This window comes from Clytia hemisphaerica, unplaced genomic scaffold (genome assembly GCF_902728285.1).
Source record: "Clytia hemisphaerica strain Z4C2 unplaced genomic scaffold, Clytia hemisphaerica genome assembly, whole genome shotgun sequence".
Taxonomy (NCBI): Eukaryota; Metazoa; Cnidaria; class Hydrozoa; order Leptothecata; family Clytiidae; genus Clytia; species Clytia hemisphaerica.
In genome coordinates, this window is record NW_027103852.1 from 1,037,403 (window position 1) to 1,109,491 (window position 72,089).

The 72,089-nt window shown below is 34.6% G+C and overlaps 5 protein-coding genes across 7 annotated transcripts in view; 3 read left to right on the forward strand and 2 right to left on the reverse strand.

Annotated features, from left to right (window-relative positions):
• The first annotated feature begins 540 nt into the window (after window positions 1-540).
• LOC136807955 (uncharacterized) lies at window positions 541-22,492 on the forward strand. 2 transcript variants are annotated; one of them, XM_067064582.1, is made up of 9 exons: window positions 541-592; window positions 1,031-1,110; window positions 8,820-8,997; window positions 10,105-10,163; window positions 10,426-10,614; window positions 11,061-11,291; window positions 19,863-20,057; window positions 21,269-21,357; window positions 21,563-22,378. In XM_067064582.1, the coding sequence occupies exons 1-9, from the start codon at window positions 582-584 to the stop codon at window positions 22,301-22,303; spliced, it is 1,773 nt and encodes a 590-aa protein (XP_066920683.1). In that variant the 5' UTR covers window positions 541-581; the 3' UTR covers window positions 22,304-22,378. The 2 variants fall into 2 exon arrangements, with proteins under 2 accessions (XP_066920683.1, XP_066920682.1); XM_067064581.1 differs by lacking the exons at window positions 541-592; window positions 1,031-1,110 and adding exons at window positions 5,917-5,972; window positions 8,142-8,221 and having other exon boundaries at window positions 21,563-22,492.
• A 1,117-nt stretch (window positions 22,493-23,609) lies between these two features.
• On the reverse strand, window positions 23,610-29,592 carry LOC136807956 (growth hormone-inducible transmembrane protein-like). The gene is made up of 7 exons (XM_067064583.1): window positions 29,355-29,592; window positions 28,948-29,059; window positions 28,401-28,542; window positions 27,750-27,849; window positions 27,006-27,203; window positions 25,788-25,956; window positions 23,610-23,829 (listed from the first exon to the last, which is right to left on the reverse strand). The coding sequence occupies exons 1-7, from the start codon at window positions 29,512-29,514 to the stop codon at window positions 23,748-23,750; spliced, it is 963 nt and encodes a 320-aa protein (XP_066920684.1). The 5' UTR covers window positions 29,515-29,592; the 3' UTR covers window positions 23,610-23,747.
• A 23,652-nt stretch (window positions 29,593-53,244) lies between these two features.
• On the forward strand, window positions 53,245-60,796 carry LOC136807957 (delta-like protein B). The gene is made up of 7 exons (XM_067064584.1): window positions 53,245-53,387; window positions 54,854-55,348; window positions 55,879-56,099; window positions 56,710-56,783; window positions 57,344-58,294; window positions 58,867-59,011; window positions 60,554-60,796. Exons 1-7 carry the CDS (start codon window positions 53,325-53,327, stop codon window positions 60,717-60,719), a joined length of 2,115 nt encoding a protein of 704 aa, XP_066920685.1. The 5' UTR covers window positions 53,245-53,324; the 3' UTR covers window positions 60,720-60,796.
• A 5,523-nt stretch (window positions 60,797-66,319) lies between these two features.
• On the forward strand, window positions 66,320-69,191 carry LOC136808014 (somatostatin receptor type 3-like). Its single transcript, XM_067064652.1, has 3 exons — window positions 66,320-66,810; window positions 67,378-67,572; window positions 68,453-69,191. The coding sequence occupies exons 1-3, from the start codon at window positions 66,543-66,545 to the stop codon at window positions 68,983-68,985; spliced, it is 996 nt and encodes a 331-aa protein (XP_066920753.1). The 5' UTR covers window positions 66,320-66,542; the 3' UTR covers window positions 68,986-69,191.
• A 2,515-nt stretch (window positions 69,192-71,706) lies between these two features.
• The window catches only part of LOC136807958 (neurogenic locus protein delta-like), a 9,033-nt gene continuing 8,650 nt past the window's right edge, over window positions 71,707-72,089 (reverse strand). For both annotated transcript variants that reach the window (XM_067064586.1, XM_067064585.1), the window contains exon 7: window positions 71,707-72,089. This exon is cut by the window's right edge and continues 359 nt beyond it. The gene's annotated coding sequence lies outside the window, so the exon portion shown is untranslated.

Genomic DNA, 72,089 nt, shown 5'->3' on the forward strand with positions numbered 1-72,089 from the left:
TAAAGATATTTCGAGAAATCGCTAAAATTTCAAACCTCCGTTTTGGGGGCCATTAGAAAAAAGCTACCTATCTTTAAGCGATTGAAAAATATTGTTGAAATTGAAAATTTTGAAAAAGAACTTCCAGGAAATAAAGTAGAGATGTTAAAGGTTTTCATGCAGCAAAAATTTTTGTAAAATCTCTTTTCCTCTAGATTTGAGAGAAATTTCAAATTTGATCGCCGTTTTGGGGGCCACATACTGTATACACTCTATTAAATTGTATTAGGATTTTTATTTTCAAAAATTTTCCTACCAATCTTTGGGGGAAAAGTCAGTTTGGACATAAATACTATAAAGGTATTATATCATTTTGAAATAACTTTTCTTGTATTTTTCGTGATGTTATATTTTATCTGGAAAGTGCGACTTTTAAAAACATTGTGTTTTGTACATTGGTGTTTCAAACAGTTTTCTCAAATAATACACAAACATGTTTTTGTGCATGGGTTGATCCCGAACAATAAAAAAATAGCTCAAAACATTTTGAATTTGAGCGGTCGAATTTATGAAAATAATTATTTGAGCAGTGGGAGGTCAAAATGAAAACTTTGTAAGGTTTTCTTTCGTGTTTCTTTTTCAATTTCTTAGAATTTCTATTTGTGTTTTTATATACACTGTAGTCAGAATAGAACACCCCCTTCTCACAGACCTGGTAGGATTTTGTTTTTGCCAGGCGGAGCAAAAATAACGGACTGAAACTCGATTGAAATTGTTTTTTTATGAGTTGGGATTTCATTTTCGTTGTTCTCAAGTCAGACAATTCAGTAGGGATGGAAAAAAAATGCAATATTTTACAATGAGAATTTGTTTATTTGATTATTTTCAATGGGGACAAAAATCGGAGTATAATTTTCTACCGGGACGATATTTTGACCAACTGCTCCATTTCGTAGTAAGGGGTTCCAGTGGGTCTGAAAAGGCGTGTGTAATAGAGGTTAAATTAAGGCCACGAGATAGCGCAAGTTTAAATGCTTCTCTGATATTTTAGATTTACATTTACCACCCTCACATTGGCGTTTGTATGTAGGTGGACATGGGTGGCAGATGATATCGAATACCCTGACTTGAGTAAGTTTTGTGAGTTTTTGAAAGAAGAAGAATGTTAAGCAAAAAGTAAAAACCGACGAGTTGATTTGATGCAATGGTATACGTTTATTTTATTAGAACATCCAAGCCTTCGGATGTTCTTAACTTTTTTAGGTTTAAGCCTAAAGATATTCTTACGGTGTTCTTTTACCATTTTGTGAGCTGCTTTTTTTGGAATTTCTTAAGAAATCGGGTGTTCTAGAATTTGCCGAGCCTTAAAATGTTTTTAATTTAGATATGTTATCCTCCTTTTCTGAGGAGCCTCCTCAGGAAAATTCTCAAGGTGACTTTATGAATGATAACTGCATGAACATATAAACCACTGGACCTTTGTCTTCTATTGTGTCTTTCGATTTTGTGGTCCATTTTAGGGGTCCATTTTGTTGTCAACTTTTATTATCTCCCCTGTAAGTCGAGTTAGTCAATGTTCAAAGTGTTTAAGCGCTTACAAAACAACATTCTTTGTTGTTATTGTCATCAGGAAAAGAGACTATGGCATTAATATGGTGTGAGGGGCTTATCTAATCAATGGTTTCGATCTTATCTTACAGACCGACAACAAAACGTCTCTGTTTCTGGCGTGGACACTTTTAAACGCCCTGTTAATCACGGAGTTCCTCAAGGATCTGTCCTTGGACCTATTCTCTTTCTGATCTTCATTATGTTCTTCAAAATAGTCAAACGAATCTTTTTGCTGATGATACCTGTCTCCTCTCCTCTGACTCTGACCTTCAGTCTCTAGAAACCAAAGTCAATTCTGATCTTACACGACTCTCCTCTTGGCTCCGAGCAAATAAAATCTCACTCAATGTATTGAAAACAGAAGTGTTGCTTACCCGTTCCCTATTCAATGAAGTTAAAGCTCGATGACTTCGAACTTAAACTCTTGACTTGCGTAAAATACCTTGGGCTATTTCTCGATGAATTTCTAACCTGGAACTCTCATTTTGACCATCTAGCAAAAAGACTTGGCAGGGCAAATGGCATACTTGCTAAGCTTCGTTATTTTGTTCCTGTTTCTGTCATAAAAACTCTTTACTATGCTCTTTTCCATTCACATATGTAATATGCAAACATCGTCTGGGGTCAACGATTGACTCAACCAACCTAATTATATTGTAATATTCACATAGTCTGGCAGAAATAAAAGTTGACCTTGAAAAAGATTCCGCGTAAACTTTCTTTGTACCGTTGGAAGTGGAATTTTATGAGGTAAACATACTCAGAGCCTCACGTCGAGGCCCTTTGGGGGGGGATATTGGTGAAATAAAACATTAAGGACTCATCTTCGCTATAAAATGCCTACAAAAGTGCTATCCTTGCAATGGTAGGTGTCTTTTAAAACACTCAATGTATACCCCTGTCTCAAAAATCTAGGGGGGGGGTACCCAATAAACATTTCTGAAAACCACAATCAATTAAACAGTGTCATCCATCATATGAAATGGGTCAAGTGCAAGGCAAAAGCACATGGTGAGAGCGCTGCCTTTCAGAGATTTTGAATAGCTTTGATAGGTTTTTATTGTAGCTGATAACCAGTACAGTGCTCAAAAACGTATCTTTTTTGGGGCAAAGAAGTACATTCAGGCTTGATTTTACCAAAAGCTTTCCCCAAGGGCCTCATCATGAGGCTCTGAGTATGATAGTCTACATAAAATTCCGCATCCAACGGTACAAAGAAAGTTTACGCAGATTTTTTCTCTACGTTCACCCCTGTTTTATTGTATTTCAGCCAGACTAATTCTTTTATCTTTCAAATCCAAACTTTTAGTAACACTATCTCTCTAACAAAATTTTACCTGGAGATTAATTTTGTGTTTTGATTTACGGTAAACAAACAAAAAATTATATATCCGCGTTGTCTGAAGAACCTTGAGAGGGAACAAAGATGTGAAAAATATTATAGTAGAAACTTTATCATATTTTCTCCCAAAACAAATAAGAAATTACAAAGAGTGGTGTCCATAAATGGCATAAATCCTCTCCAGACGAAAAAGGGCGTGTACAACTTACAAATTATGAATTACAAGTGAATAAGAAAGCAACAAAAATTACGTTCAATATAATTAACTCTCTATAAATGATCCTTTTTATAATATATTTTTTAGAAAATAGACAATTCCAAACTTCAAACAGTTATATTTCTGGCTCTTGAAGTCCTAGAAGGCTTGTTTGATTTCAAAGAACCTTTTTTGTTAAAACTCCTTCGGCACTGCAGATCTTCATTTTGTCAATAGACATTTTCGGCTATGCGTGCATACATGCCCTTATCACGATCCTTACGCGCCCTTCTCAGAAATTGAAAATTTGACCCAATGGAAGTTCAATGAAAGTTTACCTTTCAGAGGCTCCTGTGACCTGCATTTGGTTTCAAAAACTAATAAATTGGGTACAAGTGAACGTAGAATTTCATAGAGATTTCCAAAAAAACACTAACAAAATCTAGTCGGTAACGAACGTGTCAAAGGATCAGTTACCATAAACATATGGAACAAAATCAGTAAAAGTTTCTATATACGTCGCACTTTCATTTCGACGAAGGTCGGTTGAATTTTTTAACTGTCAACCCACATGATATCTCCCCCTTTTTTAGTGAACTTGTCCCGACCTGTTAACAGCGTTGTGTCTAGCAACTGTAAAACCACCAGCCTACTTTGTTATAAGAATGTGAGCATTGTTCACCACTCTTATCGTTGTCAGAATCATAAGTTTAAAATTTCATACCATTGTGATATGTTTTAAAGGCGTATCATGGCTTGTCACATTTCCTGTCGCACCAGTCAGGGTCAATTGATATTTGCACAAACATTTCTGAAAACCACAATCAATTAAACAGTGTCATTCATGATATGAAATGGGTGAAGTGCAAGGCGAAAGCCCACGGCGATAGTGCTGCCTTTCAAAGACTTTGAATAGCTTTGATAGGTTTTTATTGTAGCTGATAACCAGGACAGTGCTCAAAAACGTATCTTTTTTGGGGCAAAGAAGTACACTTCAGGCTTGATTTTACCAAAAGTTTTCTCCAAGGGCCTCATCATGAGGCACTGAGTATGATAATCTACATAAAATTCCGCTTCCAACGGTACCAAGAAAGTTTACGCGGAATTTTTTTCTACGTTCACCCCTGTTTTATTGTATTTCAGCCAGAATAACATATTGTAAATTTTAGTTTAAATTTTGCAGGCAAATAAATCATTTTTGAATATTGAATTGAATTGAATTGAATTCTTTGGTTGCATGAGGTACGGTGGGCCCAGACTACCTAATTATATCTGTTTTGTACATGACCCTAAGAAACCACCGTACCTCATGCAACCAAAGTATAAGAAAGCCGCGGCTGGAATATGTACCGCATTGTCTTTTCAGTTAATCTCCGAGCTTTATAAGAACATCAAGATGCTCAGTTTATTATTATTTTCCTTCACAAAAAGTTTTTTTGTTGCTAGATATCTTTGAGTCTGTACCCAATAGAACACTTGAACTAATTTTGGACATATTTTAGGGGTATTTTGTAGAAACAATAGTTTTTCGCCAAAATTGAAATTATAAGAACTATATTCAAGATGACAACTTTCCTGTCAGTTTAAATGATAAATTTTGAAGGTGCTGGCTTGAAATTTTCACAGTATTATCTTGATGTACTTTTTCATTGATTCCTAAAAAGATTTCACTGAATTATTGTGAAGGCATTTCGAGGCACCTCATTAGCTTTTGAGTTCTTTCAGCCCAGCTATTTTGTGCTTGTTTGAATTTCTTAGTGTTGATTTTTCCTTTACAATGATTTTATAATGCAAGTGTATTATCAAGGGCATACTATTAATGTCTAAAACGCACTGACAAGTAAGTATTAACGACAAAGCAATAAAGTTTACAATTAAAGATGCTACATTACTGATTTCTTGATCAACAAAGTCATCAAATACGACAGAGATAGAACAACAGAAAATCAAATGGTATCATTCCAGCCGCGGCTTTCTTATACTATGATGCAACCAAAGAATGTTGTTTTGTAAGCGCTTAAACACTTTGAACATTGGCAACAATGAAACTCAAGCTCTGTATTACTCGGATTTTTCGAGAAACGATTATACTGTACAGGGTGTCCCTAATTAAAGTACCGAGTTTGAACATGCGATTGAGTAGAAAAGTTTGTGTGTGTTATCGCTAAAATATAAGAACGTTCTCCATCACACAGGCTTATTACAAAAGGTAGTTACAACGTATAAATTAATCGTAATGACAAAGAAAAAAGAGGGAGAATTTAAAATACAATTTTGTGAACACGCACATAAAACTTTCTACTCAATCGCATGTTCAAACTCGATACTTTAATTAGGGACACCCTGTAAACACTCTATTAAATTGTATTAGGATTTTTATTTTCAAAAAGTTTCCTACCAATCTTTGGGGGGAAAGTCAGTTTGGACAAAATGCTATAAAGGTATTATATAATTTTGAAATAACTTTTCCTGAAGACCCTGCAATGTTATTTTTTGTAAGAGCAACGGAACTCCAGTTTAAAAAAAAATTATTTTCAACTGAGGATTGTTTGTAAAAACATGAAACTGCCAGTATTGAAAAAATAATTTTCATTACTTTAACTACGAAATAACTTTTCCTGTATTTTTCGTGATGTTATATTTTATCTGGAAAGTGCGACTTTTAAAACCATTGTGTTTTGTACATTGGTGTTTCAAACAGTTTTCTCAAATAATACACAAACATGCTTTTTGTGCATGGGTTGATCCCAAACAATAAAAAATAGTTCAAAACATTTTGAGATTTGAGCGGTCGAATTTATGAAAATAATTATTTGAGCAGTGGGAGGTCAAAATGAAAACTTTGTAAGTTTTTCTTTCGTGTTTCTTTTTCAATTTCTTAGAATTTCTATTTGTGTTTTTATGTACAATGTAGACGATGCTATCGTCCGTATAATATGTTATTATGATATAACATAGTTTGTATATTATATAAAACGTAATATGTTTCGCGGCGGATAGAGTCTGTGTTTACAGCTACTCCCGTAAAAAATTCCCGTCTCACGTTTGTTCCTCTTAGATAAAACTCGTCTTAGACTATAGCATAGTCTATGTACAATGTAGTCAGAATAGAACACCCCTTCTCACAGACCTGGTAGGATTTTGTTTTTGCCAGGCGGAGCAAAAATGAAAGCATCCAACGAGGACCTTTTTTTAAATATCTGTTTCCCAGACATAGCGTTCCTGGAAAATTTGATCTGTTGGCCGAATATTTCAAAAATCTTATTCCTAGAAATGAAGATTTGTTTCTCCGCAAAACCTAAATTTTTAATCTCAAAGTATCTTTCCTAGAAAATTTGATCTGTTTCCACAATTTTCAGAATTAAAAATCTAATCTGTTTTCCCAAATAGGATATCTGTTCCCCTCTCCTGGAAATTTTCATCTGTTTCCCTTTCTTTTTGTTATTGATATCTGTTTCCCCCATAAAGTTCAATCTGTTTCTCCAGGGGAATAAGGCGGGTTCGTGGAGGTCAAAACTCTTGCAACGTTACAAATCATTTTCAGAAGCTCGTTTTGGGCTCAAACGAAGCGTATAACTAATTAGAATAAGATTCAGTCGAGGCAGATGTTTTTTCATTTTGAAATTTTGCGTAATTCGCAAAAATCCTCAACTTTGCGCTATCTTGATGACGTCATAAAAATTGAAATTCAAATAACTTTTGATAGAATCATCAAAATAATTTCAAACTTTTACCAAAGATGCATTTCAATGCAAATTTTCAAAACATTTCAAAAAATTTTCAAAATCTTGATGACGTCAGCATTTTTTAAGGTTTTTAGTTTTTTGCCTGAAAATTGATGACGTCATCAAATTTCGTTAAATTTTTTCTTTAATTCTGAAAAGATTAATAATATGCATCTTTGGTCAAAATTTGAAATTATTGGGATTTCAATTTTTATGACGTCATCAAAATAGCGCAAAATTGAGGATTTTTGCGAATTACGCAAAATTTCAAAATGAGAAAACATCTGCCTAGACTGAATCCTATTCTTCTTAGTCATACGCTTCGTTTGAGCCCAAAATGAGCTTCTGAAAATGATTTGTAACGTTGCAAGCATTTTGACCCCGCCTTAATCCCCTGGAGTTCCAATGCAATATCATCTTTTTTGGAAACAGATATCTATTTCCCAATTTATTATCTCATCTCCTAGAAATATTGATCCGTTTCTCGCTGATGACGTCATCAGCTGGAGCGGGGAAACAGATAGTTTTAAGGAAAAGGTCTCTCCTAGAAAATCGGATCTGTTTCCTCAATTTTCAAAAAAAGCTCTCTCCTGGAAAAGGGAAACAGATATTTCGGGAAAATGGGCTCGTTGGCTGCTTCTGCAAAAATAACGGACTGAAACTCGATTGAAATTGTTTTTTTATGAGTTGGGATTTCATTTCCGTTGTTCTCAAGTCAGAAAATTCAATAGGGATGGAAAAAAATGCAATACACTCATTTCTTTTTATAAGCATGTACTGAAGCTCAAATTTCCAAAAAAATTAAGCGCTAAGCATACCTTGAGGCTCAGCCAAAGTAATATTTAGAATCATAATTTCCAAAACTTCAGACAACAACAACATTCTAAAACAATAGAATGTCTTCATTTCTCTCAAGATTAAAGAGAGGGGAAAATGCGCGAAAATTATTTACCCCCCCCCCCCTCCTTCATAATTTTTTTACCAAGCATAGGGTTAAGCATAAGTCGAGACTCAAAATTGAGCTTTACTTAAGCATAATGAGCTTCAGCCGAAATTTACCGTATGCTTATAAAACAAAATGAGTGTATTTTACAATGAGAATTTGTTTATTTGATTATTTTCAATGGGGACAAAAATTGGAGTATAATTTTCTACCGCGGGACGATATTTTGACCAACTGCTCCATTTCGTAGTAAGGGGTTCCAGTGGGTCTGAAAAGGCGGGTCTAATAGAGGTTAACTGAAGGCCACGACACAGCGCAAATTTAAATGTTTCTCTGATCTTTTAGATTTACATTTACCACCCTCACATTGGCGTTTGTATGTAGGTGGACATGGGCGGCAGATGATATCGAATACCCTGATTTGAGTAAGTTTTGTAACTTTTTGAAAGAAAAAGAATGTTAAGCAAAAAGTTAAAACCGACGAGTTGATTTGATGCCATGGTATACGTTTTTTTTATTAGAACATCCAAGCCTTCGGATGTTCTTAACTTTTTGAGGTTTAAGCCTAAAGATATTCTTATGGTGTTCTTTTACCATTTTGTGAGCTGCTTTTTTTGGAATTTCTTAAGAATTCGGGTGTTCTAGAATTCGCCGAGCCTTAAAATGTTTTTAATTTGCTCTTAACATTTTGGCCATCGAAGCCTTATATTCCTATAAAAGAAAGCGTAATTGGGAAGATTTTACGCATAGTGTGCAGTTAAAACGACCAAGAAAATTTTTACGGCATACAGTTCCAGATGAAGCTTTCCATTTTGCTAGGAGCACCCATTTATTCAATCTTTATTCAACGTTCTACCATTCGATACGCTCCATTATTCGATATTAATGAAAGCCACCGTCAACAAGAAACACTCATTATTGACGCTCTAACATCCAATACGCTCCCTTATTCGATGATATAACCTAACCCAGTTAAACATCGAAATAGAGAACGTCAATTGTATATTTTTACGGTATTTTCAGCGAAATGTCCGATTCAAGTGCAACCTATGGGATGTTACAGAGATAAGGATACTCCAAACCGTGCTCTTCCTGATCAAATCGCCAACAGTCGGGATCCTGGATCGACAGTTTTCATGGAACCGAATTTGAATAACCATTGGGGAAATTTTGCTGCCTTCTTGGCAAATTTCATTTGTCAGTAAGTGTTCTTATGATTGAAGTTTTACACTCTCGTAGGGATACCCTTCACATTTTTTATACTATTCTGGCTCGTCGACTTTGTGTAGGCCCCTTTCTAATTCAAAAGTTTGTTGAAAATATTTGCCCTCGGGTAAGTTATGGCATGTCTCAAAAAATGAAAATCACCATAATTTTTAGATCGCATTAGTCGACAGAAAATGACCAAACAAATGACTGAACATGAAGGGTACTATGATGTAGTTTCTAGCCTGATGTGTAACCTAATTGTTTTCTCGCTAATTTACGCGAAAAACCACAAAAACTGATTATTACGTCATAATCGATGACGTCATCAAAACTGAAAATTGAATTTCTCGAGAATGGTTCATCCAATTGTCCTCAAATTTTCACCAAAGATGCATCTCACTAAAGTCGAACATTTGAAAAAATATTTTCTTCAAAATTCTGATTACGTCAGCAAAAAGTAGAATTTTTCGTTTTTTACTAATTTCTGCTGACGTCATCAAACTTTCGAAAAAAAATTTTTCCAAAAGATTGACTTTGGTGAGATCAAGGAGGTGGAGACGTCCTTGGTGAGATATATCTTTGGTAAAAGTTTGAAGACAATTGGATGAACCATTCTTTAGAAATTCAATTTTTAGTTTTGATGACGTCATCGATTATGACGTAATAATCAGTTTTTCGCGAAAATCAGTGAAAAAACAATTAGGTTACACATCAGGTTAGAAACTACATCATAGTACCCATCCTGTTCAGTCATTTGTTTGGTCACTTCTGTCGGCTAATGCGATCTAAAAATTATGGTAATTTTCAGACATGCCATAACTTACCCGAGCCGTAATATTATTGAGAAAAAAAGGAAGGTCCCTGAAAATTTTCAAGTGCTAAAACTTACTCATGGTATGAAAAGCTTTCACTGATGAATTTTAACATTAGATGAAACACTTATAAGTGTAGGATCTCAGGATCTAAAAGCTCAAAAATATTCCAATAAGACTTAGATGAATATAGCCTGGAATTTCGACCATGATTGTAGTACATTAGTTTTTACTAGCTAACATACATGCCATATCAAAATAAAGAATTCTTGCCTTTTTTCTTTCAGGTGTGCCAAGAAAGCGGCCAAAGAAAAACGTGGGCAATATATTGGTATTCAATACTACGGTACGAAAAAATATGTTTTATACACAATTAAACGGACAGTTAGTTTGTTGTGATAACACAAAATCTGCAACAACCTTTAGTTTCTTCAAGGGTATGTTTAGAAGAGAACTTATTCACTGAATTTCCAAAGAAATTGCTCCATTTGAATATTAATATATGGTTTTCCAAAACATGACACTAGTATACCAAACAATCCTTCGAGAACAGTAAGTTTAGAGTGGAGTTACAAATTCAAAAATAATAAATCTTTCTATCGTAACAGCTGAATGTTGGAGTGGAGAAAAAGACACAAGCGATCCTCAATCAGAAGCCTATAAGAAGTACGGTGAAGCTAACGCGCAATGCATTGATAATAATTATGAAAAGTATGATGGATCTAAATCACCATGTGGTCTTTATGCTGGTACACAACTCACCAATTACGTCTACAAAATCACTGAATTGGACCAAGGTAACTCAGGATTTCGTACCCAACCCAATTTTTGATTTTATTGAAGGTAGTAGTGCAATCGTGTACAATTATGGTACAACTTGTAACTGTGAGCAATTGTCTGGTAAAACGGTAAAAATCCGAACTAAAGAGATGAGTCTTGGTTAACCCTGCTAATTTTTCCAAAGAGGCTATAACTATTTGATATCTGAGCTGTAAATAAAAGAATTTGAAATGCTTATCTGTTAGAAAAACTAGAGATTAATCATCTCTTTTAGCAGTTAGCCCCTTCATTCAATATCATATCCACTCCACTTGCTAAGACTTCCTCGCCTGGTCACAGGGACATGAGATACAAATTGACGAACCCATTCCTTGAGCTGCAGCTATGGATTAAATTTTGCGATATCTTTATGATAGTTTATTGAGAATTAATGAATGTTTTGTACGTTACTTTTAATTTTTAGACGTTCTTTGCCCATTACATTTCAAACCAATGGGATGTTACAACGATAACCAAGTTAAACCCAGACCTCTGCCAGATTACATTATGAACGAGCGTGACTACACTCTACCCAATTGGAATGGTCACATTATTGATTGGAACGGATGGGACAAATACATGCCAGCGCTGATATGTCGTTGTGCGATGGCTGCTAAGAAAGGGAATTATAAATATTTTGGTATTCAATTTTATGGTAAGCAAACTTTTTAGGCCTTCTATTGTCATATCATCAATAAATCTTTTCTTTGTCCCTTAAAAAGTATATATATATAGTGAAGATATGTAATATCTGTCATTTTAGAAAAAGAAAAGTATTGATATATAAATAACTCAAACTGATAAAAACGAAAAAAGTTAAGAATATTTTTGTTAATTGTGTGTATTTACGATTTTTTTGGTATTTTTTATTTTTTAATCATTCCGAAACAGAGGGTAATTTAGCAAAAAGTTAAAGGGAATTTAAATAGTGGTATGTGAAAGAAAAACCTAATCCAAATGAAGATAGAAGAAAAGTAATAGTGGAGAAACAATGAATTGCAAAAAACTTTTTTGATAAACACACTTCCGTAAGTTCATCAAAATACATACAAAATGGGGACAAATACAAAAGCAAACACATCAAATAAATTAAAAAAAAAAAAAAAAAAAAAAAAAAAGGGTACATAAACAAAACAAAAACCCGAAGTCCCAGACTTGTGACTGGCATAGTGACTTTCCACGTGTTTAAGGGCCCACACTCAGTCGCCTTCGGAAAACATAGTAGAAAAAGGAACTGACCAGCAGTTTCCAAATAAATAACAGACAACAAACACTGGGCGAAATAAGAGATTTCCAATTTCGAAATATCTTGAAAATATGATATTTACAAGCGATTTGAAAAATTCGACTTTTAAAAATTGGAAATATGTTGAAAATATGATATTTCAATGAATTTCAGAGATTTTGAAAGACGGTATTTTCAATATTCACAAATTTTTGAAATATGAAATTTCCAAAATTGGAAATATGTTGTAAATATGATGTTTCAATGAATTTCAGAGATTTTGAAAGACGGTATTTTCAATATTCGCAAATTTTTGAAATATGAAATTTCCAAAATTGGAAATATGTTGTAAATATGATGTTTCAATGAATTTCAGAAATTTTGAAAGACGGTATTTTCAATATTCACAAATTTTTTGAAATATGAAATTTCCAAAATTGGAAATATGTTGTAAATATGATGTTTCAATGAATTTCAGAAATATTGAAAGACGGTATTTGCAATATTTGCAATTTTTTTGAAATATGAAATTTCCAAAATTGGAAATATGTTGTAAATATGATGTTTCAATGAATTTCAGAAATTTTGAAAGGCGGTATTTGCAATATTTGCAATTTTTTTGAAATATGAAATTTCCAAAATTGGAAATATGTTGAAAATATGATGTTTCAATGAATCTCAGAAATTTTGAAAGGCGGTATTTGCAATATTTGCAAATTTTTGGAAATACTATGAAATTCCCAAATAATATAAATAAATATCTTTAACATACCCCTTTTTAATAAGAATATGTTCTATAAGAATATCAGGGTAATAATTGGCCAAATTGTAGGAGCATCCTAAGAATACCCTCAAGGTGAGATTCAGTTTCATAGATTTTGATAAAAATTTATAGTCATTATGTATTTGGTTAGCGTAAAAAAGTGAGCTTTTTGTTATATTCAATTAATAAATTAGAAACTTTGAGGCAGAAATATGATTATTGGCAATTTCTTAAGAATTCGTACACTATTCTTATAAAAAACATGTTTATGATATTTCAATGAATTTCAAATATTTTTGAAAGACGGTATTTGCAATATTTGCAAATTTTTCAGAGATTAACTTTTTTTTAACTGAAAAAGTTGTGAAAACATGATGTTTTAAAAATTTCCCAGACATTTTGGAAAGACTACATTTGCAATTATTTCTAAATTTCTTAGTCTATGCTGATGGGCTGATGGGCTTTGAGTTTTGGCTAAAGCGAAACAATCGCATCAAAATCAATCACTGATCATAAACATTCTGATTTTGCTTTTATTTTCAAAGAAAAGGCAACGAGGTTTAATAACCCTATTCGGCGTAGGGGGGGGGGGCTCTTTCTGTTTGGAAGTCAAACTATTGGTAATAGCTCCTGAAATAATAGAGCTTTTGCCATAAATTCCTAACTTTTATTTAGCTTCAAAATAAAAATAAAATTGACACCTAAAAATTTTTACACCTTCAGCATGATGACATTTCTGACAGTAAGGTGTCACAAAAATTGACACTTTTCCAATACAAATTTATTTTTAATCTTTTAATGTCAAATATATCGTTTAAACCGTAATTTGTTGAATATTTAGGATAACATTCATAAGAGGAAAGGAAATTTTCGGTTTTTGCTCACTTTGGGCATGATATGAGTGACGTCATCAAAAAAAAATTTTGTCAAATGTTACCTTACGTGACAAGGATCTTGTGTGCCAAATTTCATCAAAAAAGACCTACTACATCAAAAGTTAAGGGGTGGTACAGGAAAAGCCCCCCCCCCCCCTAGTTCAGTAGCTTACATACTATTAGAACAAAAGACCTATCACAAGATAGCAAAGGAACTCGACATATTATATCGCGCATAAAAACAGAATTTTTAAATTTACCCGTCAGCAAGCGTATTGGGAGAAAATGAGATCGGGTTGCTAGTCTCGTTTGAAACTGGAAACTTGCAAAATGGCGACTGAAAGACAATTTGATTCAATCTTCAAGTTTTTCAAACACAGATTACTCACTTTTTTTATCCGTAAATTGTGTTCATATTTCTGCAAACAGTAACTGCACTAACTCAACTACATTTGTGTAAAGTTTGGAGCTTCAAACTTTTGCGATGCTGAAGATATGTTAAGATATCTTTGATATAATACTTTATTCAAAATTTACTGAAATTAGGGTTATCCTGTATTATGTCATACAGAGTTGATACACTTGGTATAATTTTGAATTTTAGAGATAGTAAAGAATGCCTACAATAAATTTGAATAAAAGAACAATGTTTTCTTGGAATAAGAAGAAAAAAAAGCTTGGTTTTGAATTGAAATCTCATCAATTTGCAAACTATGTTCTACAAAGATTTGATCGAACCGTGTCTTCCTCTAGTGAGACTGAAGAAGAAATACTTGCTGATGAAATTTCTTATGTAGTGTCGGATAAAAGTGTAGATGTAACTGGTGTTGGCAGTGTTGCAGATCCTCGTGACAGTGGAACAACAACAAATCATAATAAGTGACACGTATTAACTTACTGGATGAGACTAATCACCGAACAGTAAGTTGTTTTAATTGATTATTTGATGGTGTGTGCTTGTCTTAAATCTGTTTTAGTTGAAAAAATCTCTGCGTTAAAACATGAACTCTTTTCCTGCTTAAACTTGACTTTTTTGCTATTAAATCAACTTCTAATGTTCCAATCCAGACCCGATCAATCGAACTTGTCAAACCAATCGAACAATCGAACTAATCAAACTCCATCGAACAATTAAAGTTTGATTTAAAAAAAAATTAATCGAACCTAATCGCACACTCACAATTTTTGAAGCAATAGCAGTTCGATTAGTTTAGTCAGTAAAAACAATAGTGGGGTTGTCTAGCATAATTTAAGGGAAAAAAATAAGATCCAGCTGAAACTTTCTCCAGACCTTCTCTATAGGATGGTTATGCCTCAGGAAAAATTCCCCTAAAATCCCACTGGTGGAACATCCTTTTTTTGGGACATTTCTTTTTTCCCCAGGCAAAACCCTAAGGGCAAAATTTTTTGAAAATTTCAAACTCATTTTCAGACATTATCAAGTATACCATTCGAAAGCTCTCGAAAAACTATATAGAAGACTTTTAAACGGGTATAGCCGATTTCATTACCTAAGTCAAGATAATTCACGCAGAAGATGCTATATATGGTCAATTTTAGACCAAAATAACCAAAATGTGGCGAAAAGTGGAACTTGCGCATGAAATATCTCGAGTTAGGTAAGGAAATCGGCTATACCCGTTTAAAAGTCTTCTATATAACTTTTCGAGAGCTTTCGAATGGTATACTTGATAATGTCTAAAAATGAGTTTGAAATTTTCAAAAAATTTCGCCCTTAGGATTTTGCCTGGGGAAAAAAGAAATGTCCCAAAAAAAGGATGTTCCACCAGTGGGATTTTAGGGGAATTTTTCCTGAGGCATAACCATCCTATAGAGAAGGTCTGGAGAAAGTTTCAGCTGGATCTTATTCTTTTCCTACAAACAGCCTGTATTTTTGTAACACGACCACACTACAAGTCCAATAGACGATATCGGATTTAGATAAATGCAATGCATTCTGGTTTCTAGGGACTCTCAAAGGAGTTATAATCTATTATAATTGATCTATTAAAATTCCTTTGAGAGTCCCTAGAAACCAGAATGCATTGCATTTATCTAAATCCCGGCTAGTTCGAAACACGGGTCACGGGTCACGGGTTACGGGGCACGGGTTACGGGGCACGGGGTACGGGTCACGGGTCACCTGGCACGGGGCATACAATTTACAGACCGGAAAAAATATAACGATATCATGACGTATAATTCATTACACGTACTACATAACACATATAATAGTACTAATACTACTAGTATAGTATGTCTGAAACAATTATATACGAATAGTATTATCATGAAAATTTTTAAATAATATGTCACCCACAAATTTTGACAAAATGATATTGAATGACAAAAATATTGTCAAAATCATGAAATATAAGGCCTCTGAACCAATTTACAGCAAAATGTTTTTTCATACTCAATAGGATGCTAATCATGTGACTGGATATAGATTGACATGTTTTAAAACGATTAAATGCTGCAAGATAGTGGTTTTAGAGATATGAGTATAATTACGTCATTTTTATTAAAAATTCATAATGGTAGGTGGAAAATATTGACACATTTATAAAATACCATCATTTCTACGTTATTATCCATTAAAATTATATTCATACTCATAGTGATGGAGGGGATATAATGAGATATGATTTAACAATAGCCGTACTATCATTTTCGTGAGAAAGCTCGCTTTTAAGGCGATGGGAATTGTAATATGTATATTACTTACGTATAACATATAGCATGCATATAACACTAAAAGTGTATTATTGATATTATAAGCTTATTATATGTATGTAATATGTTGCGGTGTTTTCTGGTCTGCATTATACACGACGCAAACTTCGAAAGCACGTGGAAAGCACGTGGTTAGGTTTTAGCGTTTTAAATAGTCATACGTGGATAAAATACCTTAAAATTGATTTTTTCGATAATTTTTAGTGTTTTTAAAACATTTTCTGTTTGAATTACTTTGATCTTAGCTGCCCCGTCACCCCGTGACCCGTGACCCGTGCCCCGTAACCCATGACCCGTGACCCGTGACCCGGACCCGTGACCCGTGACCCGTGTTTCGAACTAGCCGTCTAAATCCGATATCGTCTATTAAAATCAATAAAAAAGAGGAGATATCAATCGATTTATTTTCCAATCTTTTTGGATTATATATAATAACAGTAGAGTTTTTCACGAGCCTGATTACATAGTTCGATTGTTTATCGATTTATATTTATTTTTTCTTAATCATTTATCGATCGAGAATATCTGAAATAAAAACCTCTTGTACTTTTAAATTCTGAAATTATGAAAAACTTAACTGATCTCTTGAGCTAGTAGAAAAGTCTTTTTTATTTTCATTTTTTATATTGCTACCTTTGAATTAATATGCAAATGGTTGAATAGAAAAGGAATTTTTTGATTTAGTGAGAGGAAATTAATTAGAGGTTAGTAATTTTGTCTCATCTTCAGTCATCTCTTCAAAAAGTACCATAATGAATATTCATTCCCTCTTTTTCAATCTCAGCATCGGTGACAACTTATTTCAATTCTTCAAAGTACTACACCACAAGAAGAAATGATAACTTTCTTTCAAAAGTTGCAAAAATTGGACGTAAAAAAACGGTAAGAGGCCTTATGCATAAAATCTATGAGCTATACTGTGTTCTTTCATTTTCATATAAACAATAGATTGATGTAATGAAGTGGCCACCCATTTTTGTGGGCATACTATCACAATAGCTGAAGCTTTCTGTATTGAGACCGTTAACACGTATTTGAAAAACATATGTTAGGCTTTTTTATAGATTTACCGGGGGTCTTACTTGAAAGTTGTTGTGCGCAAAAATTTTGCCTGCATTGATAGTAGCTGAACACTTTGAAGAAGTTCGGAAAACATTAAATCACAGATTTCATTCAATAGTGCTTTATCTTTTCAACCTGCATTACTTTTCAGCTTTTACAGTATTACTTCAATCATTTTTGTCTTTTTCCTTTTTTCAGAAGCTTAGAAATCGGAAGAAGGTGCTAAAAGCGAAGACGACTATCTCTGACGTCGATAAAATGGTGATCGATAAGGTTTTAACGATGGACTTCATGTCGTCCGAAGATGAAAAGGAGGACTCGAGGCTCAACCACTGAGATGGCGTTCGCAAAAATGTGATAAGTACTTTGAAGCGTTGGATAAAAAGACAATGACAAAGCGATCGACAAAAGCGCGAAGGCAAACTGTTATACACAAGATGGGGCCTTTCAGTGGAAGGGCAGCACCTGAGGTCGACGAATCTAATGCATGGACAATAATAACTAAATAAACCTTTAACCTATTCATTTTGTTATATTATGTTACTATTTTGCTTTAATGTTTCTTTTGTTTGAGATTTTCTTTAGCTTGATACTTTTATTTATTTCAGTTAATTAATAGCCCCTCTTCCACTGGGCAGTAGACATGCTTGTAAGAAAATCAATATGGAAAGGCTTTTTAGCCACTTGTTGAATAATGGTTTGACGAGCATGTGGTGGTGAAATTTCTCAAATTTAGGGAATTTGAAAAATGTGGGAAGGATAAGAGTAAAATTTTGATATTTTAGTACCTGCCAAAATAAATGCAGTTATTGTACAGTACATGTTTAAAATTTTGTAGATAGAAATGCAGTATAGATTGTTACTTATATATATTCTTACATTTCATTAGCAGTCTAATTTATGTAATCCAAACTCCTTTAATTCGAAATTTCACACAATTTGCAAATCGTTCATGTATCTCTAAAGTTGAAAATTCACACAATACGATCAAATATTATGACCCCTTCACCATTTGAATTACATGAGTTGAACTATATCTTGTAAATTTCACTTTTTTTATGGAAAATATTCAAAAATAACTCCTCAACATTATTGTTTGATAACTTTTTATATATTATGTTTTATGATTTGGAGGCAACTTCTCAAATATCAATCAGCAAACAAGACTTTTGCAAAAATTTTAAACATCTTCTTAACATTTAAAATTTACTGGGAATATAATATTTCTAATCACTGGAAACCCATAGAAATACTATATTTTCAAGATATTTCGAGGATTGGGAAAACCGTATTTCCAATACATTTGGAAATATGGAAATATGACTTTTCTATATTTCCAAAGCTTTGGAAATATGACTTTTCCATATTTCCAAAGTTTTGGAAATACCATATTTCCAATACATTTGTAAATATGGAAATATGACTTTTCTATATTTCCAAAGTTTTGGAAATATCATATTTCCAAAATTTGTAAATTTTGGAAATATGATATTTCCAAAACTTTGGAAATATAGAAAAGTCATATTTCCATATTTACAAATGTATTGGAAATATCATATTTCTAATCACTGGAAATCCCTAGAAATGCCATATTTTCAAGATATTTCCAGGATTGGAAATCTCTTATTTCGCCCAGTGAAACAGACACTACAACAAACACAATCCCACACAAAAACAGAAAAAATCACACAAAAACTGAAAAGAATAGAATCGTAAGTTGGCCGAGAACCCGGTTCGGCGTGCCGCGACGGGAGAACTGCACAGGGCAAAGAAAAGTAGGAAATGAATACCTCCGATGCTAATGCTGATTCTTTAGACAGAAAAAAACAAATATATATATCTGTTTGTTGTCTGTTATTTATTTGGAAGCTGCTGGTCAGTTCCTTTTTCTACTATGTTTTCCGAAGGCGACTGAGTGTGGGCCCTTAAACACGTGGAAAGTCACTATGCCAGTCACAAGTCTGGGACTTCGGGTTTTGTTTTGTTTATGTATATTTTTTTTTTTTTTTTTTTTTAATTTATTTGATGTGTTTGCTTTTGTATTTGTCCCCATTTTGTATGTATTTTGATGAACTTACGGAAGTGTGTTTATCAAAAAAGTTTTTTGAAATTCATTGTTTCTCCACTATTACTTTTCTTCTATCTTCATTTGGATTAGGTTTTTCTTTCACATACCACTATTTAAATTCCCTTTAACTTTTTGCTAAATTACCCTCTGTTTCGGAATGATTAAAAAATAAAAAATACCAAAAAAAATCGTAAATACACACAATTAACAAAAATCAAAAATATTCTTAACTTTTTTCGTTTTTATCAGTTTGAGTTATTTATATATCAATACTTTTCTTTTTCTAAAATGACAGATATTACATATCTTCACTATATATATATTAATGTATTTTTGAAGGAAAATAGGGAACTCAAAGTGGGATTAATTGTTTTCAGATTCGAAGGTGAAACTTATCATTGTAATTTTTTTTAAATTCTTCCAAAGCTTAAATTGGTTCTGGCTTAAAAAATTTTGGATTAAAATCTATGATTTTTTAAACAATCTTTTTCCCAAAGGTGAATGTTGGGCTGGCAACGATGAAAAGGAATTAAAAAAGGATGGAGATGCGGATAAAGACAAATGCTTGGTTAAACTTGGAGCTCCACCATACGGTCAATACTGTCCATCAAAGAGTGAACAAGAAGGGATGTGCCATCCACAATTGTGTGTTGGTGTTCAGAAGACAAACTATGTCTATGAAATGTTACAAGGTATTTAGTCATCTGCTCGTCCTCTGAACGAAGAATAGAGGAGTTTAGCAAATCATATACAAGGGTATTAAATGCAAAATGATTGTTTCTTTAACAGTTCATAGAACGCGAGAAAATTCACTTCAAAGAGGGGACTTTTTTCTGAGACACACGGTATTTGAGCATTTTGGGCCTTCAAACAAATTTTGAAATGTTTTTATGTTTAAGTAACTTAAATGGAATCTCTTTAAGTCGAACATGCAATCGGAACAAAATTCTTTTAGAGCTTTGGTGACAGACTTCCAAATTTTTTATATATAAAAGGTGCCATTCTGGTGCCATATAGTAGGGGGTCAAGCCTTGGGTCACGTGACATCTTTTCTACGACCTAGCCATTTTTAGTCTATTCAAAAGAAAAGTATATTACAAGATATTTTTGAGAGGGAGGACGCGGATTAGGCCCGGGAAATCTTTTTATGACCAAAATAGTGACGCCATAGGCAAAACTGCAAGGGAAAATAAGGGGTAGAGAAATAGCTGATTTTCAAAAGATATGGAGTAAGGTTTTTTCAAAAGTCAAAATAAAAGAAAATAATTGGTACCATCTGAAAGAGCATGAAATTTTGAGCAAAAAATGTATTACAACAACTCTCTGACTAAAACACACAAAGAAATACAGCCGCTTGAAGTTCAAAAACATACCGACGTCAGCACGACCAAGACAAGATTTGACGTCAAATCACAGTAGAGCTGACAGTTAGTTGGTCTTAAACCGGCTGTATTCCTTTGTGTGTTTTAGTCAGTTAGTTGGTCTTAAACCAGCTGTATTCCTTTGTGTGTTTTAGTCAGAGAGTAGTTTTTTGCTCAGAACTTCATGCTCTATCAGATGGTACCAATCATTTTCGTTTATTTTGAAGTTCTCAAGCACAGGAGACGACTCTATTCCCATTTAGTTATAAGATATTCAAGAGCAATTCTCTCCTCTATATCACTGTTTCACAGAGCTGCTGGGACTTCTTTTGAACTGCTCATTAAACTGTACACTAAAAAAGATGTCCAATGGAAATCTCTGAAATTTTGGCAAAAGAAGGTACCATTGAAATTTCACAAAACTGGAGATAATGACCTCCTCAGAATGAATAGTCCATTCCAACTATGGAAACTATCTCATTTTATCACTGACCTGATTTGCGAAAGAGGCTTTAATGAAATTCTTTTTTTCTCAATTTTAGGCCCTGGACCTTGTTCCAAAAATCCATGCAAACCAAACGAGAAATGCATTCCCAACCCAAGTTTGAAAGAAAAATTCAAATGTGAAGAGGTCAAAGAATAATTTTATTTGGAAGCATAAATCGGGTTTTGTAACGACCATTACTGAAGAATTTTCAGAGTACTAACTTAGTTTGTAATTTGTATTTGTTATAGTTCTTTATTATTTTGTGAATTTAACATGAAAAAAAACAGTATGAAATCTACAATCAAATGCGTGCATATTTCAATTTTTTTTTGTTTACTTACTCTTTTAGTCCCCTTTTGAAGAAAAAGACCCCGAAAAGAAGCCGGAGGACGACCCTACAAAACCTCCATCGAATAACGAGCCCTCAAACGAAAAGCCCGTGTCTACTGAACCGAAAGACGAAAAACCCACATCCACTGAACCGAAAAACGAAAAACCTGCATCTACTGAGCCCTCGAATGAAAAGCCCGCTTCCACTGAACCAAAAGACGAAAAACCCACATCCACTGAACCGAAAGACGAAAAACCCGCATCCACTGAACCGAAAGACGAAAAACCCGCATCCACTGAACCGAAAGACGAAAAACCCACATCCACTGAACCGAAAGACGAAAAACCTGCATCTACTGAGCCCTCGAACGAAAAACCCGCTTCCGTTGGGCCGAAAGACGAAAAACCCGCATCCACTGAACCGAAAGACGAGAATCCTGCATCCACGGAACCGAAAGACGAAAAATCTGAATCCACTGAGCCGAAAGACGAAAAACCCGCATCTACTGAGCCTTCGAACGAAAAACCTGCATCTACTGAACCGACAAACGAAATACCTGCATCTACTGAAACGAAAGACGAAAAACCAACATCTACTGAACCGAAAAACGAAAACCCTGCATCTATTGAACCGAACAATCAAGACCTAAATAAATATAATCCGCAACCAACGCAGGGAAACAGAATGCCACTTTGTTGTAATACAAACACTTGTAATAGAGTAACAAAATCGTTATGGTGTCATAAAGGCAAAATGTAAGCATGACTCAGAAAGATTACACAGTTGTCATGATCCTGAGTGAGAAAATATGGCAAGAACTTTTATTGCAAAATCATTTTTATTTTTAGGCAGCTAAGTAGTATTTGCAAAACATTTAACTTGTACATAAATACACAATCACATTCGAAAAGCTTTCGAATTTTTGTATCATCTAAATATCGAGGATTGAAAAAAGTTTGTTTCACTTGAATTATTTCCATTGTTCTTCTTTAAAAAAAATTAATTTTACAATATTATAAAATTTCAAATTTATAAATATTCTCTGTTATGACGTTTATAAGTTCGCATTTGTATGCAAATATTACTCCATTTTAAAGGACTTCCTAAGTAAAGCCTTCGGAAATGTTGGAATTTGAATTTTTAATTTTGATGAATGTCTACATACAATGTATGTCTTATATACATTATAAGGAGAATGGGTTCAAGTTGATCCAGGTTTTTTTACAACTTCAGGTTACTTAAGAAGTTAATAGCAATACGGTTTAGCGGAAGACTACAGAGTTGAATCTCCTTTGAATGATTTGAAGCCACTTATTTCCTACATAAGTTGCACGGCCCGCATGGTTTTCATACAAACGCTGGATCAAAAGTATTACATTCACCGCGACAATTTGAAAAATAAAAAACGCCAACGCAAAGGAAATGCTACAATCAGTGCCATAACATATTGGCAATTTTGGCTATTTTACCATTTTACAAAAATTGAAGTTCGAGCGAGATTGTCAATTTCGGGCCTTCAACTTGATTTCATCGAATATTTCGATCTGGGAGGGATTTATTGGTTTCTAGGCTATATTTCAAGCCCTACCGGACCATTTTTGAACTTTTGGATCCTCAGATCCTAAGGTCTGGCGTTAAAACTCAAGAGTTAAAACTCTACCTTTCCAACCTAATTTGGAGCACTTACAAATCGTTTGTGGTTATAAAATTTCGTGGGGAATTTCCCTTTTGTGCCAAGTATTTTGGAACTGATTGTAGATTCAATCTGTATTCCGAAACGCAGCGCAGACCTTAAGGCTTTCACTTTTTCTTGTTTAAAAAAAAGGTTGAAGATTCGCCTCTAGCCTTCGGCTTGAAACACATGATTAATAATACACCTTTTCGACTGTAGCCGCCGCCAATTGCCGCGCAGGGTTTTTTTTGCCCGTACCAGCCTTTTTTTTGCCCCTATAGACAATAGTAAAATGTGTCAAAAAAGGATTCGGTCGATTAAGGGGGATAATCAAATAATTAAGTGGCACGCGACTACGGTCGAAACGATGTATTGTCAACTATTGCCTGCTGCTATTATGGATCATAATGTTCTGTTTAACCAAAAATATAAACAAATTGACATCATACAACCTCCTTCTTTCATAACGTTAACTAACACCACTTTCATTTTTCAAGTTCTTCAAAAATCTACCAACAAACTTCTTCTTTTTTACTTTCGACGGTTATTTCCAGCCATAATCATAGCAATTCGAATGAAAATGTTGATAGTATCCATATAAATACCGATCGATCTGAAATGTTGAGAAAAATGACCATACGCAACGGTCATTCAATTTTTCGGAAACATTCCAATTTGGATACACTCTTTTTTAATAAGCATAACGTTTTATAAGCACACTAGGGGTCAAATTCGGTAAAAAAAGCATAATGCTAAGCATACCTCCAAGCTGATATGCAAAAAAATTCGTGCTGCTTTTCTAAAACGCTGACCTTTTTAGGGTTACTTTTAAAGCTGTTTAAACTTTCTTAGACCAAAGATTTTCGCCTGCTGCTCCAAATTACAAAGATAACTTTCATTCTTTGAACCGATCAATGTGCAGACTTATAGTTCGAAATTTTCATGAACCCAGAGAAACTAACAAATCGAAGTCTAAGCACATAAAATAAAGCATAAATTAAACTTTGCTAAGCATATTGAGCCTCGAACGGATTTTTCCATATGCTAATAAAAAAAAGAGTGTACTCCAAATTAACTCCAGCTCCCCACCTTATCAAATTTTTTCGAGGTCCTTATTTTCCACCAATTACAGTATTATGGTTACGATCCCATTTCATAGACTTTTAACAAATGAGACCTTAATCCAGTCCCAGGAATGGAAAAAAGGACTGGTTTTTGAGAATGTCATTAATAATTGGTTAGCTTTTCAAAGACTACTCCAGCTATTTAAGAGGTCTTCTGTGTACCTGTTGTGCGCAGATTTGTAATACTTGCGCAGATTTGTAATACCTGCGCAAATTTGTAATACTTTCTGCGCAGATTTGTAATACCTGCGCAGATTTGTAATAAACTTTGCGCAAATTTGTAATACTTGAGCTGCGCAGAAATGTAATACTTCTCTGCGCAGATTTGCAATTTGGAATTTAGATTTTTACTTCGAGGGCATATGTTTTCCACGAAGAAAAGTTTCGAAAAAAAGACTTAGAAAATAATCAGAAAAAAACACAAAGGTTGTAGATCTTTTGTATGAACATTAACTTTATAAGAATTGAATCAATATATTTTAATCTAATGAAAATAAGCTTTTGGCAGTTGGTTCTTTCAATACAAACATGGGATTGGGAATAATTTTAATATTTTCATTTTTCTTATAAGTATCAACTTTATAAGAAACGAATCAATATATTTTAATCTAATGGAAATTGGCTTTTGGCAGTTGGTTCTTTCAATACAAACATGGGATTGGGAATAATTTTAATATTTTCATTTTCCTTATAAGAATCAACTTTATAAGAAACGAATCAATATCTTTTAATCTAATGGAAATTGGCTTTCGGCGCTTGGTTCTTTCAATACAAATATGGGATTTTGCTTATTTTAAGTATTTTCATTTTTCTTATAAGTATCAACTTTATAAGAAACTAATCAATATCTTTTGATCTAAAGGAAATTAGTTTCTTATAAAAGCAGTGCTTATAAAAAATAAATATGTTCATGTTATTCTTCGTACCTTGTTTACTTCGAAATAAACAATTACCGACAACAAATAATTTTTATTTTACGAGTTATTGATTAGTTTCTTATAAAAGCAGTTCTTATAAAAATTATGTCCACGCTATTCTCATAAACAATTTTTATATTAACAGATAAATTTCTTATAAAAGCACTGCTTAGAAAAGAAATATTGATTGATTATTTATTCGGTGTGCTCAATAATCACAACTTTATTTGGGTATTATTTTCTAAGTCATTTTTAATGCATTTTGTTCGCAGAATAGAATTTGGTTACCAATGCAATGAAAATATCAATTCAAATTACAAATCTGCGCAGAGAAGTATTACATTTCTGCGCAGCTCAAGTATTACAAATTTGCGCAAAGTTTATTACAAATCTGCGCAGGTATTACAAATCTGCGCAGAAAGTATTACAAATCTGCGCACAACAGTACCTTTAATTAGATATCGAAAAGTACAATGTCATAAAGACAGTCATGTATAAAGAAGGCTTTTTACGACCAACGATAAACTTACGCATTGATAGGATCATATTTCTTTCCACTGTACGTGGCAAGTTCAGCCTTCTTGATGATCTTCTGTGTATCGTACAACATGAATCCTCCAAAGACAACAAGACCACCGTACGTCACCAAAGATTGGATGACCGGTACTGCTGCCGAAGTGGCTGGCAAAAACATACCACCTGGAAAATGGTGACAAAATATGGATGAATCATCTGGGTATGAAAAGTGCATTTCACACCTTAGAGCGTGAAAGAAATTCAAAGGGGCAGGAAAATCATTCACGCTCCAAGGTGTGAAATTAACTTTTCACATCCGGGTGATTTACTCACTTTTTGGATCCAAGTTAGATTTTACCTTTCAAAAATAATTTGGCTGAAATTCGGTACACAGGTTTCTTATATGGGTCCTAGAACCACCTTAAAGAATTTTGAACCCTTTTGGAGCATTTCATAATGGCGTCAATTGTCAATACAAAACTCTACAAACAAGACATTTGAAACCGTTTTCAAAAATTAAATTTGACTTTTTCATCTGATTGGTTAAGAAAGTAGATGGGGTCGTTTGTAAGTTTCGAATGTAAGTATCTTAGTCAAGTAAAGGTTCCCTTTAACAGGTTTACCTTAATGGTATTAAATTTCGCGTGTTACAAATTTCGCGGGTACTTAATTTCGCGATTTTTTAGGTCACATTTCGCGAAATTTAATACCGTTTAAATTTTTCAAAATCACAAAATTAAATACACGTGAAAAAATTTCAAAATAGACCAAAAATCGCGAATTTTTTTGTTACACTTAGTTACTTTTTTAATATGTTTACACCCAATACGTTGTGTTTCAAGCGAAATCAGCCATTTTCTTTCTTTATTCCCACTTTTTGAAAATGCCCAATTTAGTGAATCGCGAAATTCAATACATGTGAAACACGTTTCCTGAAAAAAATTTCGCGATTGTAACACGCGAAATTTATTACCATTAAGGTATCAAGTTTTTTGTTTCTTTTATTTTAGGTTTACCCATGCTGAACTCTTTGTATGAGACCTGGCGGTAGAATGTTTTAAGCAATTTCTGAACCTATCCCTTGACTAAGAAATCAAGGAAATCTTTTTTGAATTTTGAATTTTTATTGATACCAACTTTAGCATTTGGAGAGCAATAGATTGTAATCCTCCATTTCGAGGTCTCTAAAATATTTATTTTTTCGAATAAGAAACTCTATAAACTTGACTTACCCAATGAAGCAACGCAAATTCCACCCAGTCCCAATGACAATGGTCCGCCCCATGATAAGAATTTCTCATCGGGTGCACATGCAGCCGTCAGTGAAAGCGCCGCTACGGTTCCGGCGGTGTATGTGGCGGCTCGCAAGATGAGTGGTCCGCCCAAGAACATCAAGGGTGCAACGACAAGCCCAACAACGCCACTGTGGACTAAAAATTGTAAAAAAAAAAAGAAATATCAATTTCAAGTTAACTCTTTCTAATTCGATCTTCAAAGAACCGCGAATATTCTTAGAGTTAATGAAAGATTGGGATTAATATTTTAGAATAGAATTACAGAAAGTACTGTAGGGCCGATTTAGCAAATGGATGACTTACTACTTTTCGGGAATAGTCACGAAATTTCTTATATTAGGCAATGAAGTAATGTAAGTAATGAAGTTCCCCCGTTCTGGTCAACTCCAAGGATGTTGTGACAAAGTTTCTTAAAAAAGTGATTTTTCGCAAACTTTAATTATATATACCCCAAGAAAAATGTTTCAGACGATTAAGTTTCCTTTTAAAAAAAAAATTCAAGGTGAAATCTACCTACCTAGATAAGAATCGTTCGATTGTAATTGAAAATCTTTGGAAACTCAAAGATAAACATTTTTTAATTTCTAATTTCAACAGGTTTAGATTCAAGAATGTTCTTTAAAAAATATTTCTTCTTGAGAGATCTTTTGAAAAAGAAATAAGGAATCAAATTCAACAAACCTCCCCAAGCTAAATGTTTTGCATTCAATCCTGCTTCATATTCAATGGATCGACAAGCCATAGAACTTCCGATCAAGGCTGCCATGCTACCTGCAAAAACCTGAAATAAAGACGGGGATAATGTGCCAATAAGTACAAAGTATGCAAGAGGGGTAAAGGTTCCACCAAAAATTATAATTCCAACCACATTATTAAAACTCCCAATCAACTATGCTTCCACCTTCAAAATAGATCCCCCCAATAAGATTTTTGGAATCAAGACATTCTATAACAACACATCTTAACGATGAGATTATTTAGATTATTTGCTTCTGTGAAAATGATTTGTTTGATTCGATCAATACTCTTAGGTTCCAAATAAACGGGGGGTTCGAATAAACGGAGAGGGGTTGGAAAATTTTCAAAATTTTAATAAATGAGATGGACCTAATTGCCGGAGGTTGGAAATTGTAATTACGAAAAACCCGAAAATAAGGTAAATATAGGCTAAAATCGGGATATTTAGGGCAGAATAAGGGACCTTCTCGAAAAATTTTCGAAAAATTAATAAGCGGGGGGCCGTTTGTTTGGAACCTTAGAGTAGTCGACAAAATTTCTTCGATCTTGAGAAATTAGAAAAAACAAACAGCAGAACGGAGAAATTGAACTTACAACCCAAGGATTTCCAGACATCATACGAGTGACAAGTGCTGATCGATGCAAATAATATGCTGACCCAGCAGTTATACTCAAACTTCCAAGAAAATACAAATAGGTCGATTTGATCATTGAACGCATCTCAGGTGGCCAAAATCTATCATAGAATTAAAAAAGGTTACGATTATCAGGCAATTATCAAGCACTTTTTATAATATACTTTTATTTAAACCATAGTTGGTTTCAGTTAAGACACTTACTATCAAGGAAAAATAACGTTGAGAAAAATGGATTACTTTGACTAAACAAAATTCAAAATTAAATGTTTTTAATATTACAGTATGTACATAATACAATAAATACATGATGGAGTAGTAACGGAGTCTTAGGAATTCATAGATTCAACATTCTAAGAAGATACGAATCATTAGAAATAAAAGTGTCGGAAACGGTTTCATCAGATTTGTTAAGACCGAAGAATACCACTGCTTGTCCGATAAACTTCCCAGGCTTTTCTTTTAAGGTTTGTTTTAAAGAAAAAGTTATTAGTGCTGCAGCTAACCTTGCTTTATCAATAGCACCAACATCATTGGATAGACCAAGACCATAAAAACACAATGCACCAATACCAGCAGCTGCAGATCCACCTAAAACTGCTTGACCAATTTTCTCAGCTGAAACGAGAAGGAGGTCAGGTTTTTTCAAATTTCATTCTTAAAATGCTAAAAGTTTTAATCATTAACTTTCTTTAAGAGGTACTGTAGTGTAACAGGATAAACATTACAAAATACACAAGGTTTGAAATAACGATTTTAAGTGGGTAATTAGAGTTGCTTTAGCTTGAAAATTATGATTTTTGGGTAGGACAAGAAGCTATTTGGGTCAGACAATGTCCAATGCAGGATCATTATTTCAGGCCCTGGTACAGTACAGAACCAAAAAAATTAAAACAGTAATTTTTTTACACACCTCTAAAACCTCCGGCTCCTGTTTTGACTTTTTGTTGCTCAATTATCCTTGATCTTGCATAACTCCTAGCATTCCTCTTTGCCAACGTGTTGAGAGCAGCTTGTGTCAACTTAGCAGGGTTGGCAACCAACTTTCTTACAGAGCGTGCGAAAATATACATCCCTCCTAATTTAGTTGTATTGCTTGGAAACTGAGAAGTAAGTTTTTTTATTATATACCTTAAAGGAAGAAATTTTGGCGGGAATTTAATTTGGCGGATGGCCAAAAAAGTTTTTTCAGAGGGAATTTAATTTGGCCGATGGACGAAAAAACTAAATTTGGCGGGAATTTAATTTGGCGGTCGCTTAAAAATTTAACCTTAAAATGGCGTCAAAACAGCAAAAAAAGCAAAAACACCTTAAAAGAGATCATATTTTCAAAATGTTTAATTTGGCGGGAATTTAATTTGGCGGATGGCGGAAAAAAGAAATTTTGGCGGGAACTTAATTTGGCGGATTTCAGTCAAATCCGCCAAATTCTCTTTCCGCCAAAATTTCTTCCTTTAAGGTAATGTGTGCTGAAAAAGCAGAAATTATTATTTAAGTAAAAGAACTTATAAAATTATAGTTTAGTATTACTTTTAACATGCAAAAATGCACAAATTATCATACACTAGCCTCTCCAGTTTAGACCTGCACTATTGCGACTTTAGAAGTCACAGTAAGTTATTGGAGGATAATTTTTATGAGTGCTGTTTCGATTTTTATAAGTGCTGTTTCGATTTTTCTGATTGCAGCCACGTACAGGAACTCACCATAAGTGATCCTAACTGAGAATCACTGATAGACAAAAGATTGTTTCCTCTCTGGTCGCTAAGCAAAGAAATATAGTTCCCATCAGTGACTCTAATCTTCCTACTTAATACTATCCCCATCTCTAAAGAAGGGTGTCAGATATTAGACCAAGTTACGGTACTGCTCTCACTGCACAGGTGCAGTGCCTACCTAACATATCAGGTCTGATTAAGTTGAAGTTGGTTTGATATTCTACGTTTGATGTTTGGGGATGAGCTGGAGTTTTTACAAGAGACTTCACTAATTGGTTATTTGAAGTAATAGAGATGACGTGTTCTTTAGAAAAAGTAACGAAATTGTTTTATTACAGGTTAACGACCAACCAAATCAAACGAGAGCTTGTAAAAACTCCAGCTCCGTCCCTATGTTTGATATTCATTTGATATTCTCAAATTTGGTTTTTGAGGCTCCTGTGATTACTTTTGGAATTGGGAACTATTGAAAGTGAATAGAGTTTATTCTCAAGGGTGTCTGTACAAAATTTCACCGCTCTCTATCATATCAAACGAAAATCAACATCAAATGTAGAATTTCAAACCAACTAACTTTTTAATCCAGGTCTGTTTATCAGCATAATTTTTTTTTGGTGAAACTGGCCAAAGTTCCAGGTGTGTTTTTTTTCTTGTTCCACGAGTACAAATAATAATACAAATCAACAACTCTCTACTGTAAGTTACTGTAGTCTAATGTCGACATCCATAGTGTGCAAGGGGGTTCCAGGTCCCACCTGAAAATTCAGGTCCCACCTTATCCTAAAATTCCCACCTTCAGCCCAGACTCCCAGATCCCAGCTAAAAAGAAAAAAAATATACTAATTCGAGGAACAAAACAAAATTTCTTTACCGTAATATGAAGATGAAATATATTGTTCGTCAATATACGATTATGATTGTTAAAAATAAGAGCAACAAGCGATACTTTTATGGACCTACCTAGTTATCAAACTAATCAGTGAACATTGAAACAGTGAAACACATAAGACATAACTGGTCAAAATACAAAAAAAATAAAGAAAATGAAAGCATATCTATTGAGAGAAACTATCAACACTATTGAAAAATATTTTTGAAAAAGTTTACAGAAAACTCAAATCATTACCCTCCACCGTGACATTTTCATCGTCAAAAAACTAATAAAAATAATAATAATAATATGGCTAAGAACATTAATGTATTCTTATTAAAAGTGGTTCTTATAGATAAAAATGCGATTTTTGAGCCAAAAAATTTTTTTTGCAAAAATCTGCTTGAGCCATCCTTTAACTATGATTGTACCCTACTTTCATGCTAAAAATCAGAAAAAATTAATGATCCAATTTTTCACAAAGTCCAAAAAACCCGTTTTTAAGCCGTTTTTTGGCCCAAAATTGCCCTAAAAATTTTTTTTTCGAAAATCGGGCTCCGTCACATTCGAGGGTTTACGGACATGCACCTTTGTGCCAAAAATCAGAAAAAACTAATGAGCCAATCTCGAGAAAAGCTGGTAACTAACACACTAACGAACGAACGAACATGGGTTAATTTATAGGACCTCCACCCCACCGGGGTAGGTCCAAAAATATTTCTTGCATATTGTTCACATTATGTAAATCTAGTTTTTATCATTATTTTACTGTGGTAATTATTTGTATATGTATAGTTCCATTTCTTACATTTTGGTGCTTCTCAAAATACCTTATTACACTTATATAACTACTCATGTTATTAATGCGAATTGCTTACCTCGCGTTAATTACAAATGTTTAAACAAAATTCGAGCCATGGTTATTTTCGAAAACCCTGCCTTTCGCGTTAATAAATTCTCGCACTCATTTTAACCGCGTACTTTTACTTGACTACTCTCGGGTACCTAATAGCCGGGGGGTTTGGAATAAGCAGGGGGGTTGGAAAAAATCTCAAAATTTAATAAGCGGGGGGGTTGGAATAAAAATGTCCTGGGTGGAAAATGTTCGAAAAGGAGGCTGATACAGCAGAATTAGGGCAAAAGAGGTAACTTTCAAAAAAAATTTTCCCAAAAATCAATAAGCGTTGGAATAAGAATGTCTTGGGTGGAAAACTTTCGAAAAATTAATTAGCGGCCCCCCCCCCGGCTATTAGGTACCCGAGAGTAGTTATGTAGTGTAATAAGGTAAGCAAAAGTAAAAAAAAATCATTCTTAAAGATATTTATTCACACATCAAATGACCTGTAATAATAAAAAGAAAAGTTTAGCATGGTAAAAAATTATTTATGAAATATATAAAAAAAATATGTCATAAAATCTGAAAATAAGAAATTTTACTTTAATTTTTTCCAAAACACCCAAAGTCCCACCTAAAGAAATTAACTCCCACCTTAACTTGTTTCTCCCACCTAAAACCTGGAAAACCCCAAATCCCACCTGAAAATTTTCGACCCAAATCAACAAAACCCCCCCCCACTATTCTGGGGGGGGGTGCACACTATGACATCCCTCTTTTAGTCTCAACATCCTTCTTTGGAGATAGGAATAATAATATAATAATAGGAAGGTCAGAATCACTGATGTTGATGGACTCTTCAACTGATTGCTAAGCAGAGAAAATTAGTTTCAATCAGCCATTCCGATCTTCCTATTATTTTTATCTCTAAAGGTAAAGAAGGATGTTGAAATTAGACTTACTGTATACGAAATTTAACTTACTTATTGACCCTGACTGCCAAGCCCCATCCTGGATGACGGGCTATTCCAACAAAAAATATACAGGGGTATTGACAAACCTTTCCAGGGGAGGGTCAAACCTTAGATTCTCTAGATATACTGAACATGCACACATGGTTTCCAGCCAAGTCAATTTATATATCTATTCTTATTGTCAAGAAAAGTTATAGCTACTGTCAACTACTATAACTTGGGACTATCTGACAAAACATGGGACCACCATTTGGCCACCATTTCACCAAACCTCCAAAGTTATTTAATTAACATACCGCGGCGAATCATAGATAGCCAGTTTGCAGAGTGTGGCACGTTTGCTCAAGTGCACAACTTGGAAAAATATGAGTGCAGGTGCAAAATTTGAGGTTTTCAGGTGTTTTTTAATAACCCCAAGTGCAGAGTTCAGCTATTTTTTCCGCGCGACCCTGGGTAATTGGGTAAAAATCTTGACTTAGGATTTGTAACGTCGCCCGAACGCGCCCGGTCAGCTTGCGGGCGTGACCGGATGCAAAATCAGTACAGTCAAGTATCAACATTTGAGGTATTACAAAAATCGCTATTTTTGATGAATTTTTGCCGTAAACGCTTTCGTTTTTAACATAAGGTCTTAGCAACGGGTACACCGGGCATAGTTACAGGGCATTGAGAAAAAATCCTAACATAGAATTTCAAAAAGATTCACACTATCATATTCTGCATTACAAAATATACCTGTTCTATGTTGGGTTTTTTCTCGGTGTTTTGTAGGCTTAATTATCGTCATGCAAAGTAAATAAAACCCCCTGGAAATCTTTAGGTTTTGTTAAGCAAAATACTTACATACTATTGTTTACTTTTCAGGTATTCATCCAATCAGAATTCACACTCAGAAACTTTCAACTAATCAAAATTCAACCATGACGTGAGAAATGATCCAATCAGAATCCCAAAGCTAAAGACTTAAGCCAATCAGACTTTGTCAGCAAGCCGTATTCATCCAATCAGAATCGCTTAACACAAAAGCAAAAGTGAAAGTAAAGGCGGAAATATATTCTTTTTTCGACGTGATTTGCATATATTAGAACAGAAAGAAACGCCAAAGATTTGTTTAAAACCACCTCATTTTTTGTTGAGTATCGCCTAAATTTATCGAAGAAATACGCATTTCAACATTAATTTTAAAATCTCTTTTATTGTTAAGTATCCCAGGGGCTCAACGCCGAAAGGAAAATAAGCGGGCGGAACCACCCTCGTAGTTTAATCCCGGGATTGAAAAAAACTGGAGAAAACCTTTTCTGTACATAAAATGTAGCTAAGGAATTTTAAAACACTGCATTTAAAGTGAAACAAGATGGCGGAGAAGTAGTGATTGTAGGTTTTTGTAATTAGACAGCATGACAAAGGTTCGTTATATTTTAGCATAACAAAGAGAAACTCAGGAGGTAAGGTAAATTGCGTTTTGACTCCTTTTAACCATTTTTCTAATAAAGAATATCTTCAAACTTGACTTTACTGAAAATAAACTGGCCGTGAGAAATAAATTACAGACTCAAACAAAGCTCTTTCATGTGATTTTTAATGTCTATCATGTTTGAAATAAGACAAAACACAAAATAAAAAAGATTTCCAGAGTATAAAAAAACATTTTCAGGAACTCTAAACATAAATTTAGTGATGCAGTTTAAAATGTTTTTGGTCAGTAAAATGTTCACGATATTGTTTACTTTAAACCCAGGCAACAGTTCATGCTCGTGGCATGGCCATAGAAAATGAAAGAACGAGGAACGAAAATCTCTCACCCGCACATACGTGCGGGCGTTTGCGGGCAAAATTTTGACTTGGAATGGCTCCGCCTGCACACACACGCCCGTAAATGTGCGGGTGTACCCAGGGTCGTTTTTCCTCAAGTGCAGCTAATTTTAGCAATTTTTTGCCTTTATGGGCCAATTTCCGAGGTATATGTGCACCTTGTCCGGACTAAAATTTATCAGGTGCACTCAAAAATTTTCTAAAAAGACTAAAGAATCTTCTAAAGAGAAAATGAAAATGCCATTTGTCTTCGTTTTATGCCATTTTCATTTTAAAGTTAAGATACGACCCACGGCATGGCACGAACATGTCCGGGTCTGTTCGGACCATGCTCGGGCCACAAAAAAGTATTATTGAATTGGCCCGAACAATTTGTTCGGACCATGTTTGGGCCATGTATTTAATTTTATGTACCTTTCCTGGTTTATCATCATCCATTGTTAAATATTTTCATTAGACAAATTCAAAGTTCAAAATACCAGTTTGATTCACAAAGTTGTATAACAGTACAAAAAACAATCCAGAAAAATTCTGCTTCGAATAGGAGAAGACCACGAGAAAAGGGAACGGGATAAAGAATAAAAAGAAGACCATATTATGTAAGATTCAAATCATTCTTTTTAATAATTTTCCTAACTTAATTGGAAAATAAATAATTAACTTTTATATTTGAACAATATATATTTGAATAAAGATAGGGGAGTCAGCCAAATTTTCAAACTTAATCAGAAGAAACAAAACTAAAAGTAGGCTCATCTGATAGCCCTAGACATAAGAAAAAAGATTAGGGGTCACCTTTGAGAAATGGTAAAGTACTTCAAAAGATATACTAAGAAAAATGGATTGTGAAGAACTCACTTTTTTGGTCAAAACGCGTTCAACCTCTTCCAAGCCAAATCGAAAGTGCCGTGCGCACCAAAATATTCCAAAATGGGGCGCAGAAGCAGACTACAAAGATGACATCACACACACTTGGTCTGCTGGTGCGAGGTTAAAAACTTCTCAACCATCATGTTTTAAATAGCAATCGCTATTGAAGCAATTCATTTGAAGAAAAACAAATGTTACCAACAGAAAGCCCAAGCTTTAAGAATTTTTTTATTGCCTGAGGATAATGTGAAGTTAAAGAAAAGTATAAAAAATCTTAAAAATCTTCTTTACTTTGATTTTTTTCTGTCGTAACCTTCCGACTAAACTGTGCATCAGCAGACTTCAAAGGAAAGCTTAAAACTTTCCGCGTTCAGTAAAAAAAAAATGGGAACCAACGGACCATCGCTTCAATAGCGACGACCGTTTGTTTACATCTCAATCACAAAATTTTTTGGTGCCGTGACCTTTTCTTTCTCAAGATGGGGAAATGAATGTAACTTTCGATAGAAAAAAGATATCGAAGTGATTTTTTTTATTCTCTCATCTCTGATAAATTCTCTACTATTTGGAAAAAAGTTTTGATGCAAAACTTGGGTAAGTTGTGGTTCAATAAAGTCACTCGAAGACTCTTTTTCTTTTTTTCTTTTTTTCGCGCCGGAAATATGCGCGAGTTCAATCTCCCTAATAAAGATGAAGATTTTTAAATTTGTTTGCTAAAATAAGGATTGGGTCCTGAAATTACACGAGCGATCGTAGCAAGTTTTCGAAAATCTGGCCCGAACATGACAGTGTAGACCTAAAGCTCTAAAACAGCATCTAACAGTGTAGCTCTAAAGCTCTAAAACAGCATCTAATAACATGAAAACCAGAATATGATTCTTCAATGGGAATCAAAACTATAAAGTGCACTTACAAACATCAATTTGTCAGATCTAACAAAATTTACAACGGCACTGTCATCATTGACAATAAAACAAACATTATTCTGTCAAGAGCCTTGTAAACATTCCAACAACTTCCATCGAAATGATCTATCACAGCTCAGTCTACCATTTTAGCGCGGTCTGAGGATTGAGCCGAGAACGCTCGCAAAGCGCCCGAGCTCCCGCGCGGCGCGCACCGCGGGATGAAAAACTTCAATCTGTCAATCATTTTCTCAAGCGAAGAGTACGCGAAGCGATTCTAGCTTTACGATAGTGTCGCGGATCATCAATGGATAGTATTCAATTATCATTATCCCTTTATTTTCATTCCTATACTGTAACTTTTGCAAAAAAAAGGAAAAATAGAAAAGTTGTATTTTTTACTGCTCTATTCACATATATACTGAATTTGAAAGATCTTCTATGTGGCGTTTTTTTGCAAACTTCAAAAAACTGATTTTTGTCCCGCCTTTGCGGGACTTTGGCTTAAGTGCTTGAGTGCAGCATAGGGTACAAAGTCCAAACATGTGTTTCCCGTAATTTTTGTATGAAGAGTTAGGTCTATTACTGCATGATGGTCCGAAACTGCGCGGGCCCGCCAGTTAGTCACACTAGGAAATCTAGCTTTCAGAAAAAAACAACATCAGTCATCTACAGGATACATTTCAACAACAAGGATGATAGTTACCTGAATCAAGTTCGCAAGACAATAATTAATTAAAACTTGAAAGTTGGAAACAAAATAAAACGTGCAGTAGCCAAAACCAACCAACCAAAATTTGTCATTCAATTCCCGAGACAGCGCTTCGATTTTTAAGGCCTTGTTTATACGCTTAAGTAAAAACAATTACGCACATGTAAATGGGTCATTGTTTGAGGTCCGGCAAAATTTCCGGGAGATAGCCTATCCGGCAGTGCGCGGATCTAGGTGGGTTCCGCCTCCCCCATAGATCTTTTTTCTTGGTAAGTTGATCTTCAAATTAGTTTTCAAGGTTGGCTTGGCTCAAATTTTTTCATCTATGGCTCAAATTTTAGGCAATTTCTCAAAGTTTTTGAAAATGTTAATTTCATTAAAAAGCGCCGGGTTATTTTTTCATGAATCCCTTTAGAAGTTTTGCGTGCATTTTTTTGCTTGAGAGTCAAGTAAACGATATAGCGCTTTCGCAGCATTAATCTTTGATACGCATTTTGGCGGGACGCTAGTGTGGCTAACTGCCCGCGCGGGCCACGCGCAGGCCATTTTTAAAAAGTATTAATCAAGCCATGCTGTGGGTCGTGTTAAGATTTGTTAATTTTCACGCATTTTGCCTTACACTGCCAGCTCATTTGCACAGCACAGGGTCGGGAAAAATTGTTGAAACCATTGCAAATGTACGCCCCGTGCAAATGCAAGGATTTCTGTGACTGAAAGAGATTTAAACAGTAAGTGAAATACAGCCAACAAATAGCAATAAATGAAACCTATCAAAAGAAAGGAAATATTTAAGATATAACATAAGCAAGCAGAATGATATAACGAGAGAGCAGTTTGTGGACTTCGAACTTCTGCAACTTTTTGCTTCCCGCTGCAATGTCTACCATTATTTACGGATTTCGATGTTTCTGGAAGAATTTACACCAATCAAAACAGCTTAAAATGACGTAAGTTTACTTTACGTTACATAATTTTTGTCTGACGCAAAAACAAGAGCCGCAAAAAGTAGAAGATAATGACTCGACAAAAAAGAAAATTCAAAATCGACACTCATGGTCGTAATTATTTGAGAAAAAAGGGAAGAAATATCTTATAACCACAAACGATTTGGAAGTGCTCTAAATTAGGTTGGAAGGGTAGAGTTTTAACTCTGAGTTTTAACGCTAGACTTACGACTTAGACTTACGCTTAGGATCTTAGATCCAAAAGTTCAAAAATGGTCCAATAGGGCTCAGAAGATAGCCTGAAAGTCTATAAACCCCTCCTGAATTGAAATACTCAATTAGCCCAAAAGTGACCTTCTCGCCGAACTCCAAATTTCGAAAACAAGGAAATAAGCTAAATTCTCAATATATTCTTTATATTATACTTTCACTATGATTTTTAGCTCTGGAAACGAGATTGAAGAAAAATATAAATATGGTTATAAAATAAGCTAACATATAAAATTATCTTAATGGCAAAATCTTAATCTTCAAACAGATTTGAGTTGATTTCTTTGCATGGTAGATTAGTGTTGGAAAGTTAGGAGAATATACTATTATATTATATATTTTTCAAAAACGTATATTTTTAATCAAAAACGAATATATATATATTTTTAGATGTGTTTATATATACTCATAAAGAGTAATTAAAGAGACGGAAATAAAAAAATAAAACTATGGGAGAATTTATGCCAAGACTAGTAAAAGTACTCAAATAAGTAGTTTAGTGTAAGTTCTGCTTAGCCTATTATCGGTTATTTTAGACAATATATTTTATAATTATATATAGGTTAATAGAATTCTTAGAAGGTCCAAACCACTGATTTATCATATGCGGTCACGAAACACCAAACGTATATCTTCAACCTCTTCCCCGTGTATCCCAGGCTTTATTAGTTACTGATTGACGCCAGCGAATACTATCTGGGGGCGGCGCTAGCAGTGGGCATAAAACGGAGCAAGGCTGGTAAATCTTGTGATCAAACTTCCAATCTTTTATTTTAATATCTTCCAATGTAAAAATTCCAATATAGTTTTTATTAAATTCAGGTCCCTGCCATGTATTCTCAGGCCCGGTGGAACAATGGTAAAATAGGGAGGTTGAAGGCTCAAAATGGTATAAAATTTGTTAGGAATATCTAATTTGCTCAAAAGTGGGGATTTGCTCAAAAGTGGGGAGGCTGAAGTCTCTCCAGTCTCCCTACTTCCACCGGGCCTGATTTACCAAATTATTATCATGCTGGCGCGCAATCTAAAAAATTCGAACGAGGCTTATTACTTTAATATGGAGTTCCTTATTGACCGGTTTCTTGTTGTTTAGATTGTACACTTCTCCTTTTTCTGGTGGAGATTCGTGGTATCTAAGCCTTATGGATCTTCGAAAAACAAGTCAAATAAATGATTGGGTTGGAAAAGGTGTTTACAAATGTAGCAAAAGCGTTAATAAAAAATTATCGTTTAACTTTGCATCATATTTAAAGTGTAACAAAAGAGCTCTTCCTTTTCCAGGAAGATTTGGTTGTAGCCCCCCCCCCTGTGGGCTGAGGGGGTTCATTCCATGCTAATATAAAAACAATATTTAGAGCAACGCTTAACAATGAATGACACAATTATCGACCGGAACTTTACATTCTGAATAACGTTAAAATCCTCTCAATAGGAAAATAGGAAAAAACAATATGATAAGAATGATTTTGGGCTCGAAGTGCGAAAAATTACGAACAGCTAAACCTCGCCAATAATTTACCGGTTATTATGAAACAAATGAAATACCAAACAAATACATCAGAGTTTAATTTATTTGCAAGCTTTAGAAGGTCAAGGGGAAGCTGAGTGTGAAAAGGTCGAAAGTTTGCAAACAAGTAAAGATAAAAGAACTGTAGTAGTGGAGGCTACATAATTCTATTCGCACCTTAGAAGACTCTCCAAAATTTTTATAGAAATTAAGCTGAAGAATTCAGTCGGATTATGAACATTATCGAATAATGCTGTCTCTAACAGTGAGAATAAGAGCTCATGTATTTTCCAGATGGGTTTGAAAATTAAGGCTTTTCACATCGGAAAAGATTTATAGGGGATGCCACCGGGTCATTGAAATGAAAATGTATTTTGTAGGTTGAGTAACATATAAGTAAGTCTAAGACCGCAGTCGAAGGAGACCCGAAGGCTCCTCTTTCGATAGCTATCTACCCGAATGTAGGGGAGGGATCCCCTCTTCCCCTCTTTCTCCCTGCATTGTTCCACTTACCCTTGATCCTTCTCTTAATTTGATTAAAAATTGATAAATTGATTTAGAATTTTTTGTTCTCATTTTTACATTTTTTCGTGGACTATGCCCGTTTTACCTGGTTTTTGTGCGTGTCATCTAAACTAAAATAATTGATGTTTTACTCTGACCAAGATGGAATTTCCAGATCCATTTTCTTAAATTTACAGAATAATATTTCTCAGTAAAAATTATAGTGCTCTGAATCATCTTTTAGATACGGCCGTATATTGCTTCTTAGATTTGAAGCATTAGTTTGAAAATGACATTCGAAATAAACATTAGTAAACACTTAAGGGCTCTGACCATAGTGAATTTTTCATAATTGCCGTGTTTAAAATGTGTTTTCTGACTGATGTAACCAACAAGACTTTGGCATGTTATACATTTTCTGTTACACAAACTATCCCTGAATCTGAAAATTCAAAAATTGCATTGAAAAAGTTTGATGAAGAAGAAAATGAAGACTTTTGCGAGAAAGAGTATTTCAACTTTGAAGACCTTAGTTTTGGCGAAGAAAAAACATTTTGAAATTTTTTTCGCAGTAGATGATGTATCTTTTACCGAACAATAACAATTTTTGCGGAAAATTTTTGTAAATGCTTCTTATATATTTGAATAAAGATAGGGGAGTCAGCCAAATTTTCAAACTTAATCAGAAGAAACAAAACTAAAAGTAGGCTCATCTGATAGCCCTAGACATAAGAAAAAAGATTAGGGGTCACCTTTGAGAAATGGTAAAGTACTTCAAAAGATATACTAAGAAAAATGGATTGTGAAGAACTCACTTTTTTGGTCAAAACGCGTTCAACCTCTTCCAAGCCAAATCGAAAGTGCCGTGTGCACCAAAATATTCCAAAATGGGGCGCAGAAGCAGACTACAAAGATGACATCACACACACTTGGTCTGCTGGTGCGAGGTTAAAAACTTCTCAACCATCATGTTTTAAATAGCAATCGCTATTGAAGCAATTCATTTGAAGAAAAACAAATGTTACCAACAGAAAGCCCAAGCTTTAAGAATTTTTTTATTGCCTGAGGATAATGTGAAGTTAAAGAAAAGTATAAAAAATCTTAAAAATCTTCTCTACTTTGATTTTTTTCTGTCGTAACCTTCCGACTAAACTGTGCATCAGCAGACTTCAAAGGAAAGCTTAAAACTTTCCGCGTTCAGTAAAAAAAAAATGGGAACCAACGGACCATCGCTTCAATAGCGACGACCGTTTGTTTACATCTCAATCACAAAATTTTTTGGTGCCGTGACCTTTTCTTTCTCAAGATGGGGAAATGAATGTAACTTTCGATAGAAAAAAGATATCGAAGTGATTTTTTTTATTCTCTCATCTCTGATAAATTCTCTACTATTTGGAAAAAAGTTTTGATGCAAAACTTGGGTGAGTTGTGGTTCAATAAAGTCACTCGAAGACTCTTTTTCTTTTTTTCTTTTTTTCGCGCCGGAAATATGCGCGAGTTCAATCTCCCTAATAAAGATGAAGATTTTTAAATTTGTTTGCTAAAATAAGGATTGGGTCCTGAAATTACACGAGCGATCGTAGCAAGTTTTCGAAAATCTGGCCCGAACATGACAGTGTAGACCTAAAGCTCTAAAACAGCATCTAACAGTGTAGCTCTAAAGCTCTAAAACAGCATCTAATAACATGAAAACCAGAATATGATTCTTCAATGGGAATCAAAACTATAAAGTGCACTTACAAACATCAATTTGTCAGATCTAACAAAATTTACAACGGCACTGTCATCATTGACAATAAAACAAACATTATTCTGTCAAGAGCCTTGTAAACATTCCAACAACTTCCATCGAAATGATCTATCACAGCTCAGTCTACCATTTTAGCGCAGTCCGAGGATTGAGCCGAGAACGCTCGCAAAGCGCCCGAGCTCCCGCGCGGCGCGCACCGCGGGATGAAAAACTTCAATCTGTCAATCATTTTCTCAAGCGAAGAGTACGCGAAGCGATTCTAGCTTTACGATAGTGTCGCGGATCATCAATGGATAGTATTCAATTATCATTATCCCTTTATTTTCATTCCTATACTGTAACTTTTGCAAAAAAAAGGAAAAATAGAAAAGTTGTATTTTTTACTGCTCTATTCACATATATACTGAATTTGAAAGATCTTCTATGTGGCGTTTTTTTGCAAACTTCAAAAAACTGATTTTTGTCCCGCCTTTGCGGGACTTTGGCTTAAGTGCTTGAGTGCAGCATAGGGTACAAAGTCCAAACATGTGTTTCCCGTAATTTTTGTATGAAGAGTTAGGTCTATTACTGCATGATGGTCCGAAACTGCGCGGGCCCGCCAGTTAGTCACACTAGGAAATCTAGCTTTCAGAAAAAACAACATCAGTCATCTACAGGATACATTTCAACAACAAGGATGATAGTTACCTGAATCAAGTTCGCAAGACAATAATTAATTAAAACTTGAAAGTTGGAAACAAAATAAAACGTGCAGTAGCCAAAACCAACCAACCAAAATTTGTCATTCAATTCCCGAGACAGCGCTTCGATTTTTAAGGCCTTGTTTATACGCTTAAGTAAAAACAATTACGCACATGTAAATGGGTCATTGTTTGAGGTCCGGCAAAATTTCCGGGAGATAGCCTATCCGGCAGTGCGCGGATCTAGGTGGGTTCCGCCTCCCCCATAGATCTTTTTCTTGGTAAGTTGATCTTCAAATTAGTTTTCAAGGTTGGCTTGGCTCAAATTTTTTCATCTATGGCTCAAATTTTAGGCAATTTCTCAAAGTTTTTGAAAATGTTAATTTCATTAAAAAGCGCCGGGTTATTTTTTCATGAATCCCTTTAGAAGTTTTGCGTGCATTTTTTTGCTTGAGAGTCAAGTAAACGATATAGCGCTTTCGCAGCATTAATCTTTGATACGCATTTTGGCGGGACGCTAGTGTGGCTAACTGCCCGCGCGGGCCACGCGCAGGCCATTTTTAAAAAGTATTAATCAAGCCATGCTGTGGGTCGTGTTAAGATTTGTTAATTTTCACGCATTTTGCCTTACACTGCCAGCTCATTTGCACAGCACAGGGTCGGGAAAAATTGTTGAAAACCATTGCAAAATGTACGCCCCGTGCAAATGCAAGGATTTCTGTGACTGAAAGAGATTTAAACAGTAAGTGAAATACAGCCAACAAATAGCAATAAATGAAACCTATCAAAAGAAAGGAAATATTTAAGATATAACATAAGCAAGCAGAATGATATAACGAGAGAGCAGTTTGTGGACTTCGAACTTCTGCAACTTTTTGCTTCCCGCTGCAATGTCTACCATTATTTACGGATTTCGATGTTTCTGGAAGAATTTACACCAATCAAAACAGCTTAAAATGACGTAAGTTTACTTTACGTTACATAATTTTTGTCTGACGCAAAAAAAAACAAGAGCCGCAAAAAGTAGAAGATAATGACTCGACAAAAAAGAAAATTCAAAATCGACACTCATGGTCGTAATTATTTGAGAAAAAAGGGAAGAAATATCTTATAACCACAAACGATTTGGAAGTGCTCTAAATTAGGTTGGAAGGGTAGAGTTTTAACTCTGAGTTTTAACGCTAGACTTACGACTTAGACTTACGCTTAGGATCTTAGATCCAAAAGTTCAAAAATGGTCCAATAGGGCTCAGAAGATAGCCTGAAAGTCTATAAACCCCTCCTGAATTGAAATACTCAATTAGCCCAAAAGTGACCTTCTCGCCGAACTCCAAATTTCGAAAACAAGGAAATAAGCTAAATTCTCAATATATTCTTTATATTATACTTTCACTATGATTTTTAGCTCTGGAAACGAGATTGAAGAAAAATATAAATATGGTTATAAAATAAGCTAACATATAAAATTATCTTAATGGCAAAATCTTAATCTTCAAACAGATTTGAGTTGATTTCTTTGCATGGTAGATTAGTGTTGGAAAGTTAGGAGAATATACTATTATATTATATATTTTTCAAAAACGTATATTTTTAATCAAAAACGAAAGCTGTAAATATATATATATATATTTTTAGATGTGTTTATATATACTCATAAAGAGTAATTAAAGAGACGGAAATAAAAAAATAAAACTATGGGAGAATTTATGCCAAGACTAGTAAAAGTATTCAAATAAGTAGTTTAGTGTAAGTTCTGCTTAGCCTATTATCGGTTATTTTAGACAATATATTTTATAATTATATATAGGTTAATAGAATTCTTAGAAGGTCCAAACCACTGATTTATCATATGCGGTCACGAAACACCAAACGTATATCTTCAACCTCTTCCCCGTGTATCCCAGGCTTTATTAGTTACTGATTGACGCCAGCGAATACTATCTGGGGGCGGCGCTAGCAGTGGGCATAAAACGGAGCAAGGCTGGTAAATCTTGTGATCAAACTTCCAATCTTTTATTTTAATATCTTCCAATGTAAAAATTCCAATATAGTTTTTATTAAATTCAGGTCCCTGCCATGTATTCTCAGGCCCGGTGGAACAATGGTAAAATAGGGAGGTTGAAGGCTCAAAATGGTATAAAATTTGTTAGGAATATCTAATTTGCTCAAAAGTGGGGATTTGCTCAAAAGTGGGGAGGCTGAAGTCTCTCCAGTCTCCCTACTTCCACCGGGCCTGATTTACCAAATTATTATCATGCTGGCGCGCAATCTAAAAAATTCGAACGAGGCTTATTACTTTAATATGGAGTTCCTTATTGACCGGTTTCTTGTTGTTTAGATTGTACACTTCTCCTTTTTCTGGTGGAGATTCGTGGTATCTAAGCCTTATGGATCTTCGAAAAACAAGTCAAATAAATGATTGGGTTGGAAAAGGTGTTTACAAATGTAGCAAAAGCGTTAATAAAAAATTATCGTTTAACTTTGCATCATATTTAAAGTGTAACAAAAGAGCTCTTCCTTTTCCAGGAAGATTTGGTTGTAGCCCCCCCCCTGTGGGCTGAGGGGGTTCATTCCATGCTAATATAAAAACAATATTTAGAGCAACGCTTAACAATGAATGACACAATTATCGACCGGAACTTTACATTCTGAATAACGTTAAAATCCTCTCAATAGGAAAATAGGAAAAACAATATGATAAGAATGATTTTGGGCTCGAAGTGCGAAAAATTACGAACAGCTAAACCTCGCCAATAATTTACCGGTTATTATGAAACAAATGAAATACCAAACAAATACATCAGAGTTTAATTTATTTGCAAGCTTTAGAAGGTCAAGGGGAAGCTGAGTGTGAAAAGGTCGAAAGTTTGCAAACAAGTAAAGATAAAAGAACTGTAGTAGTGGAGGCTACATAATTCTATTCGCACCTTAGAAGACTCTCCAAAATTTTTATAGAAATTAAGCTGAAGAATTCAGTCGGATTATGAACATTATCGAATAATGCTGTCTCTAACAGTGAGAATAAGAGCTCATGTATTTTCCAGATGGGTTTGAAAATTAAGGCTTTTCACATCGGAAAAGATTTATAGGGGATGCCACCGGGTCATTGAAATGAAAATGTATTTTGTAGGTTGAGTAACATATAAGTAAGTCTAAGACCGCAGTCGAAGGACACCCGAAGGCTCCTCTTTCGATAGCTATCTACCCGAATGTAGGGGAGGGATCCCCTCTTCCCCTCTTTCTCCCTGCATTGTTCCACTTACCCTTGATCCTTCTCTTAATTTGATTAAAAATTGATAAATTGATTTAGAATTTTTTGTTCTCATTTTTTACATTTTTTCGTGGACTATGCCCGTTTTACCTGGTTTTTGTGCGTGTCATCTAAACTAAAATAATTGATGTTTTACTCTGACCAAGATGGAATTTCCAGATCCATTTTCTTAAATTACAGAATAATATTTCTCAGTAAAAATTATAGTGCTCTGAATCATCTTTTAGATACGGCCGTATATTGTTCTTAGATTTGAAGCATTAGTTTGAAAATGACATTCGAAATAAACATTGTAAACACTTAAGGGCTCTGACCATAGTGAATTTTTCATAATTGCCGTGTTTAAAATGTGTTTTCTGACTGATGTAACCAACAAGACTTTGGCATGTTATACATTTTCTGTTACACAAACTATCCCTGAATCTGAAAATTCAAAATTGCATTGAAAAAGTTTGATGAAGAAGAAAATGAAGACTTTTTGCGAGAAAGAGTATTTCAACTTTGAAGACCTTAGTTTTGGCGAAGAAAAAAACATTTTTGAAATTTTTTTCGCAGTAGATGATGTATCTTTTACCGAACAATAACAATTTTTGCGGAAAATTTTTGTAAATGCTTCTTATATTTGAATAAAGATAGGGGAGTCAGCCAAAATTTTCAAACTTAATCAGAAGAAAAAAAAAACTAAAAGTAGGCTCATCTGATAGCCTAGACATAAGAAAAAAGATTAGGGTCACCTTTGAGAAATGGTTAAAGTACTTCAAAAGATATACTAAGAAAAATGGATTGTGAAGAACTCACTTTTTTGGTCAAAAACGCGTTCAACCTCTTCCAAGCCAAATCGAAAGTGCCGTGGCACCAAAATATTCCAAAATGGGCGCAGAAGCAGACTACAAAGATGACATCACACACACTTGGTCTGCTGGTGCGAGGTTAAAAACTTCTCAACCATCATGTTTTAAATAGCAATCGCTATTGAAGCAATTCATTTGAAGAAAAAACAAATGTTACCAACAGAAAGCCCAAGCTTTAAGAATTTTTTTATGCCTGAGGATAATGTGAAGTTAAAGAAAAGTATAAAAAATCTTAAAAATCTTCTCTACTTTGATTTTTTCTGTCGTAACCTTCCGACTAACGTGCATCAGCAGACTTCAAAGGAAAGCTTAAAACTTTCCGCGTTCAGTAAAAAAAAAATGGGAACCAACGGACCATCGCTTCAATAGCGACGACCGTTTGTTTACATCTCAATCACAAAATTTTTTGGTGCCGTGACCTTTTCTTTCTCAAATGGGGAAATGAATGTAACTTTCGATAGAAAAAAGATATCGAAGTGATTTTTTTATTCTCTCATCTCTGATAAATTCTCTACTATTTGGAAAAAAAGTTTTGATGCAAAACTTGGGTGAGTTGTGGTTCAATAAAGTCACTCGAAGACTCTTTTCTTTTTTCTTTTTTTCGCGCCGGAAATATGCGCGAGTTCCATCTCCCTAATAAAGATGAAGATTTTTAAATTTGTTTGCTAAATAAGGATTGGGTCCTGAAATTACACGGCGATCGTAGCAAGTTTTCGAAAATCTGGCCCGAACATGACAGTGTAGACCTAAAGCTCTAAAACAGCATCTAACAGTGTAGCTCTAAAGCTCTAAAACAGCATCTAATAACATGAAAACCAGAATATGATTCTTCAATGGGAATCAAAACTATAAAGTGCACTTACAAACATCAATTTGTCAGATCTAACAAAATTTACAACGGCACTGTCATCATTGACAATAAAACAAACATTATTCTGTCAAGAGCCTTGTAAACATTCCAACAACTTCCATCGAAATGATCTATCACAGCTCAGTCTACCATTTTAGCGCAGTCCGAGGATTGAGCCGAGAACGCTCGCAAAGCGCCCGAGCTCCCGCGCGGCGCGCACCGCGGGATGAAAAACTTCAATCTGTCAATCATTTTCTCAAGCGAAGAGTACGCGAGCGATTCTAGCTTTTACGATAGTGTCGCGGATCATCAATGGATAGTATTCAATTATCATTATCCCTTTATTTCATTCCTATACTGTAACTTTTGCAAAAAAAAAGGAAAAATAGAAAAGTTGTATTTTTTACTGCTCTATTCACATATATACTGAATTTGAAAGATCTTCTATGTGGCGTTTTTTTGCAAACTTCAAAAAACTGATTTTTGTCCCGCCTTTGCGGGACTTTGGCTTAAGTGCTTGAGTGCAGCATAGGGTACAAAGTCCAAACATGTGTTTCCCGTAATTTTGTATGAAGAGTTAGGTCTATTACTGCATGATGGTCCGAAACTGCGCGGGCCCGCCAGTTAGTCACACTAGGAAATCTAGCTTTCAGAAAAAACAACATCAGTCATCTACAGGATACATTTCAACAACAAGGATGATAGTTACCTGAATCAAGTTCGCAAGACAATAATTAATTAAAACTTGAAAGTTGGAAACAAAATAAAACGTGCAGTAGCCAAAACCAACCAACCAAATTTGTCATTCAATTCCCGAGACAGCGCTTCGATTTTAAGGCCTTGTTTATACGCTTAAGTAAAAACAATTACGCACATGTAAATGGGTCATTGTTTGAGGTCCGGCAAAATTTCCGGGAGATAGCCTATCCGGCAGTGCGCGGATCTAGGTGGGTTCCGCCTCCCCCATAGATCTTTTTCTTGGTAAGTTGATCTTCAAATTAGTTTTCAAGGTTGGCTTGGCTCAAATTTTTTCATCTATGGCTCAAATTTTAGGCAATTTCTCAAAGTTTTTGAAAATGTTAATTTCATTAAAAAGCGCCGGGTTATTTTTTCATGAATCCCTTTAGAAGTTTTGCGTGCATTTTTTTGCTTGAGAGTCAAGTAAACGATATAGCGCTTTCGCAGCATTAATCTTTGATACGCATTTTGGCGGGACGCTAGTGTGGCTAACTGCCCGCGCGGGCCACGCGCAGGCCATTTTAAAAAAGTATTAATCAAGCCATGCTGTGGGTCGTGTTAAGATTTGTTAATTTTCACGCATTTTGCCTTACACTGCCAGCTCATTTGCACAGCACAGGGTCGGGAAAAATTGTTGAAACCATTGCAAATGTACGCCCCCGTGCAAATGCAAGGATTCTGTGACTGAAAGAGATTTAAACAGTAAGTGAAATACAGCCAACAAATAGCAATAAATGAAACCTATCAAAAGAAAGGAAATATTTAAGATATAACATAAGCAAGCAGAATGATATAAACGAGAGAGCAGTTTGTGGACTTCGAACTTCTGCAACTTTTTGCTTCCCGCTGCAATGTCTACCATTATTTACGGATTTCGATGTTTCTGGAAGAATTTACACCCATCAAAACAGCTTTAAATGACGTAAGTTTACTTTACGTTACATAATTTTTGTCTGACGCAAAAACAAGAGCCGCAAAAAGTAGAAGATAATGACTCGACAAAAAAGAAAATTCAAAATCGACACTCATGGTCGTAATTATTTGAGAAAAAAGGGAAGAAATATCTTATAACCACAAACGATTTGGAAGTGCTCTAAATTAGGTTGGAAGGGTAGAGTTTTAACTCTGAGTTTTAACGCTAGACTTACGACTTAGACTTACGCTTAGGATCTTAGATCCAAAAGTTCAAAAATGGTCCAATAGGGCTCAGAAGATAGCCTGAAAGTCTATAAACCCCTCCTGAATTGAAATACTCAATTAGCCCAAAAGTGACCTTCTCGCCGAACTCCAAATTTCGAAAACAAGGAAATAAGCTAAATTCTCAATATATTCTTTATATTATACTTTCACTATGATTTTTAGCTCTGGAAACGAGATTGAAGAAAAATATAAATATGGTTATAAAATAAGCTAACATATAAAATTATCTTAATGGCAAAATCTTAATCTTCAAACAGATTTGAGTTGATTTCTTTGCATGGTAGATTAGTGTTGGAAAGTTAGGAGAATATACTATTATATTATATATTTTTCAAAAACGTATATTTTTAATCAAAAACGAAAGCTGTAAATAATATATATATATTTTTAGATGTGTTTATATATACTCATAAAGAGTTAATTAAGAGACGGAAATAAAAAATAAAACTATGGGAGAATTTATGCCAAGACTAGTAAAAGTATTCAAATAAGTAGTTTAGTGTAAGTTCTGCTTAGCCTATTATCGGTTATTTTAGACAATATATTTTATAATTATATATAGGTTAATAGAATTCTTAGAAGGTCCAAACCACTGATTTATCATATGCGGTCACGAAACACCAAACGTATATCTTCAACCTCTTCCCCGTGTATCCCAGGCTTTATTAGTTACTGATTGACGCCAGCGAATACTATCTGGGGGCGGCGCTAGCAGTGGGCATAAAACGGAGCAAGGCTGGTAAATCTTGTGATCAAACTTCCAATCTTTTATTTTAATATCTTCCAATGTAAAAATTCCAATATAGTTTTATTAAATTCAGGTCCCTGCCATGTATTCTCAGGCCCGGTGGAACAATGGTAAATAGGGAGGTTGAAGGCTCAAAATGGTATAAAATTTGTTAGGAATATCTAATTTCTCAAAAGTGGGGATTTGCTCAAAAGTGGGGAGGCTGAAGTCTCTCCAGTCTCCCTACTTCCACCGGGCCTGATTTACCAAATTATTATCATGCTGGCGCGCAATCTAAAAAATTCGAACGAGGCTTATTACTTTAATATGGAGTTCCTTATTGACCGGTTTTCTTGTTGTTTAGATTGTACACTTCTCCTTTTTCTGGTGGAGATTCGTGGTATCTAAGCCTTATGGATCTTCGAAAAACAAGTCAAATAAATGATTGGGTTGGAAAAGGGTGTTTTACAAATGTAGCAAAAGCGTTAATAAAAAAATTATCGTTTAACTTTGCATCATATTTAAAGTGTAACAAAAGAGCTCTTCCTTTTCCAGGAAGATTTGGTTGTAGCCCCCCCCCTGTGGGCTGAGGGGGTTCATTCCATGCTAATATAAAAACATATTTAGAGCAACCGCTTAACAATGAATGACACAATTATCGACCGGAACTTTACATTCTGAATAACGTTAAAATCCTCTCAATAGGAAAATAGGAAAAAAACAATATGATAGAATGATTTTGGGCTCGAAGTGCGAAAAAATTACGAACAGCTAAACCTCGCCAATAATTTACCGGTTATTATGAAACAAATGAAATACCAAACAAATACATCAGAGTTTAATTTATTTGCAAGCTTTAGAAGGTCAAGGGGAAGCTGAGTGTGAAAAGGTCGAAAGTTTGCAAACAAGTAAAGATAAAAGAACTGTAGTAGTGGAGGCTACATAATTCTATTCGCACCTTAGAAGACTCTCCAAAATTTTTATAGAAATTAAGCTGAAGAATTCAGTCGGATTATGAACATTATCGAATAATGCTGTCTCTAACAGTGAGAATAAGAGCTCATGTATTTTCCAGATGGGTTTGAAAATTAAGGCTTTTCACATCGGAAAAAGATTTATAGGGGATGCCACCGGGTCATTGAAATGAAAATGTATTTTGTAGGTTGAGTAACATATAAGTAAGTCTAAGACCGCAGTCGAAGGACACCCGAAGGCTCCTCTTTCGATAGCTATCTACCCGAATGTAGGGGAGGGATCCCCTCTTCCCCTCTTTCTCCCTGCATTGTTCCACTTACCCTTGATCCTTCTCTTAATTTGATTAAAAATTGATAAATTGATTTAGAATTTTTTGTTCTCATTTTTACATTTTTTCGTGGACTATGCCCGTTTTACCTGGTTTTTGTGCGTGTCATCTAAACTAAAATAATTGATGTTTTACTCTGACCAAGATGGAATTTCCAGATCCATTTTCTTAAATTTTCAGAATAATATTTCTCAGTAAAAATTATAGTGCTCTGAATCATCTTTTAGATACGGCCGTATATTGCTTCTTAGATTTGAAGCATTAGTTTGAAAAGACATTCGAAATAACATTAGTAAACACTTAAGGGCTCTGACCATAGTGAATTTTTCATAATTGCCGTGTTTAAAATGTGTTTTCTGACTGATGTAACCAACAAGACTTTGGCATGTTATACATTTTCTGTTACACAAACTATCCCTGAATCTGAAAATTCAAAAATTGCATTGAAAAAGTTTGATGAAGAAGAAAATGAAGACTTTTGCGAGAAAGAGTATTTCAACTTTGAAGACCTTAGTTTTGGCGAAGAAAAAACATTTTGAAATTTTTTTCGCAGTAGATGATGTATCTTTTACCGAACAATAACAATTTTTGCGGAAAATTTTTGTAAATGCTTCTTTGTCTTGAAATCTTCAAAATAGTGCTTTTTTATCAATTTTTCATCTGGATTTTGCTTAAAAAAACAGTCATAACTTTTGACACATCTTTTTAGAAAAATTTTCCGCAAAATTTAAAATAGTTCAATTCTTTACGGACAGTTTGAAAAAAGTTCGAAACAAAAAGGTTAATTACCCATTAAAACTTAGCACTTTTTATAAAAGAAGGTGATGCAACATATTATTAACGTCTTTTTAAAGTTCATAACGCCATTTTAGCAATTAAATTCTTAATTACTCTTAAGGGATTTGATTAAAAAGCAATTTATAAAGGCAATTCTTTGTTAAAAGTGTTAGAGAATCTAAAATATAACTTTTATGTTCAGATACTAAAATCAATTTTCTGACTATGGTCAGAGCCCTTAAAGCAAATAGACCTTAGCTTAGAACCTTAACTTCAATCAAAATCATAATATTTGAGAAAAAAGGGAAATTCCCACGAAATCTTACAACCACAAACGATTTGGAAGCGCTCTAAATTAGGTTTAAAGGGTTTTAACTCTGAGTTTTAACGCTATGATCCAAAATTTCAAGAATAGTCCAATAGGGTTCAGAATGTAGCCTTATGATGGAAACCCCTCCCGAATTGAAATATTCAAATAAATTTATTAATTAGGTCAAAAGCGAATTTCTCACCCTTTAAATTGCTATAAACGAAAAATTAACCAAAATTCTCAATATATTTTGGCCGAGATTGTAGGGTAAATGAGACGGACAGACTTATAAATCATAACAAAAACAAAATTTTAGTGACCTGTTAAAATGATGATTAAACCTCAAAATGAGCTATATTATGGTTTTCAAGAGCATAAAAAAAGAATATCTCACCATCAAAAAATTAAAACAGAAAATCTCTTTTTTCAAGTACTGTCTTTTTCATCATCCCTGAGTAGAGTTAACTTTCATGGAGGTTTTTGTTAATGTGAAGAGTGATTGATATGGGAAAAATAAAAGCTGTCGAATATTTATTTTCTCTATTTGTCATTGCACTTCTAGTTCAGGTGAGATGATTATATGTGTTTTTAAATTCGTCAGGATGAGCTGCGGATTTTTTAGGTGCTTTTTTAACACTATTTCGGTAGGGAATAAAGCCTGGTAGAAAGAAATCACCATGGCGAGTCTATTTCAAAACTAGATACACTTTCATGGGAAATCTGTGAACGTTTAAGCCTATCTAGTGTGGAGAATTTTTCGTAAAGTCTAAAGACTGACAAAGTCTTAATTTAAGTCGGCCTTAATTATTAATCGCTCCTAATTTTACCTTGTCACCTTATCAAATTTTAGTTACTAAGGGCCGACTAATTACCCTGAGTATCAGAGGTTAAGTTTTCAAAGAATATATTAACCTCTGAAGACCAATAATAGAAATTTTATCACGCATGTGTCAATCAATCACTGTAGAAAGAAGCAAAGATGAAGAGCAAATATTACCATATTAATGTCTAGCAGACTGTATCAGTATGCAGTTTACTATTTACGAATTCCCCAGAATCCTTCAAGTTTAATTGAAGTGAGTTTCTTTCGAAAAAAATCTTTTACCTGATCCCCAAATGTATAACAGTAATTACTAAACTATTAATTATTGAAATGTCACTTTAATTGAATCGAAATTATAGATAAACTCTATGTTATGATTCTCTATCACTGACTCTTTTTAAAAAGCATTGATGATATTTTTTAGTTGTGTTTTCAACAACGGGAATAAAAATATCAACTTTGAACTTCATCCAAGATCTTGGTTGGTCGTCACTGTTCCCGGGGGGTACTAGGGTTGCGAGCTGACGGGAGGGTGCCGCCCAACTTTCGAAATTTGGACCCTTACCGGGACTAAAAAGGAGAGAACTAAAGAAAATTTTGGGAATTTTACGACCCTTAGCGGGACAAAATTGACCAATTTTGACCAAATTTCGATCTTTCAGGGGGTAAAAAGTTGAAATTTTCCTATTTTTCCGACCCTTAGTGGGACTGAAATTTGATTTTCTGATTTTTCCGACCCTTAGCGGGACTTTTGAAGTCCAAAAAAGGTACCCTTAAGGGCGGCACATACCATACCCCCCATTTGCCTAAGTACCCCCCCCCCCCCGGGTCATGGTTACTTTTGTCTGGGTTGATTACGCGCTGAATAGAATCTCGATTGGTCGGCACAGCGTCAATATATGATTTCGACCTGTGTTTTTCAGGATACCGACTAATAATTAAGACTGACCAAAAATTTGGGCCATTTCTAAATTTACAAGCAGATGGAAAATAGGAGAAATTACTTAAAATACTGGAAAATAAGGAAAGCTTAATTATAAACTTTCAATTTGGCCCAAATTTTTAGTCGGCCCAAAGTTTTAGTCGGCCCTTATTTTAGTCACCAAGCCAAAATTTAGTCACTTAGGGCCGACTAAGTTTTGGCCGATAAGGTATGCACTTTGCCAATGTTCCTCAGATTCCAGATTCAAATCTTTGATTGACTTTATAGATTACCGAAGGATCTGGCAAAGCTATTGTTCATTTTCTGGATTATCAGAACCCTTTATCAACAAAACTGAATGGAGAATGTTGCAAAGCCCGTCCAAATCACCAAGAAACATCTCTGAGGACTCCAACTAATTTACCAGACGAATCTGGTGTGAACAATAACACGATTACCAAATCAACACCTTTATCTTTGGTGAAGGAAAACAAAACTGTACATCAATCTCGAAGTCCAAGGTCAGCTCTGGCAAAACCACCAAGAACCAAAGAAGCATCTCAACGACATGAATCAAATTTGGGAAGCATAAAACAACAACATTGCACATCCGCCTGTCATAATGTCTTTTATCTTTGCATTTCTGACATTACTGGCAAGCCACCTTGTGACATGGTTCAATTAGATAGTCGAAGAATCGATTCTGATGACATTGAATTTTCTGGTGATGAAAGAGATACTAGGATGGCGTATCCTTTTAATTACACTTTCTATAAATGGAGTGTAAGTGAATTCCTATCCATGATAAGCACCATCGCAATGTCTTCTGACATTACATTACGGACCCAACATCTAATTGGTTGTAAAATCGGTCAATACGTCTTTTCAACCAATCAGCTGTCGGGTTCGTGGAATGCAATGGTGCATATCATGAATTGCAATTATTAGTAAACATTAGAACTCTCTAAAGCTAACAATTTAAGTTTGCGACTGAAGCCATTCCATCTTTTGGATGTCTGATTCTTCAAATGACCCTGGACCATCACTTAAAGTGAAAAGCTATACAAGAGGGGATTTCACTCCATTTTCCATTAGCTTTAGGGCTCGAAGCAACAAATCTTCGGCGTGCCTCCGCTCGACCATTTTCCCTAGGAGTCGGTTTGTTATTGGCAAATATACTTCGAAATCAAACAGTGTACTCGTTAACTGATTTTACCTTAAAAAGTCCATTACAGAAGCTGCTTTCAGAGTTTCGAAAGAAAAGAGTCAAATTTTACATATACTGTAAGGTAATTTGATCCATTACTTTTTAGGGTCAAATTGAATTAGACGTTATCGTTCTTGACGGAGCTAAACACGCAAAAGATCTATCCTATACTATCAGTTCAAACAATGTGAAAACCATCAATATGACAGATACAATCGCCACATTCTACATGAGACGTCAAATCTCAGCATACAGCAAAGACGAAGAATCTTGGATCAAAACACAATTAGTTAGCCATAATAATAAGACATTAGATTTGAGAATAAAGTAAGTTGACAGTTTCGTTTGTACGTTTGGTTCTCTCAAACTGACATTTCTACCATGTATTACCACACCCCTGTCTCACAGCCCCGGCGGAACTTTTTTCCTCAGTTGGGATAAAAGTTCCTATTGAAATCCCAATGGTGATAGAAATTTGATTGTTCCAATTCCAGTGGGGATGGGTTTGGAGTGCAATTGTTAAACATTTAATTTCGAGTGGGGATAAAATCTAAGTCAATTTCCTAGTTGGGCTGAAATTCCAGGGTATTTTCCTTTTGGGGACGAAATTTTTGCCAAATTTTCCAGTGGGGCTGGGGTCCCAGCGGGTCTGTGATACAGAGGTCTATTACCCTTTAGTCTTTTCACTCTGGAAGTGGAATATTGACTAGCAAAACTCCTTTTCCATAACACGAAATCTTAAAACACAATTGACGTTAAACATTCAAAAAGTGATCCAGTGACTTTTAATCAAATCTACCTTTCCCAGCTGGCACATAACGTTTTATATAACGTCTATATAACGTTAAACGTCTATATAACGTTAGATGAACGTCTAAACAACGTTGTGTGCCAGGAGAAACTCATTCAATTTTCGTTAAAATTTTAAACATTTTAGAGTATATTGTGATCCTGGCTATTATCCACCTGATTGTGAACGAAAATATTGTGTACCAGTGAACAATGAAAAAGGTTAGATACATGGTTGATTTCATTGATTTTAACCTTTATTTAATTGCTCACGGTATGGTGTGTTTTATGAACACTCCCTCCCCCCCCCCCCAGCAGCGAAGGCTCTGTTTACGCCATCACGCCAAAAAAAACAGTTAATTTCGCCATTATTAAAAAAAGATTTCTTATCAATCAATAATCAATCAGTCACGTGTATCACGCTTATTGAAATCATAGATCACACCATCACGCCAACTGCTAAGGTGACCTCTTGTAGAGCTCACCGACACACGCGTGTCTTCTGCAAGCCCGGTGGAACAACCGTTAAAGTGGGGAGGCTATATGCTCAAAATGACATTAAAAAAATCTCATTTGCTCAAAAGTGGGGAGGTTGATGTCATCTCTTCCACCGGGTCTGTTCTGTGCTCTTTTTCATAATCTTGAAGAAAGGTTGAGTTATCAAAAGTGAAACAAACATTACTTAAAAACATCAACTTAAATAGTTCAGTGATAGAGATTTTAAGTGTTCAAATGAAAAATTTTGGATTAGTTAATATATCCTTGATTCTTGTTCCAAACAGGGCACTACAATTGTACGCATCTTGGTGATAAACAATGTTTACCAGGTTGGTCAAATATGACCAGTAATTGCACAATCAGATACTGTAAACCTACAAACGACTCCATCAATGGTCATTATGCCTGCTCTGAGAATGGAACTAAAATCTGTTTACCAGGTTGGATTAAACCAGAATCGAATTGCATCATTAAACTCTGTCAGCCTTCAAATGATACTAATGGTAATTTTGTATGTGATCGAAAAGGCAATAAGGTTTGCTTGCCAGGCTGGGAAAATACTTCAAAGAATTGTACTATACGTTATTGTGAGCCGAGAGATGACAAGTCTGGACATTACAATTGTGGTGAAAAAGGCGAAAAATTATGTTTGATAGGTTGGGAAAATCCTGATAGGAACTGCACTATTCATTTTTGTCAACCTCAAAACGATTTACTTGGACATTATAAATGCTCTGAAAAAGGTGAGAAGATTTGTTTGGCTGGATGGACAGATTTAGATTCAGATTGCACAGTGAAAGTATGTGAACCTAGAGATGACGAATATGGACATTATTACTGCGATGATATTGGTGATAAAGTCTGTTTAAATGGTTGGCTGAATACCACTTTGAATTGTTTAGTGAAAACTTGCACACCCAAAAATGATTTTACTGGACATTACAAGTGCTCAGAAATGGGTGACAAAATTTGTTTAGATGGTTATGTGAATCCTAGCTTAAACTGTACAATCAAAGAATGTCATCCACAAAACGATGATGAAAATGGTCATTACTCTTGTTCAAAGACAGGAATTAAAATGTGTATGGGAGGATGGACGAATGAGGGATTGAATTGTACAGTGAGGTTTTGTGAAGCACAAAATAGCACGGATAAAGGACATTATGTTTGTGATGAGAAAGGCAAGAAGATTTGCTTGGAAGGATGGATGGATGAGGAAAGCAATTGTACCATCAGTAAGAAATATAATCCTCATCTCTGTAACCAACTTGGGACCCACCTCAAGCATCCAGCCCATTGGGAATTCTTTAACCTACTTCCTCGACACTCAACACTGATTTTTTTTTCGATATTGACCCATAAGAACCCCTTCTCACAGAACCACTGGGAACACTTTTCACTGTAAAAATTGTCCAAAATATCATCCCCTGTGGGAAATTATGCAACAATTTTTGTCCCCGCTGAAAATAATCAAATAAGCCAATCCTCACTACAAATTATTGTGCTTATTTTTCAATCCCCACTGTATTTTGTGACTTAAAAACAATGGAATCTAATTCCCCAGTCATATAAAATATGGGAATTTCAATTCCCATCGAGTTTCAATTGGTTATTTTTAAACCCACTGGCTGAAAAATCCTACCGGGTCTGTGAGAAGGGGGTGTAAAAAACGAAGAAACTTGAAAAATTGGAAAGTTGAAAATCTTATAGTCCGTCCTCACAGGTTATTTTTCAGAGAAAGCTAAACTGTGATGCTCATGGTATAAGATCCATAAAAACATCTTCACAGTATATTCCCTTAATTTAGAAGAGGAATTACCACCATTTAAATACAACAGAAAACCATCATTGAAACGTTCGACATCGGTTGATAAAGAGCACCCTGCAGCATACTATGCGTTTATTAGTGTTCCTATAATTGTTATAATAGCTGTCATCGTAGCATTATCAAGGTAGGTAACCTTTTTGCACTTTTTGATCAACCCTCTTCGAATAACAGTCTCAAGAAAAGGAACCCCGGGGGGGGGGTACTAGGTTTGCGAGGTGACGGGTATGTCCGAGCCAAAAATCGAAAATCGACCCTTTGAGAGACAAAATTTTGGTGATTTTGGGACCCTTTGAGAGACTTTTTCCTAAATTTTGGTCCATTTTTTCCAAATTTTGGTTTGATTTTCACCAAATTTTGGTCAAAATTCTTGGAAATCGTGACCCTTTGAGAGAGAAATTTTTGATTTTTGTGATTTTGGGACCCTTTCAGAGACTAACTTTTGAATTTGTACCCCTTTGAGAGACTTTTGAGGAACGAGAAAAGGTACCCTTATGGCTCGCACATACCCGGCACCCATTTTGCCTAGGTACCCCCCCCCCCGGGAAAGGAACCTTTCAAAATATAATGAGTTCAGCTTAACTTCGTTAAAGGGACATAACAGTACTTGCGAAATTTGTAAACAAACTGTATGCAGCGGATACAAAATCAAAACAAATGTCACATGTCAAAATAAAAAATCAAACCAAATATGGCTAGTTTTTATTGTTCAATTGTTTTACAAGTTTGTTTTGGACACGTGATTTTCATTGTTCTCTTTAATGACACGTGGTTTGCGCAATGTTTACATTTTACTACTGTAATGTCCCTTTAAGTTTATGAGTAATTTTGGTTATCATTGTATCCAAACTTACTTAAAAAAAAAAAAAGTCTATTCACGATAAGTGTGCACTCTTTTTTCATTTACCTATAATTTTTGAAGGAATTCTTCAATCTTTATAAATTTGGTATCATTTGAAAGATATAAGTGAGTGGAACAATTTGAAATAAAAAAAACTTAAAACTTCATAAAAAAATGAAGATGAAAATGAAGAAGAAAAAAATGAAGATCTTTTAGAAAAGTGCTGCACAGTGCACACTTATCGTTTTGAGTGAGGGGGCCAACGTTTTGGAAAAAATGTGGGCGACGAAGAAAATCTTTCACTGTTTACGCCCTCAAAACACCTTAAAACAATATCTAAAGTGGGGGGCCCATAGACATTGAGACATGCGCAAAATGATTCTGTCTGTAGTCACAGGTTGTTTTTTTTGAAGGATGAATTCTCGAGAAATTCTAAGCGACATCCCTGTATCGGTGAACCGGTCAGATTCCGGTGGAGAAAATCACCAGCCCCGGTGGGATAGTGAGTTAAACACGGTCAAAGTTTATGGAAATCCTCTATTTCGATCAAAACTGGGATTTATGGTCTACCCGGTCAATAATCGTACTGATAGATCACCCCAGTTCAAATTGCAAGAATGAAACATTTAATGAATTCTAGGAATAAAAGCGTGAAGTTATTTTTCCTACCCCAGTGAAAATGAGTTAAAATATCTCACCCCAGTGAGCTTTTGAGATCTCAAAATTAAACCCAGTAAAATTTTACTATTTTCATAGTCAACCCTAAAATTCACAGGGTCACTGAGAAAAGGGGTGTTAATCTATTTTTAACTATTATTCTTCATTTAGGATACGTGGAGCAAAATATGACAAATTCGAAAATCCTCAAGATGGCTTCCCTATGCAACAGACTAGTATGACCCTAGATACAGCTGACATCAGCATTTATGGTTCAAATCGCTATCAATACAGAGACCATTATTCAGATACGAACTATCTTGTAGAAAGTTTATAAATTTAAGAATAACAAGGGTGTGGTCCTGAAAAAAACGTATTGTGTTTGACCATTGCTTCAGTCTGTTCCAAAGAAAATTGGCACACCGCACATTCTGGTAGATTCCTCTTGTTAGAAATGATATCTACAAGTATACCTCGTTGAAAAGATAATCTTAAGTGGGTGGATATGGATGAGAGCGGTTTTTAAGCGTAATCCCGTCGTTTTTTTCTGGTAATACCAATTTACCGGGGAAAAAAAGGCCCAATACCGTCGTACCGTAAAAGTGAACCCCCCCCTTATTTAAAAAACAGGTAGTCAGTTCTTTTTTAACATTGCTTTCTCGAGGGAAAAAATAAATATAATCACCAGTAAACCTCGTTGAGAAGATAATTTTGAGTGCCTTGATTTAAGCTTTGAAGTTTTTGAAAAAATTTCAAAAATGAAAATGAAAAATGAAGAGTGTTACTAAAAATAGCAACACATCGGTCAAATTTCGTTTTTTTGGTGTTTCTAAAATGAAAAAATGACGTAATCTTGACTTATGCATATCAAAAATTGATTAAAATGAATGATTTTATACTTTTCTAAAACTGAGTATCACAGATTTTGTTATTGTCTTTGTTTTATCAAAAGATAATGAATATGTCATAAACGTCTGCACTCCCTCATAAATTTTGCAGGGTACTTTGCTACGCCTATGCTTTTTATCTTTCTTTGATCAAAAGTTATAGCCTTCCAAAGTGTGTCCATTTTGCCCCATTTTTGGTAGGCTACTTTGGAGAGCTGAAAAAAACAAACATGTAAAATGAGGATGAAGATTTGAAAAGTAATGATTTTTCTAATCGATCCAAAACTTTTCGACCGCCGGAGGCGGTCTCTTTCAGTGGTACGCTAATCTCGTTTTGCCTTGGCTCATTACTTTGTCTATCATTTACTTTCGGCTTTTTTATTTAGATTACCCAGGTGTTTCTCTTTTTTGTCCATGAATGTCTTTTATTCAGAATTGAATAATCGAGACATGAAAAATGACTTTATTGTAATCTGTTTTCAATGAATAATCTAAAATGTACTGAGATGACGTAGGCGTTAATAATGTGCGCCTGCTCTTTCGCGAGCGTGATGCGTGATGGAAGGCGGCCGTTTCAGTGTGGTTTACATCCACACTGTGACCTATATTGTATACTTTTATGGTTTCAAACCTCATTGATTTCAAATATATATTCCAATTTTTCATACCATTTATCGCCCATTTTTCGGAGAGCTGTAACTTTCGATCTAAAAAAATACAAAAAACCTGAAGAGAATTTCAAAATCTGTGATATTCAGTTCTAGAAAAGTATAAAATCATTCATCTTAATCAATTCTTGATATGCATAAGTCAAGATTACGTCATTTTTTTCATATTGGAAACACAAGTAAAAACCGGAATTTGACCCATGTGTTGCTATTTTTAGTAACACTCTTCATTTTTCATTTTCATTTTTGAAATTTTTTCAGAAACTTCAAAGCTTAAATCAAGGCACTCAAAATTATCTTCTCAACGAGGTTTACTGGTGATTATATTTATTTTTTCCCTCGAGAAAGCAATGTTAAAAAAGAACTGACTACCTGTTTTTTAAATAAGGGGGGGGTTCACTTTTACGGTACGACGGTATTGGGCCTTTTTTTCCCCGGTAAATTGGTATTACCAGAAAAAAACGACGGGATTACGGTATTTCATTTTCTACCGGTATCGGTATTTAGGTAATTCGGCTTCTTTTATCGACGGTACTACGGTATTTGACCCAAATTTTTGTCGGTATGACGGTATTTAAGACCCCTGAAAACCCCCCCACCCTAAATAGACTTTACTTATAGAAAGGATGTCACAGTATTTCTAGGACACTTTGTAGTATAATACAAGTAAACACCTATCAAACCTTAAAGCGGCGTGACTGAACGAGATTGAAACACATTTTACCGGGGAGGATTGAGCCTAATTTCTAAAAGCGTTGATTTTTTCACAAACATAGGATTTTGACGTCATTTTCCACTGGTAAGCTCGACCCGGTCCCTTTGTCGCGTTTAGGGTTTATAAGTGCATAGCACAAACGTCAAAACACCAGCCATGTGTCAAGTTTTTAGATTCATCTGATATTTCGATGGCGGATTGGCGGCCGCCTGCGCTAAAAGTCTAAAGGAGTGGGCCAATTTCCCATCGGAGATGATTGATAGTCGCGGCCTTTGATGTGCTGCATCCCAGGTCGAGTTCAACTACCCTTACGCGTTAAGCCCTAAAATATTTTTGTTTGACCTGCAATCCTCGAAAACGAGGGCTGGGTTACCAGACCTCCCGCTGCAAAATCGTTGACCTGATCTCGCAAAATTCCGTAATTTAAACCTTCAAATGTTAAAATTTTTCCAATCTTCAGAGCTTTAGAGTGTCGGATGAAAATTTCTCTCTCCCTCTTGGACTCTAAGCTCTTAACTGATAAATATTCTGTTATAATAAATTCGTTGCATATTTTTTCCATCAGAAACGTACTGTACCTTTAAATTGAGCCAAAGGCCTGCTTACACTGGCACATTTAAGACAATAGAGCAAGCAGTACGTCGGAAACATGCGAAGGAGTGCAACGCTCGTTAATTGACAATGAAATTACAATTACAAATCTTTTCCTCTGACAAGCTTGACGTGGTCTGAAACCGCCTATGCTGCTTTTCCAAAATCTTGATTTTTTTCTTATCTCATTCTCGTTTCCCTCGTTCTCATACAGGGTGTCCCTAATTAAAGTATCGAGTCGAAACACAACTATGAGTAGAAAGTTTTATGTGCGTGTTCACAAAATTGTATTTTAAGCTCTCCCTCTTTTTTCTTTGTCATTACAATTAATTTATACGTTGTAACTACCTGTTGTAATAAGCCTGTGTGATGGAGAACGTTCTTATATTTTAGCGATAACACACACAAACTTTTCTACTCAATCGCATGTTCAAACTCGATACTTTAATTAGGGACACCCTGTATATCCTACTGTTTTGTAAATATTCGCATGACATGAATGACTTTGAATATCAATTAACTCATCTATTGTCATGTTTTATTAACAGAGGTAATTAATATATACATTGAAAACACTAAAGAACATAATCCCAGCGTGATATTGAGTTAGTGGTCTGTCAGTCCTTCTCTAATTTGGAGCCTCCATCGTTCTAGTCTTAGAAGAAACTTGCTAAATTAAATTTGGATAAAAGCATCCTTTTTTTCAGCTGCAAAATATTATTTTTATATATGGAAGGTCATTCTAAAAATTTGAACAGTAAGGAAATTTAGTAATGATTAAAAAGCCTAAGGTCATTGTGTTTAAAGCCCCAAAGGGAACCCTAGAGAGGAATAATTAATATCTTTCTCAAACAAAAAACGTGAACCTTTAAGATTTGCGCCGCACTTAGAATGACGAAAAATTGTATCAATAAACTATTTCGGTTGAAATAAAAAAAATTCAAAATTTTTTTATTACGTCATAAGAAATATTAATTTTTATTACGTCATAAGAAATATTAATTTTTCGTTTATTTTGATTTTTTGCTGACGTCATTAAACATTTTAATTTTTTTTTATTCAACTGAAATACAACTTTTCGGTGAAAATCTTGAAAGATCTTGGATGTTACTTTAATGGAATCGGAGTAATAGGCAGATCTTTATGTTATGATTCTCTATCACTGACTCTTTTTAAAAAGCATTTATGACATTTTTAAGTTGTGTTTTCAACGACGGGAATAAAAATATCTACTTTGAACTGAATCCAAGATCTTGGATTGTCGTCATGGTTACTTTTGTATGTGTTGATTGCTCGCTGAATAGAATCTCGATTGGTCATTGGAATTTCTATATAGAAATTTTCATTTCTACTTGTGGAAAAGTTGAGCCCGGGCACTGAGGCAGTACTAATTCAATTGTATTTTGAAGGAAAATATTTCATCTTTTGTTTTTTGAGAGAAAACAAAAACAACAACAACAACATCATCATAGAAAGTATATAGGCTATATACTGCTTAAAATAGTTTTAAAAAGTTCTTCTTATATAAAGGAAAATGAAAAATTTGACTAAATTATGCGTTTGAAGTAAAATCAGCGTTTTTAATTTTGTATAATGCAATTTAAATCATGTTTTTTCCGTGTTTTGAAATCAGTTGCCCTTTTTGCTACGTGTAAGGCTTTGCTATTTTTGTACCTTTGCACGCTTTTTTTATAAGAATACACATTAAAGAATGTTCATGATAAAAATGGCCAAAAAACTAAGAATATGCTAAGAATATCACCATCATGGAATTTTTCTACTAAAGCTAAGAATGCCATTTTAAGTGCATTTTCAATTATAAATCATCAATTATCTCCAAGTAAGGCTCACTCCTTTTACAAAAGTGTCATTTTATGCTTGAGACGTATGTACTAAATGTTAAATCTACAATCGGTGACGAAATACTTGGCACAAAAAGGAAATCCACCGGGGTGTTTTGAAACCACAATCGATTTGTAAGTGCTCTAAAGTAGATTCGAAGGGTAGAGTTTTAACGCTAGACTTAAGACTTAGGACCTTAGAAATATAGCCTAGAAACCAATAAATCCCTCCCAGATCGAAATAATCGTTGAAATCGAGTTAAAGGCCCGAAATTGACATTCTCGCTCGAACTTCAATTTTCGAACAAATGGTAAATTAGTCAAAAGTGCCAATGTGTTACGGCACTGATTGTAGTATGAATTAGGATCCTAACCTAAGAATGTGCTGTAAGAGTATTTTAGGATGATTTTCCAAAAAAAGTTAAGAATATCCATGATGAAATGGATTTACACCATTCTTATAAAAAAGCGTGTATTCGACAAGCAAGGATCACAAGAGTCTTAGCTGCCACAATAAAAAACTTGTTCCGGAATTATTTCAGAAGAAAATAGAAGTTTTATTATCCGATATGTAATTCCTATTTCGAAATTTAAAGTCTCATTTAAAATCAAATACGTGTTTTGCAAGTTAATTTCCCTTTTATAAATAAGAATTCAGAATACATAATTGAAATAGCTGAAACACAAATTTCATGCAAACCTTACATAGTTAAATCCCCAAATGAGAAAAAAGATGTTTCAATGGACTCAAAACACCTACTTTTACACCATAAATAAGTTCTCGATATTGAAGTTAATAATTTTGTTTTGATAATAGATTTTGGAATAATCTGAAGGTTTTACATGATGCTATAACATTATTGGTTTATCCAAAACAATAAGAGATTGTTTGTTTACAAAGGAAGTTTAGCTTTGTAGGGCCTAATCCATTGTTCATCCAACTGTTCTATTGTTCTTGTGCATTTTGTGGCCTTTTGTCAAATCATAAGACCTTTTTATTCTTCCTGTGACCAGATGAGTACAAGAATTAAAAGTATTATAGTTATTGACAAAAGTATATTGTTATCTATAATCAAGTTCTATTTTCTTGTATTGTTATATTTTGGGGCTCGTTTGTTTTTTCTATTATTAAGGTACATATTTCATATTTCTACTTTGACAGTATTTTTTTTAAATGATGAATATCTTGAAACACCCTTTTTGACCTCCTATATCTCATTTGTACTGGTTGAGGTTGGGGACCTTTATCTTTGCTCTGTAAATTAAGCGCAAAGAAAGGTTAAAAATACAACATCATTGCTCATCGTTGCCAGTTTTACCATAAAATAGGGCTAGGACATTCTTGAACTTGTCCATTCATAAGTAAAGAAAAAGAAGATATCAAAATCAAGCATAAAGCATCTGACTATCAACTATAACTGATTTTTGTAAGACTAACGAAAAAGAACAACCATCATTATGAATAATTCATCTTTGGCAACTCTTGGTAACATTACAACAACATTCTCACCAATATCATCTTCATCACGCCCATGTCTTCCTTTGCAAGATAAAATTCCTCAAATGGCTCCGGTTGCTAGACTAGTTATGGCTATCGTTCACTTACTCCTTGGCTTTATTGGGCTTCCTACAAATGGATTGGCAGCTTATCTAATCATCAAAACAAGACAGTTTGAAAATCAATCTACCAGATTGGTCATGTATCTTTCTATTTTTGATGGAATTGGTATGTGTTTTGTGTTTAATTTTAGATCTATATTGTATACTCTCGGGTACCTAATAGCCGGGGGCCCCGCTAATTAAATTTTTCGAACATTTTCCAACCAGGACATTCTTATTTCAACCCCCCCGCTTATTGATTTTCGGGAAATTTTTTTTGAATGTTCCCTCTTTTGCCCTAATTCTGCTGTATTAGCCTCTTTTTCGAAAATTTTCCACCCAGGACATATTTATTCCAACCCCCCCGCTTATTAATATTCGAGATTTTTTCCAACCCCCCTGCTTATTCCAAACCCCCCGGCTATTAAGTACCCGAGAGTAAAGGCGCATCTCACTCAGTGCCTTGGTCGAACATTTTCCATATCTATCTTAAAATTATATCAAAATTCCAAAGGAGATAGAATATCTACGTTTAAAGCTAAAAAACAGAAGGGATGAGTTTTTTTCCAATGTTTGCCTTATCCCCGAAGGGATTGAAATTACAAGGTACTTGTATCAAACGGGAGGCTCTGTGACCCAAGTGTAGTGAAAAATTGACTGTTGTGTAACTTTTCTCTACCATTTTTCATTGAAGGATCCATTATCATAAATGGTGCATCAGCTATGTACATGTTAGCTTACGAAGAAATTGATTGCGTCATTCTTTTGGTTGTACACGGTATTGTCAACCTATCAATTTTCTGTTGCTTTTCCATTATTGTTTTGATTGGTTTTGATCGGTTATTGAGGATCTTGTACCTGAATGATTACAGTTTGGTTTTCTCTGAAGGTACGTTTAATGTATTTATTTGTTTGGGACACACTGTACAATTAATCAATTAAAAAACGGATAAAGGATTCCTTAAAAGGGAACCAATTTTCGTGGCAACTAATTTTCCTAATCAATTGAACATGAATATTTAAAAAGTCCATTCCCTTTACAGACCGGTCTCCAATTGCGTGCTCTGCGATCAAACTTTTTCCAGCAAATCTTCCAAGCTATTGGCTAAAAGAAAAATGAAACAATTCCATTGGTACCAGCTGACGCGACTTTCTCGAGCGCGCTACAATTTTATAACGTAATCTTTTTTCCAAGCTAAAAGGATTGAAGCCAAAAGGATGAGATCCCAGCATTAGCAAGAAGAAACCGGCCTTAAGTGTATACTCTTTTTGGTACCATGTAGAAACCATGTTAGCATAATTTAGAGTAATTGCCTTAAGGGTGGTTTCAACCGAGCGCTCACTTTAAGCAAATAGACATTAGTAACGAAAAGTTTTATTTCTTTACTTAATGTTTAAGTCGGTATGAAAAATGCCAAAAAATTTGCAAATTTTACTTAAAAGTGGCGTTAATTTTGACCATTTCTCTCAAATTAAAGGATTTTAGGTATGATTCGAAGAAAATTGCGTGTATCTCGTTCGGTAAAATGTGCGCACGATATACTAAATTGGTCCTTATATGGCTAAACATTTTTTTAAATTCAGTGTTTTGTGCATGACTACATGACACCAAAACCTCGGGTTTCCTCAGATCGCTCTGTTCGCACTAAATCCTCATATTGCAGCAAGAGAGCTCCTATGATTGGTTTGTTTTCCCTATTTTCCCACGCGTTTGTTTTTTTGAACCGGTTGCTATTACGAAAAGTTTAATTTTTTTACTTAATGTTTAGGTCGGTATAAAGTTTCTCTCATTGTCGCCGCCGTGTCTACAGTCATCCAATCCATCTTGATTTTTATCGGGTTTTATATGTTCGGCTACGGGTATGCAACAATGTTCAGTCTCCCGATTAACGTTATCGGGTTAGTATTCATGATCATCTGTTATTGCATGTCGATCAGCAAGTTGAAAGAAATGAATGAACGCAGCCGACAGATTTCAAATACCGATCGCAGCGTAGTCCGTATCGCATCTTTACACTTGGCAATGTTCGTTTGTTGTTTTACTCCGACTGTGATCTGGCAGGTGGTTAATAAGCTACTATTATCTAAGTTTTTACCAGGTTATATTGATATTTTGGTTGTGTTTGGTTTATATGTGTTGGTATCTGTCCATTCGTCTTTCAATGGTTTCATCTTCCTGACCGTCAATCGTGAAGCACGTCAACAAATCTTGAGATTCTTCAACCAGGTAATGCAAAGATTAAGGCGATTTTTCAATCGGGAACAAGTTGCACCAGCAGTGCCTGTAGAACTAAATAATTGATAAATCTCGGCTTTTATTGGTGTAGACTACCTTTCATTGAACTTCTTGAATGATTAAAATTGTGCCTCAAAGTCTATGTACAGTATATATACTTCGAAGGACAACAGCAGCAGGGGACATTTTTTGGAAGCAAAATAGAACCTTGAAGGCTTGATTATTGTAAAGATTTTTTTTATTGTGCTGTTTAGTATACTTCTTTATTTTGTCCGAAATATGTAATATGATTTTAATTTCTGAAATGAATTGTGAAATGTATATTAAAGGCTTTGTTTTTACATATGTGTTTACGTTACATATCAGACACATATTTCATATGGGGACAGTTTCTGCCTATCGTTATATTATGCTGATATAAGCAAAAATTGTTTTTCTTTTCCTCTTTCTGACCATGGAATTATTACATACACTGGAAAAACAACGAGCTGAATGTTGCCAATTTCTCATGTACAAACCTTGTCCGCAGTAATGACATTATTGTTCACCCTCCTTCCACTATTAAATAATTTTTCGTAGCATTTTAATTGCATTTCTCATCAAAATACACTTATCCAATTCCCAAAAAGTTCTCCTCCGAGATTCAAACTCATCTAGATAATTACTAATTATACCTCGTTATGACGTTTTAAATTTTGTGAAAGATGCAAAAACATGCTATGTATAAGAAATTGAATATTGACACCAGATATTTTTAAACTTCAACCTCAAAAAAGCCAAGTTGCCACCACGTGCCACCAAAAGATTTTCATACCACAGTGGAGCTATGATACTCACGTCTAATATATATCAATCTCAGCTCTTCTCGGAGAATATTGGAAAGTGTCATTATAAGCATTTTGTTTGATTTTACTCGTCTGATGATGTTTTTCTCACACCAGATTTCATAAATGTATTTGCTTAGTATTCTAGCAATTATTTTCAAACTTTTAGCCAGCAAAAGTACGATCAGAAAAAGTTAGAGAACTTTTTAGAAATAAAGTATTAATCATTTTTCAAGATCAGAGTCCTTCGAGCCGCCATGACAGTTGTCCTTTGCGGACAAAGCCTGTACGTCGATTGTTTTCTGAAACAATAGAAAGACAATACTCCACTCTCCGCCGTTTCATTCAGAGTCTCTATAATAAATCCATGTTCTGACCAATCTTGCTCCACGTCCGTGTCAATCCAGTCCGAAAAAGCCTGTGAATTAAGATGGATGAGTAAGCAAACGATATCACTCTTATTTAAAAACAAGACCATAGATATAACAGCTATATACGCGTAAAACTAATTTAGCGTTGTTTTTTTAAATAAATTGATGGTTAAAAGGTATTAAATTCTTTTGACCAAAAAGTTATGAGTTGATTTTCAAAACCTTCAAGGAGGGTAGTAATTCTTATGGTAGTGACTTTCTTCAAACAGTAAAATGTAAAGTGCAAATTCCCTATATATCTTTTGATGAAGAAGAAAGAAAAATAGACGATGCTATCGTCCGTGTAATATATACTATGATATTACGATATAACATAGTTATATTATAAAACGTAATATGTTGGGCGGCGGAAAATAGAGTCTGTGTTTACATAGAGCCCCTCTGACTATTTTTCGCCCACACGGACAAAATTTCCGCCCGACTGCTAAATTGCGCGTGTTTGAGGTTATTCTTTAATTCGAATTCGTCTTAGACTATAGCATAGTATAGGAGAAAAACAGCTTTTAGGATTTAGAAGAATTACAAGGAAAGTTAAAAAAAAAGACATGAATTCTATTTCATTTTATAATGCGACTATTCCAATGGAGTAAAGAGAATCAGAACTTAATCAGCATCTTACTCTTCCGTTTGAACAATATGGTGATACCAAGATTATAGTTACAATACAATTGATTTGGATCTGACACAATGATAATTCAAGTTTGAAGGGTTTGAACTTATGGGAATTTTCCATCTTGCTTGACATTCCATTACGACGTTTTAGAATAGAAATTGATCTTTTTAAGCTATCTATATCCTTCTAAATAGCTCATTTACGCAACTTTAAAATATTTGGAACCCCTTTTTTTGGAAAATGGACAGGAGAGGCAAGATTCCGTTTATCTGGTAGTTAATCTATCAGCCAGATTTCTTGGATCTAAGCGATATATCCATTCTCATCTCTCAGTCATTTACATTATCTCAGAGATCTCTGAGATCAGAACAACAAAACATTGGTAAAAATATTGGTACACTTATCGGGAACTTTTGCTTTTCTAAGACTGAAATTAGATTCTTTGATTTTCACGGCTCTTATAACGGATATTGAGATTTTTAAAAATAACATCGTCACAAAGAAGAATACTACCCGTATCCTAGGTGTACTTGCACTTAATTGTGATTGTTACCCGGCTGAATTAAAATGTTTTAAAATTACAGAGGCCCCCCTAGTCACCTTTCAAATCACGCAAAAAATCCAAATCACGTTATCAAGAGTTGAATTTTCGTTCTATCCACGATCACGTTGGTCACGTTGGTTCCTCCAATCACGCACTTCAAAATCTGAAATCTGAAATCACGAACTTGAAAAAAACGCCAATCAAACCATCACGAAAACCGCTGAGGGGCCTCATTATTACGGCCATCAACTGCCGTAATTGAAACACTAAAAGTCGTTTGTCTTTTGTCTATTCTATTAAGATGTATTTTTTAACTTTATATAAACATGAGAAGTACTTTGTCAAAAAATATCAAAATTAAATCTCAAAGAAATCAAGGTTCACGGAAACCTTCCAATATTTTCTTGATTCTCTCTTGATTTAAAGTTTTTACCAATTAGATTGTTCAGGTCCCATCTGATTCAAATCCCAGTCATTTGAAATTGTCTCTAAAAGTACTCCAAAATTGAAGGAAAAACACCAAAATATATGTCTGAAGAAATACAGTCTGTATACGTTATATAAGAATTTCCTGCCTTGGACTGTTTGTTCAAAACCCGTAGTATAATAGTTAATTTACTTTTATCAGGTGAAATCGAGGCAAAAGGTTCTCTCTCAAAATTGGTACTTGAGAAAACTTTTCGAACTTTCTTTACTTTACTAAACTAAAATTTTGAGATTCCCTTTTTCTCTTGTAGATCTAGGATCCGTCTTCATTA

Excerpts from the sequence above, each read along its gene's own strand:
- LOC136807955 (XM_067064582.1), top strand. Across the intron at positions 10,164-10,425 it reads TATTGGTATTCAATACTACG|CTGAATGTTGGAGTGGAGAA; the intron begins GTACGAAAAAAT and ends CTATCGTAACAG. Across the intron at positions 20,058-21,268 it reads TGTCTATGAAATGTTACAAG|GCCCTGGACCTTGTTCCAAA; the intron begins GTATTTAGTCAT and ends TCTCAATTTTAG.
- LOC136807956 (XM_067064583.1), bottom strand. The coding sequence starts at position 29,514 with ATGTATATTTTCGCACGCTCTGTAAGAAAGTTGGTTGCCAACCCTGCT. Across the intron at positions 29,060-29,354 it reads AGGAGCCGGAGGTTTTAGAG|CTGAGAAAATTGGTCAAGCA; the intron begins GTGTGTAAAAAA and ends TTCTCGTTTCAG. Across the intron at positions 25,957-27,005 it reads AATTTGCGTTGCTTCATTGG|GTGGTATGTTTTTGCCAGCC; the intron begins GTAAGTCAAGTT and ends ACCATTTTCCAG.
- LOC136807957 (XM_067064584.1), top strand. The coding sequence starts at position 53,325 with ATGGGAAAAATAAAAGCTGTCGAATATTTATTTTCTCTATTTGTCATT. Across the intron at positions 53,388-54,853 it reads TCATTGCACTTCTAGTTCAG|ATTACCGAAGGATCTGGCAA; the intron begins GTGAGATGATTA and ends TTGACTTTATAG. Across the intron at positions 56,100-56,709 it reads ACATTAGATTTGAGAATAAA|AGTATATTGTGATCCTGGCT; the intron begins GTAAGTTGACAG and ends TAAACATTTTAG.
- LOC136808014 (XM_067064652.1), top strand. The coding sequence starts at position 66,543 with ATGAATAATTCATCTTTGGCAACTCTTGGTAACATTACAACAACATTC. Across the intron at positions 66,811-67,377 it reads TTCTATTTTTGATGGAATTG|GATCCATTATCATAAATGGT; the intron begins GTATGTGTTTTG and ends TTTTCATTGAAG. Across the intron at positions 67,573-68,452 it reads CAGTTTGGTTTTCTCTGAAG|GTCGGTATAAAGTTTCTCTC; the intron begins GTACGTTTAATG and ends CTTAATGTTTAG.